At 32.0% G+C, this 55869-nt stretch overlaps 5 protein-coding genes and 1 pseudogene across 12 annotated transcripts; 4 read left to right on the top strand and 2 right to left on the bottom strand.

Annotated features, from left to right (window-relative positions):
• The first annotated feature begins 1552 nt into the window (after positions 1 to 1552).
• LOC110663587 (protein DETOXIFICATION 14) lies at positions 1553 to 3900 on the top strand. The gene is made up of 7 exons (XM_021822951.2): positions 1553 to 1929; positions 2053 to 2597; positions 2736 to 2822; positions 2906 to 2962; positions 3051 to 3289; positions 3389 to 3594; positions 3697 to 3900. Exons 1-7 carry the CDS (start codon positions 1687 to 1689, stop codon positions 3757 to 3759), a joined length of 1440 nt encoding a protein of 479 aa, XP_021678643.2. The 5' UTR covers positions 1553 to 1686; the 3' UTR covers positions 3760 to 3900.
• Positions 3901 to 5793: 1893 nt separating this feature from the next.
• On the top strand, positions 5794 to 8401 carry LOC110663586 (uncharacterized). Of its 4 annotated transcripts, none has more exons than XM_021822948.2 (4): positions 5794 to 6065; positions 6185 to 6284; positions 6792 to 7010; positions 7583 to 8401. In XM_021822948.2, exons 1-4 carry the CDS (start codon positions 5829 to 5831, stop codon positions 8320 to 8322), a joined length of 1296 nt encoding a protein of 431 aa, XP_021678640.2. In that variant the 5' UTR covers positions 5794 to 5828; the 3' UTR covers positions 8323 to 8401. The 4 variants fall into 4 exon arrangements, with proteins under 4 accessions (XP_021678640.2, XP_021678642.2, XP_021678641.2 ...); XM_021822950.2 differs by having other exon boundaries at positions 6867 to 7010; XM_021822949.2 differs by having other exon boundaries at positions 6200 to 6284.
• A 1438-nt stretch (positions 8402 to 9839) lies between these two features.
• Positions 9840 to 16153, bottom strand: LOC110663585 (sec-independent protein translocase protein TATC, chloroplastic). Its single transcript, XM_021822947.2, has 4 exons — positions 15775 to 16153; positions 14910 to 15205; positions 10673 to 10963; positions 9840 to 10235 (listed from the first exon to the last, which is right to left on the bottom strand). The coding sequence occupies exons 1-4, from the start codon at positions 16049 to 16051 to the stop codon at positions 10026 to 10028; spliced, it is 1074 nt and encodes a 357-aa protein (XP_021678639.2). The 5' UTR covers positions 16052 to 16153; the 3' UTR covers positions 9840 to 10025.
• Positions 16154 to 18624: 2471 nt separating this feature from the next.
• LOC110663584 (pentatricopeptide repeat-containing protein At1g22960, mitochondrial-like) lies at positions 18625 to 22400 on the top strand (annotated as a pseudogene).
• A 5901-nt stretch (positions 22401 to 28301) lies between these two features.
• Positions 28302 to 31075, top strand: LOC110663579 (palmitoyl-acyl carrier protein thioesterase, chloroplastic-like). The gene is made up of 6 exons (XM_021822937.2): positions 28302 to 29241; positions 29334 to 29467; positions 29576 to 29689; positions 29776 to 29944; positions 30038 to 30106; positions 30210 to 31075. The coding sequence occupies exons 1-6, from the start codon at positions 28882 to 28884 to the stop codon at positions 30549 to 30551; spliced, it is 1188 nt and encodes a 395-aa protein (XP_021678629.2). The 5' UTR covers positions 28302 to 28881; the 3' UTR covers positions 30552 to 31075.
• Positions 31076 to 31217: 142 nt separating this feature from the next.
• LOC110663583 (CDP-diacylglycerol--serine O-phosphatidyltransferase 1) lies at positions 31218 to 40246 on the bottom strand. Of its 5 annotated transcripts, XM_021822942.2 has the most exons (14): positions 39867 to 40246; positions 39634 to 39727; positions 37370 to 37563; positions 35716 to 35781; positions 35559 to 35618; positions 34974 to 35064; positions 34444 to 34498; positions 34261 to 34340; positions 34013 to 34129; positions 33796 to 33880; positions 32485 to 32576; positions 31982 to 32235; positions 31776 to 31864; positions 31218 to 31648 (listed from the first exon to the last, which is right to left on the bottom strand). In XM_021822942.2, exons 3-14 carry the CDS (start codon positions 37528 to 37530, stop codon positions 31521 to 31523), a joined length of 1278 nt encoding a protein of 425 aa, XP_021678634.1. In that variant the 5' UTR covers positions 37531 to 37563; positions 39634 to 39727; positions 39867 to 40246; the 3' UTR covers positions 31218 to 31520. The 5 variants fall into 5 exon arrangements, with proteins under 5 accessions (XP_021678634.1, XP_021678635.1, XP_021678633.1 ...); XM_021822943.2 differs by lacking the exon at positions 39634 to 39727; XM_021822941.2 differs by having other exon boundaries at positions 39634 to 40246.
• Positions 40247 to 55869: the final 15623 nt, after the last annotated feature.

Raw genomic sequence — 55869 nt, forward strand, 5'->3', positions numbered from 1 at the left:
TAAGGTACATAATATAAATTTTTAAAATTAATTAATAAAATTTTAATTTTTAATTTTATTAAAATCTAATGAATTTAAAATTATACTCTTTGATATTTAAGGTATAGAAATATCTAAAAAGAATTTCTTTTTAATTGATGAATTTTTATGAATTTTGTTGTTGTCGTCACAATATTATTATTATTATTATTATTATTATTATTATTATTATTATTATTATTATTATTAAGCCTCTTGACAAAAAAGTTAAATTTTATTACATTTTAATAATTTTATCCAATTATTTTAATTATTAAAGGTTGAAACACGATATTATTTAATTAAAATAAATTCTTGAGTTTGGTAATTCATGAATGGTTATAATTACATGACACGTCATATTTTAAAATGCTTATAAGTTTATCATGTACAATAAGACTGTAATTATATGTTTTGTTATTGATAACTACGATTGATTGTAATATTGCGAAAAAAAAAAAGAAAAATAAATTATTATTTTCATGTTAACTAAGAAATTATATAGTTAAATTATATATTTTTATTACTTATTTTATTTTATTTTTACACTTTGTTGTAATAAATTTATATATTAATAAAAATAATATTTGACTTTTATTTATAATTTTATTAAATTTAAAAATTTCAAGAATGTTGATATAAAATTCATATTGAGAATCAAAATCAAAATCAAAATCACTTCAAAATTAAATTGGAATCGGCCAGAAATCATGATCTAATTGAAACCAATTCAAATAAATTCGGATTGATTTTGGTTGAAACCCCCAAAGGCCAAGGAACCTGCGAAATTTATTACCAATAAAATAATTCTTTAGAAATTTTTTTTTAACGAAGGATATTAACTATTGACTCTAATATAATTTAGTCTTTTTTTATTATTTTGAGAACTTTTATATTAACTTTTGAAATTTAAAAAAAAAAACTTTTGAAAAAGGCATGCGATCATATTTTATCATTAGAAGTTTGTCCCTTTAGATATTAAGTTATAAAATATATAATTTGCATAAATTATAAGAAAATAATAAAATAATTATAAAATTTAAAGTATAACATGAAAAATCCCTAATGAAGAGGCAAATTAGATGTTGCATAGCCTTCCCGCATGAATTTTTGAGCTAATTATTAAATATATTTAAAATATTAAAAAATAATATTTATTTTATTATAAAAAATAATTTTTTTTTATAATAAAAAAAATAAAACTCATATAATTATGAAAGATAATATATATATCAGATATATTTATAATTCTTTGAATTTTTATTGTGACCGAAGAGAATCAAAATAGTCACAGGCTAAAATAAGAAATAAAATGTAAAATTTTTTTAATTATTTATGGTCATATAATGAGACAAATAAATTAGATGATATTTTGTTTTATTTTACAGCCCACCGAAACGCGTTTGGATTGATCATTAACAGCAAAAAAAAAAAAAAAACATAATACAAACAACTAAGCCCATTTTAAATAATAAAGTATTTTTTATATTTTAAATAAATTAAACGTTTTTATGATTTCTTTAAAGTGGAGATTTTTTTTTTCATCCAGACTCAATCTATGATAGATTGTGTCTTGATTCCAGTGTGTAGACATATAATGGTGTAAGAAAATTTAATTTAAGATTTAAAACTCTCTCTTTTTTCTTTTTCTTCAGTACAAAGAACAAAATGGAGAAGCAAATTCTACTGGGAGAGGCTGGAGAAGAGAAAACTCAGAGGATATCATGGAGAGGGTTGATTGAGGAAGTGAAGAGGATGGCATATATAGCAGGACCTATGGTGGTTGTAAATTTATCACACTATTTCTTGCAAATTATTTCCATAATGATGGTGGGTCATCTTGGTCAACTCTTTCTTTCTAGCACCGCCATAGCTATGTCCTTCTCTGTTGTCACTGGCTTCAGTCTCACCGTAAGTTCCCTTATTTTTTTTTTTTTGGTATTTCGAAAATTTTTAGATAAAATGGGGTGCCAAGATTTGATATGAGCATAAATCATGATTTGTTAATTTAATTTACCATGCAATGGCTAACAGTTTGGGATGTCAAGTGCACTGGAAACTCTATGTGGGCAAGCTTATGGAGCCAAGCAGTATCGACAATTTGGAATTCAAATCTATACTGCTATATTTTCTCTCAATGTTGTTTGTATCCCTCTCTCTATCTTATGGATCTGCATGGGAAAAATCCTTGTTTTCATAGGCCAAGACCCTTTAATCTCACAAGAAGCTGCTAAATTTACTACCTGTCTGATTCCTGCACTCTTTGGCTACGCAACCCTTCAAGCAGTCGTTCGATATTTTCAGATGCAGAGTTTGATATTTCCCTTGATTATAAGCTCCTTATTTACTCTTTGTTTCCACATTCTTGTCTGCTGGATTCTTGTGTTCAGTTCAGGACTTGGTAACCTTGGTGCAGCATTTTCAATTGGCATTTCATATTGGTTAAATGTGATTTTACTTGCATTCTACATGAGATTCTCTTCCAGTTGTGCAAAAACTCGTGCCTCAGTGTCCATGGAGTTATTCCAAGGAATTGGAGAGTTTTTTCGCTTAGCTATCCCTTCTGCTGCAATGATTTGGTAATTAATTTCTCCTCTGTTTTCATATAGTTTACCCCAAAAACGGAAATTGTTACAGATAGATACATAAGTACTTTAATTTCCTATTCCCTGACATTATATATATATATATTTTTTTTACCATGTTGATGATTGTAGCCTGGGATGGTGGTCATTTGAGTTTCTTACAATGCTTTCTGGGATTTTACCAAATCCAAGGCTTGAAATGTCTGTTCTTTCTGTTTGGTATGTTATTCTTTTCTGCTAATAAGATTCACCCACCTATTCTGCTTTGAATCCACTCAACATATCATTTCTTTTTTCAACAGTCTATCAACCATCTCAACACTTTATACAATACCAGATGGAATAGGTGCTGCAGCAAGGTTTATTTATTTTAAAACTCTCCTACACATAAAACAGTTGAATATTGCTGCTCTGCAACCAATTGATGATTGTGCTTCTGGTACACAGCACTAGAGTTTCAAATGAATTGGGAGCTGGAAATGCACGAGCAGCTTATGTAGCTGTCTGGTGCGCGATGTTTGTCACAACCACACAATCAATAATAGTGAGCTCAATCCTGTTCGCCACCAGGCATGTCTTCGGTTATGTTTTCAGCAATGAGAAACAAGTTGTGGATTATGTCACAGCCATGGCTCCTCTTGTATGCATATCTGTAATCTTGGGCAGCTTAGATGAGACCCTTTCAGGTCAATTAAAATATATATCTCCTGCGAGAAATAATATAGTTAATTGAATTCATTAGTACCAGAACATTATCTGTTAATACTTCTGGAAAAAATATGCAGGCATTGCTATGGGATGTGGGTGGCAGAACTATGGGGCTTATGTCAATCTAGTAGCATTCTATATTTGTGGAATGCCAGTGGCAGCCATGTTGGGATTTTGGTTAAATATGGGAGGAAAAGGCCTTTGGATTGGTATACTAGTTGGTTCCTTTCTGCAAAATGTTTTGCTTGGTATCATAATAACCTGTACGAATTGGGAAGAACAGGTCAGGACTTGCCTCCACTAGTAAACAATATTTTTTATTTTTTTTTTCGGTGATGTTCTGGTCTTTTCAGGATTTTTTGTGCGAATTCTTGTTGCGTTGCAGGCAATCAAGGCAAGGGAGAGGGTATTTGAGCGAAGATCGATAGCTGAAGATGGATCTGAGTGAAGCAAGAATTTTAGCAAGCGAAGATTGAGTTCAGTTCCGCAGATAGAATACTCATCACATGAGGAATAGTAGTTGTAAGTGCATGCAACAGCTGCTTTATTTTCAACACCAAAATGATGCTTAAAAACAAAAGCTCTTGACAATTTTTCTTTTATCCATTTTGAGCTACATTAGTACCTTTTGTTATTCTCCATAAGAACTTTGTAATAAATATAAAATTTAGCAAACCTCCTCTCTTTGAATTAGCTTTTAAGATGAAGTTAAACCCGATTCATATTTTCTCTGCATTTTTTTCATCCTTTTAGCAGGATAGGATGTCATAATTTTAGCATTTGATTTACTATAGAAGAACAATTATTTTTTGTGAAGTGATTTTATGCAACTGTGACACTACACATTTTACGCAACCATTGAATTGCTTTTGATTCACATAGGACTGATCATGATTAATAATTATAATAAATTCATTTTACATGCAATGATTGTATTCTAAAATTTCTCCACGAAGCATGGGAGGATTGATTGAATGACACCAAGTGGGTGCCATGGCACTGCAGGTAACAGGTTACAGTCTAGGAAACTTTGCAGAAAAATCAATTGACTTGGCTATTAACAGAATAATAATGTTTCCTTATTCTTTTTTTGAAATGTTTATTATTTTTGCATATATAATTTCGATCTATCATAAATTTAAAATATAAAATATATGATAAGACTCACTTATTAAATATATGAATTTTATTTATTATTAAATATCATATTTAAGCAAGAAAAAAAGTAACTGTTGTGTTAGGATATATTTGATATGGCATCGTAGAATTGTTTTTTTTTTTTTTTTAATCTTATAAAGAAACAAGATAAATAGAGATTTAATTGCAAATTTGCAATGGTTTCTTGCAAACAAAGCAGCGCAATAAAATATATATAATATGGGTTTGCTCTACATCTTATTCTATTAACATAGAAGAATTTCTACAGAGTTTTAATCTTTATATGACATAATAGTAATAGATTAATTTGCTTAAGGATTTATTCTTTTAGAGTCGAAATTAATATATATATATATATTTTTTTTTTCCTTATCGAATGCTGATTATTTTTATTAATTAAATTTATATAAATTTTAGGGTTTAATTGTAAAAGTTAACAAATTTTATGGTTTTTTTTTGGTAATTAACTTCAATTTGAGGTTTCTGATATAGTTTCTCTGGTGATGATATGGCAATATATGAAATTTCTATTAAGTATACTAATGATTTATTGACGGTCGAGTCAATTTGAAATATCAATTAAACGTGAGGATTTAATTGGTAATTATATAAACTTTAGAATTTAATTATAAAATTAGTAAATTTCAATGTTTTTGGTAATTAAGTCTAAAAAAATATAATAAAGGGTATTTTATTTTATTTTTACTAAAATTAACGATGACTTAACAATGATTTTCACGGTAAAAGGTAATATGTAGACTTATTAAAATGTTAAAGATTAAATAGATAAATTTTAAAAATATAAGAAGTAATCTTATGGATAATTTAACTCTATTACAAATTAGTCTTATGCAAAGGCTTGTTTTGTGATTATATGTATTTTATGGTTACTTGGCTTAAAATAAAGTAAATATTACTTTGTCACCAAAAAAAAAAGTGATTTAATTAAATTTTATAATTTATCTCATTAAATTTGTGTAAATTAGTACTTTTATTTTAAAATAGTCAACTAACTACGGAAAATTTTATTAACTTAATGAAAAAATAAATTTTTTCAATATTTTGAATTGTCATATTTTACACAATACCTTAAATTTTAATTAAAATAATAAATGTTAAATATAAAATATTAAATAAGCATATCTTATTTAATTTTGTTTATAATATTTTTTACATTCTTTTATGTGAAGAAATTTTACTTTTTTTTTTAAGTTAATAAATTTTTTATAATTAATTATCTTTTAAAAAAATATTTTATAAAAATGTAATAGATAAGTTATAAAATATCGTTAAATCATTTTATTTTTCATAATAAAATAAAATTTATTTGGTTTTAAATCAGGTAACCATGCCGTGATTATGCGAAGGAAGTTAGGAATCACTGCCCTTGTAAACGACGTCGTTTCAAGTTGTTGGATTAATAAAGAGGACGATGTCTGCTTTGCCCGTTTATTTCAGAATCCGGCGATTCTTATCGCGAACGCCACGAAGCCAAAAGCGTTAATCGAGCGAGAGAGAAGGATGGAAGAACTGGAGAAAGAGCGACTCAATCAAACTTTTAATTCGTACTTCAAAACCTTTCATGAGACCTTTCAGGTTTTCTATTCAATTCTATGGAACTACACATCTTTACATACATCTGTGTACAGATTTCTTTATTGGGTAGAATTTTATCTAAATTTATTTGGGTTTTGTTTGTGCATTTGTGTCTTGAGTATTTGTTGGATCAGACACCATATTCATCACTGGATAAAGTGAGCTGGGAAGAAGTTGTGAAAATGGGTGATCAGGTCTACAAGCAAGCTACTATCATTTGTACGATACATCTCTTCTCTATCTATTAGTTCTTCTGTTTTCTTCTGCCTTTGCACTTTTTCTTTGCTTTTTTTTTTTTTATGCTTTCATGTGATTCTTTTGTAATGGGTATCTTCCGAATCCAAGTGTTTTTTTTTTTTTTTTACTTGGGTATCTTTCTTCAATTGCTATTATTCGTCTTTTGTTATATGCCTATGTATTATGGGTTTTTCATCTATCACATTTACATTGAATGTGCCACGATGAGATCATTGTGCATACGGATTTTAATTTGAAGTTGTTTATGTAATTTGGAACTTTTTTAATGTGGAAAATACAGTAAACTATCATTTTTTGTTATTGAATTGTTTGACAATGCTAGTAAGTTGAAGTGGCTCAACCAATACTTCTTTTGTGTGCCAAGAGAAGAGGATCAGTAGGTTTTTTTGGTTTCCTCTGGAGGAAGAACTAGCTGCCCATTTTTCTTCTTTCTATGTGGCATAATTTCTTAGATTCTTTTACTTGCAGTTGGAATGTTTTGGACTGAGGAAAAAACAGAATTGAAAGCAGTTGAGGAGAACATGGTAACATACTTCAATACAGTGCAGGATTTGCTTTTGCTTTCTCGTGGAAGTACAGTGGGCGCGGGACCTACCCTTTCTTCCTATATCAGTTTATCTTTGCAAAAAGTTTTTGATGCTGTTGGTTGCAGCATTAAGTTGTTGGCGATATGTGTATCTTCATACGGTACTTTCTCTCTCTCTCTCTCATATGTATTCCCATACAATACATGCAAAATCATGCACACCCTAGCACCCAGAGATATCACTGCACACACACTGATTGGCGCATACATGTTCAATCAGATTAGTGGCAATGTTTTCTGAGTTCAGTCCATATCCTTATTATTTTATCTCAGCACTGTTCCTTATAGGAATTTTTTATGCGTATACAATTTAAAGTAAGGTCAATTGGTGTGCCCTATATCCAAATGAATACGGACATTTTGATATTGGAAACAATAGAAACAAAGACAAATTTTGGATAAGAAAATCGAAGAACTACTCTTGGATGTTATTTAAATTGTAGCCTTCCTAGCCTTGAATTGGAACTAGCATAATTGTGAACAAACTTTTATTAGGTTGTCCAATAGTTCAGAAGACAAATTATTATCGTTTTGGGATATACACTGTTTATGCATATATCATTCAGGTTATCTTACACATCATCTAAATACTGTATGTTATCATGGAATTCAGCCCATCAAAACAAGTTGATACATATTTTCTTTACATTCCCCTTCAAATTTTTACATGCAGGATCTTGTGATAAAGACTTAAAACTTGATGTCCGTCGGTTAGTTGGTGCGGTACGTGCATCATTCGAGGTGGTATGTTCTGATCTCAAGAAGACACCTGCCACAAATATCACAGCAATTGGGAAAGAAATGAAACAATTTGCAGTTTCAGTGAAGAAAGTTCTTTGTGAGATGAAGGAGCTCAAGCCAGCTTCCTCCATTCTGATAGATGAGGCTTCTGATGGTGGTCCTCCCATAACAGAAGCTGGGTTGCAAGGAGAAGATGATGACCTGTCACCTGAAGAGATGAAAATTGCTCAATCAGCAATTGGGGTTGTGTCTGAGACAACAGTTGTCATAGAGGAACTTATCCGTACGATCGTAGGTATGCTTGACCAGGAAAAATCTGATAACAATGGCAGTTTCGTGTATTCCTTGGAGAAGTTGTTGAAGCTGTGTCAAGAAATAGATGGGGAGATTTTTGAGCTTAAAGCATGTCTTTATCCCCCACAAGATGTTACCGATATAAAGGAAGCTTTGGAGAATATATCCCGCATTATCAGTGAAATGCTGGCGGTGGTAGAAAGTTTCAATACCTTTTTGGCAACTTTCTTCCAGGCATGCTGTGGTTTGACGAGTTCAATAAAGCAAATGGAAACTGAGCTAGACAACTACTGTACATCTGATATAGAATCTAAAATGCAAAATGTTGCTGTCAGCAATGAGAGAGAGAGAGAGAGAGAGAGAGAGAGAGAGGGGTGATAGCTGCTGATCCACAGTTGCCACAGTTGTAATTAAGCATTTACAATCTGGTTTATACATGTTCCCATGTTCATTATCATCCATAGACTATTTATTCAGTTCTCATTCCCACTAAACTACTAAGGGGAACAACAACAACTATTAAGCCTTAATCTCAAAGTAGTTGGGATTGGTATTGATTCTTTTTGGCCATTCAATTTTGTTGGACATCAGTCTGCTTAAATAACTAAAACTTGCAAATTTTGTGATACTACTTTTCTTTTCTACGCATCATTTGATGTATTTTCTTTCTCTTTTCCCTACTAACACTTAAGGGGAAAAGAAATAACACTAAAAAGGAATTTGGCTCTCGAGTGTTGGACTATCTAATTATGGACTATCTTTTTAAGAGTGCATCTAATATAAATTCGAATCTACACGAGGAAGAGTTTAACAATTGTTAAATTAAATATTTATATTGAAATTTGTATAAAATTAATTAAAATGTGAATAATAAGTGCATAAATCTAAATATAAATAAATAAATAAATCTAAATCTAAATATTTAATTTAATGATCGTTAAATTTAACCATGCCCTTTTGAAATAATGAAGGGACAATTTTAAACCCAAAAGAATTATGATGTCCACTGATACTGAGCATTAAAATGAGCATTAAAAATGCAGAATGTTGTTTTATATCTTTCTGCTCTATCAATTTTCAGCTGCCAAAATTTCGCTTTAAGATCGAACTTTGAGAAGATACGTGCTTCTTGTAAGTGAGTGAACAAAAAACTGATCTCGAAAAGTGAAAATTTGTCATTCATTAAAAAATAAATTAAGGGCCCTATCCCAAATTATTAAATTTGCAAAAAACTATATGTTTTATTTTCAAAACTTATCCAATGTCCCAAAAAGATGAGTATGAATCAAACTTTCTGCCACTCAGACACCGAATTGACTCAATATAACAATTTATATTTAGACCATTTATTTAGATATTTATTGTTAGCCGAAGCAATAGATCAATAAATTAGTATTTTCTAATACACAGAATCTACTAAGAGTGACAAATGTAGAATATACTCACGCCTTAATAGAGGATTTATATAAATAAGATGAAATTTTTTACTTTTATCTTTTAAATCATATTATAATTGTAGAGGAGGTGGACGAAAGAGCTAAACAGTATGTCTAAGGCCTAATATATATATTTTGACAGAAAGACGTGATTTTATTAATTAGACAAATCGCCATACAAAGCCGTAGTTAGGAAGCTTCGTAGAGCGTTCCAAATACATTGACTAGCATAATATAAAGAGGCTCTCGCACGGCGACGAGCCACTTCATTATCTCGTCTTCGAATCCATTGAAGAGACATTTCAGATTTGTTACCACGAAAACGTGACGAACAAATTACATTGGTTAATATTGGGCTAAAAAGTTTTTACTTGGTACCTTTCGAAGGTATTTTAGATGCAGAAACTAGTCGATTGCGCTAAATGGTAAATGCGCTTCATAACATCACCAGAGAGGATGTGAGAGAGGGAAGGTAAATACAAATTAAACTAGAGATTTCAAGAATAATTATCCATCATTCGTCCTGATATCCAATTTACTAATATGTTACGACCTTTGGGCAACTATACAGGGGCCATTCTGCCCTCTAAATGCACTGACCACTAAGAGTAAATCTCCTGCGCTTGACGAATGTTAAAAACTTTATCATCGGCCTGTGAGCTTCACCATCCATGCACCACCCAAATAAAGACCGAGAAGCGGTGCAGCTAGAAGCACCTGAGTAAGAGGATCAGTTGATGGTGTGAGTACAGCAGCTGCAACAACCGCCCCAACAACCACGTATCTCCAAATTGATAGCATTTGGTCCCCTGTCACTAGACCAACTTGTCCGAGTAGAAATTGTATAACAGGAACCTGTAGAAATAATATTCCATTATCAACCAGATCAAGGAAAACTGCAAAGTTTCCAGCAGTTCAACTGCATAATGTGGTTATTTAAATTATAATGATCACAATGACGAAAATTGACAACCCACAGGCGATCTCTGAGAACACATTAATATTACTACTCTTAAATGTTCATACGACCAAGCCACATACAAAAATCCCCAAACCTGGGCAAAAAGTAGAGTAGCATGAATCAAAAGTACTCAGTAAAAGAAAGCTTCGTTTATTGTACCAATAGAATAATAACATCTTATTTGACAAAGCAAGATAACGAAACTAATTTTCAACTCCAGGAGGCTGACATTGCATATGCTAATCCCAGTTTGTTGGTTAAATATATCCTCCATATACATGATAATAAATGCAGAGACAAAGAGAAAGAGAAGAGGGGGCGGAAGATTTACCTGAAAAGACAGACCTGTGCTGAACATTAGCACAAGCACAAACTCAAAATATTGGTCAATAGACCATAAAGATTCCACAGCCCCTTCTGCATAACTAACAAAAAAATTTAAAGCTGCTGGAGTCAGAACCGAATAGGAGAAGACAATTCCAGCATAAAACAGTACTGAGGAGCCTAAAACAATTGGCCCCAAGAACCTTCTTTCCGCTCTTGTCAAACCTGGAAGAACAAAGGCTATAATCTCATAAAGAATAAATGGGCTTCCCAGAAGAAGGCCACAATATCCTGATCCCTGCAAGGAACCAAAGTTTTTATTACTATCAACATTAGCTTACTTGATGCCCAATTAAAACAAAATAACTTCTTACTGAAAGAGGACACTAAAATGAAACTCAATTACCAAGGAGTGCAAAATATGTTGAATGTTGTCCGATAATGGATGATGAATAAGAAAATGCACATATTAAGGAATTAGCTAGTTGAAGGTATAAAGTATCAAGGTGCAACATTAGCTTACTTGATGCCCAATTAAAACAAAGTGACTTCTTATTGAAAGAGGATTCTGAAATGAAACTCAATTACCAAGGAGTGCAAAATATGTTGAATGCTATCTGATAATGGATGATGAATAAGAAAATACACATATTAAGGAATTAGCTAGTTGAAGGTATAAAGTATCAAGACGCCAACTAGTCATAAAGACCAGGGTTAAATAAATGTGGATATTGCAACCGTTCAAGCAAATAAGTCATAACATTGGATTTCAGATCGCCGATGGAAATCTCCATTCCTTCAGGTGCTCTATAATTCCTTTCCTACTAAACAGACCACATCACACTTTGAGGCATGGCTGTCAAAACAGTATGAATATATTCAGAAGAGGAATTAGAAAGGCATACTGATGTGAACCTGCCTAACTCCACCTCAAAAGCTAGTTTACAAAGGGAGATTTGCAAACCCATATATATAACACCAAAGACTTCCCTGCAGAACCGATATGGGACGCATCATTCCTGACCCCCTTAGACTGAACATCCTCGTGAAGCAACAAGAGTCATAACTCGTTCAGCCTGATCTCTCCCAAAGAACATCAGGGAATCTTTGTACATGGCCCACCGACCCATACAGAGTGAGTCTCTGATACTAAATGATATGAACCTGTCTAACTCCACCTTAAAAATTAACTCACAAGGACATGTTTGCAAACCCATATATATAACACCCAAGACTTCCCTGCAGAACTGATGTGGGACGCATCATTCCCGACCCTTTTAGATTGAACATCCTCGTGAAGCAATCGGGGTCATTATTCGTTCACCCCGAACTCTCCCGAAGAACGTCAAGGAACCTTTGTACATGCCCAATTAAAACAAAGTGACTTCTTATTGAAAGAGGATTCTGAAATGAAACTCAATTACCAAGGAGTGCAAAGTATGTTGAATGCTATCCGATAATGGATGATGAATAAGAAAATACACATATTAAGGAATTAGCTAGTTGAAGGTATAAAGTATCAAGACGCCAACTAGTCATAAAGACCAGGGTTAAATAAATGTGGATATTGCAACCGTTCAAGCAAATAAGTCATAACATTGGATTTCGGATCGCCGATGGAAATCTCCATTCCTTCAGGTGCTCTATAATTCCTTTCCTACCAAACAGACCACATCACACTTTGAGGCACGACTGTCAAAATAGTATGAATATATTCAGAAGAGGAATTAGAAAGTCATACTGATGTGAACCTGCCTAACTCCACCTCAAAAGCTAGTTTACAAAGGGAGATTTGCAAACCCATATATATAACACCCAAGACTTCCCTACAGAACCGATATGGGACGCATCATTCCTGACCCCCTTAGACTGAACATCCTCGTGAAGCAACAAGAGTCATAACTCGTTCAGCCTGATCTCTCCCAAAGAACATCAAGGAATCTTTGTACATGGCCCACCGACCCATACAGAGTGAGTCTCTGATACTAAATGATATGAACCTGCCTAACTCCACCTTAAAAATCAACTCACAAGGACATGTTTGCAAACCCATATATATAACACCCAAGACTTCCCTGCAGAACTGATGTGGGACGCATCATTCCCGACCCTTTTAGATTGAACATCCTCGTGAAGCAATCGGGGTCATTATTCGTTCACCCCGAACTCTCCCGAAGAACGTCAGGGAACCTTTGTACATGGCCCACCAATCCATACAGAGTGAGGCTCTGAAACCAAATGATATGAACTTGCCTAATTCCACCTTAAAAGTTAGCTCATAAGAGGTGATTTGAAAACCGATATATATAATACCAAAGATCTCCCTGCAGAACTGATGTGGGACGCATCACATACTAACCAAAATTTCATGATTATATAAAAATATAGATTATGAAATTCCAGATCTATACAAATGCCTTATAATGACAACACCATGTATTGAAATAACATATGCAAGGGCAATAGTAACTCATTTTCATTTTTCCACATAAGCAATTAGATGCTTTGCGTATTTTCATGTGTTCTCTTTTCGTATTGTTGCTATTTTTTCCTACCTTTCCATTTTTCTTTTATATTCTCTAGATATTTATCTTGCATGCGTATGGACTAGGGTTGCACCCTCTATTGTATTAAAATACTAGTAATCTTGTGATTGATGAGACACATTTGAGCATCCAAAGCAAGTCTGACTTCAGTGTAGTCTTGAGCTTCTATTTGTCAATAAATCATCGTAAATAAGGCCAGTTGATACTCAACTCAACTCAACTAAACCTTTATTTCAAAAATTTGGGGTCGGCTATATGGATTCAGTGTAGTCTTGAGCTTCTATTTGTCAATAAATCATCGTAAATAAGGCAGTTGATACTCAACTCAACTAAACATAACTAAGCCTTTATCTCAAAAATTTGGGGTCGGCTATATGGATTCTCTTTTTCCACTCTAAACGATTTTAGGTTAAATCCTCGAAAATGTGTAATGTTTTTAGGTCATATTGTACTGCTCTCCTCTAAGTCAGTTTAGGTCTACTCCTTTTTTTTCTATCCTCTATCCTAATGTGCTCTACTTGGCTAACTGGAGCCTCCGTATGTCTATGCTTCACGTAACCAAAACACCTCAATCTCCTTTCTCTCAACTTGTCCTCAATTGGTACCACTACTACTTTTCTCTAATACTCTCATTACGGACTTTATCTAGTCTAGTATGGTCACTCATCCACCTTAACATTCTCATCTCCACAACTCTTATTTTAGATACATACGACTCTTTCAGTGCCCATCACTCACTACCATATAACATGGCCGGTCATATGGTTGTACAGTAAAATTTCTCTTTCAACTTATTGGGAATCTTGCGATCACATAAAACTCCCGTGGCACATCTCCACTTCAACCATCCGGCTTTAATTCTATAACTAACATCCTTCTCACATCCTCCATCTACTTGAAGTACTGAACTGAGATATTTAAAGTGATTACTTTGGGACAGTATTACTCCATCCAAACTAATTCATTCCCTATCACCAGTTCGGCCTTTACTGAACTTGCAATGCATGTATTCTATCTTCGTTCTACTTAACTTAAAGCCCTTTGATTCTAGAGTACTTCTCCAAAGCTCTAACTTTCTATTAACTCCTTCTTGCGTCTCATTTATCAGAACTATATCATCCGCAAATATCAAATAAGGCTAATTGATAAGGACACTAATTACTGTGTGCAGGCGTGATAGACAGCAGTCCGCACTGTTTTTGTTTTCCACAACTTTCTGAAAGTTGGTACCTTATCTAGAAATCAATAATCAACTCAAAGTCATGACTCATTTTTACACAATTGGGTGGCTATGTCATTGTAAGGCATTTATATTCCATCAGTAACAGAATCATTACAAACAGGAAGGCAAAATTCAATTGAAGAAGCAGGAAGATGAAGAAAATAAAAAATTGTAATCCTTATATTCATTATTATGGAAAATCATGAAGTTCCTGATTAATCCTTTGAATTTCAAACTAGGTAGCTAGTAGTCTAGTTACACTAATGTCCACCCAGAAACCGGAAACTTATCATAAAGAAAATAGAGGCTGCAGAAATGGCCAAGCCAACATAAATCCAATTTCCCCATCTAGTATGACACGAAAACCCATGCCCCTTTTCAATTTTCCCCCTCTTATATAATTTGGACCGCAAACATTAGATATTGCAACTCATAAAACAATTTTAAAGTTAAGAAATATGTTAGTTGCATCTAACCTTCAACGTTGTAAAGAAAAACTCTCCAGGAGCTAGTTGCAGAAATCGCACACCCTGAGCCTTAACAGGAGCTTCAAGAACCATAATGAGTTCTTTTGAAAATGCAAAGCATCCCAAGATAGCAGCTCCAACAGCCATAACTGACACAAACAATCTCTGACGCAGCTCTTCAAGATGATCAAATATACTCATTTCTTTATCATCAGGAAGGAGCTCTTTGCTGGGATTCAGGAAATCATAAATTGCACTCCCGTCAGTATTTTGAGCAAAGTTTTCTTGTGAACTGTCAAGCATATCTATAAAAAAAATAATAATAAAAGAAAATACAAAATTAGGTCATTCTTGATAAGATTAGATACATTTGCAGATTTAAGAGAGTAGCATCTATAGTTTATCATGCAGATTTAAGTTTCTAATAAACATATTAGATTATTGATCATTCATACATGTCTATGTTTAAATGAAACATATTATAATAATATTAATATTTCAGTATATCGCATTTCGCTTAGTCGAGTTACAATTCAACAAAAATATATAAAGAGCACAACTATCTTGCTCTCCCTGACTAAAAATCCTAGCTTTTTCTCCAGATGTAACTATCAACACACCCAATGTCAGTGCCCATAGTGTTAATCATAACAGAGATAAACAGTTGTCTTGAAAGCAATCAAATGTATCTAGCGTCCATAAGCACAGTTGGCCATCACCATTTAAAATTAACCTAACGTCAACAATCCACCAATTAATGCAACAAAAAAAAAATCCTTTATTAGGCAAAAGTGCTAAACAAAGATTAGCTAAAAATTCTGAATTTCACAACTGAAAAAAGGGGGAAAAGACAAATTAATATTTATCTTCTTACCAGGCCTATCTTCAAGAGCAGAGCCGATACCTCCACCAGTAGTAGAGCTAGTAATAGGTGACTCCGGCTGCTTCTTGCCGATATCATCATCGACGGCAGCAAAACAAACGACTCTACTGAAACTTGCGGCGCTCCGCAAACCACCGAATCTGAACCTCCCTATCCTCCAAGAAGAAGAAGTGAGTTGTTGCTGATGGTATCTACTATAGAGAAAGCGGTTACAGAAGCAGACATGGGAATGCAAATGGGGGATGAGAGCGGTGCTCGTGCCTCCCATGTCTCTCTCTTATCTCTGTTATTGTGTGTCGGAAAAACAAAAAGAAAAATAAAATAAAACAAAATGGATCGCCGTTAGCTTTACTGGCACGCTGGTAGCCCAATCCCAACGGTGGTAAATAATAGGCTTAGAACACGTTGGACCGCCGATATTTTAAGATTTTTTCGGTACAGGCGCATTTTAGCTACATGCAACAGAGATAGCTATTGGGTGCCGTATACAAACATAAAATACATTAAATATGCCTATGGTCAGATCACCCACTGTCTTCTCATTATTTCTCTCTTTTTAATTTTATTTTTAATTTTTTAATAAATTCACATTTTATTCTAGTATTGATATTATATGTGCATTAAAAATATATATATATATTTTTATAAATTTTAGCATTTGAAATATTAAAAAAATAATCAACAGAAACTAATTGTAAATTACATTGAATTTCATGGATAAAATAAACTTAAATATTTTATAAATACATATTAAAGAGTAAGAAAAAGACATAAAAATAAAAAGCATAATTAATGGTTTAAAAAAATTCTCCATTAATATATAATGAATGAAATTCAGGCTGCAAACCATTTCCTTTGAGAAGAAAAATACCATCATCTTGAATAGTCCAATTGCATTGGTTGCATCCCAATCTCGCTTGATATGCCCAAAACACTCCATGGTAAGTGTCATTTATATGAACATAACACCAACTCAGTGGAAACATTATATCATATAGATGCCATGATATTTCTTGCCCTGGTTTCAGTATGTGAAGAACTTCATCATAATTTTTAGCTTCACACATGAAGGGTATATCATAACTTTGATTATTTGTAATTCTCACTTGTATTATCGGCAACAAGAAATCTACAATTTGTTTGATTGCAGAAGACTCAACTGATGATGGAGCTGACAATAACAAGAGAAATGTAATACAAAACATGTATTTTCTGCCATTGCTTTTGAAGATCATCATATTGGAATGATGATAATAGTAGCAATTGGGGGAAAATGTAGATGTTTTTAGGTGATGGGTGATATTCTTCGTTGTTAGAATCCTTAAATAAGAGAAATGCTCAATCAAGTACAAGAATGGCAAAACGAAGTTTTGTTTTGATGGTTATTTAATTAGTTAGACTTGGTTATAATTCAGTTTGAATTTGAAATCGAACCGAATTAATTGTTGTCTTTGAATTATATTGAAAGTAAATTGATATAGGTTAGTTTCATATTAAATTAGAATTTTTCTTCTTTCAAAAAATAAGTTATATTACATCTGATTAAAATCAAAATCATGTCGAGAAACCTTCAAGTATAATCTTAATCCCTTAAATTATTAAATCAAAATTATTAATCTTAATCTAAAATCGAACCGTAAGCAACTCTATATTTATTAGAGAGAATATAGCTGGAATTTAACTTTCATTAATTTGTTAACTTAACAAATAACAAAATCCATTTCAATCGTTTTTAAAATAGTAATTTAATAATTTATCTTGTCAATTTAACTCATATTTTAGCTTTTTTTTTTAAATATATATATCTTTTAACAAATAAAAACAAGAGTTGTTTAAATTCTTTCGAATAATAATACTAATATAGAAGATATTGAATCTTTCTGTTTGAATGTAATCAACAAAAGATATAAATTTTTTGGGAAGCTAATGATTTTTTTGTTTATTTTGGATCATGTAAAAAAATTTCTTTAGACCTTCCATAGTTAGTGATATAATTCCCTGATATATATATATATATATATATATATATATATATATATATATATATATATATATATATATATATATATATATATAATTAATCTAATAATTTAGATTTTTGGATAGTTTATTAGTCTAATGATATTTAGTGATTCATTCATAAGACCTACTCAATAAAATGAATAATTTTAATTAAAGATAAGTAATTTTTATGGGATTACTAAATATAACAATACCTATAATTACGCACTATAAATAGAAATATAATCATATAATTGTCGTAATTAATAATATTCATATAATTATATAGTTGTATTAACATAACCAATAATTATCTGACATGCTTATTGTTAATTTCATTAAAACTTATTAATTATACAGAAAATATTACTCTGGTATTAACTAAGTTTTCCTTTATAATAAAAGTTTTTATTTTCTGATTATTCTAAAATTAAAAAAAAATTCTATAATCAAAATTGTACTATAATTTTCATAATTAAAATTAAATAAATTACTTAAGAAAAATTTGCAATAATAAAAGTTAATTTTATTATTAAAAATAATTAAATAATAAATACTAAAAATTTTGAAAATAAAATAAAATATTAAATATATTTTGTAGTGATTTATTTTTTTATTATTAAGATATGAATAGTTTTTTTAATTTTTTGAATTAAATTTTTTCTTAAAAAAAAAGCAGAAAATTTGTTCTATTATTGATAAGTAAATACGTTTTTCACATTTTTTTTTTATATTTATATGAGAAATAAAATTAATTAAAAAAAAACTTAGATTTTTTAACAAGTAAACAGAGGTTGTCTTTTTTATTTTCATTTTTTTTGTAATCCATTGAATTTAAACATCTTGAAGCAGGCCACAGTGGAACGGGCTTGGCTGACTCGAAGACAAACTCACGGCCTAATCTGCCATTTTATCGGGCTGGGTTGACCGGGGCCCAAGCCTAGGACTGGGGTGAAATTCTGCGGCGTAATCGATCCGGGCCTGAAATTGATAACGTGGATTGGCTCCTAACCCCAAGCAACTTCCGTGTTCGGGACAAGAGTCCATGACTGGCTACATGCTGCTGCTTCTAGCCTCCTATAATCATTTCTTAGCCTCCCTGTGATCTGCGGAAAACTCGACTGCGGCGAGCTCTTAATACGACCTCTGGTTTAGCTACGCCGCCACTACCCCATATCATCTTCTCTAAATTCAAAACCCACATGTCCCATTTGCTGATACCTCTGCAGTCACTGAGAGCTTCTCTCTTCCCTCCAGTTGCCACAGAAACCCCACACGCGGTAGTTTCTCTAATCAATGACCCTCTGTGTAAGAGCTTCAAAAGCTTTAGCTATATCTTACCCTTTCGCTTTCAAGGTACGTCTTCTCTTTCTCTTCTCTACCTTTCTCCATAACTGCCCCTCTGTTGCTTCCAAAGACACTGAATCATTCTCTGAAACTCATTTTTAAAGACCTTATCCTTAATACCATTCGAGATAAGCCTGGGGCGTTTTGCAATCAAAATTGAGTGTATGATCAGTTTAACCCGGTAATTATTGACCCAGAGCTGCTTATTCGTGTACTGAATGTGATTCGGGAAAAACCCAGAATTGCTTTGCGGTTTTTTAGATGGGTTCAGACCCAACCAGGATTCAAGAGCTCCGAGTTTGCTTTTTCCGTGATGCTTGAGATTTGGTGGACAACAGTTGGATGAAATCGGCTTATAGGCTGATGGAGAGAGTCATTAGTATAGAAATGCACGGCATTGTGGATGTTTTGATTGGTGGATACTTGAAACTTGAGGTCTCGATATAGTTGTTGATTTACACGAAGAAATTGATGATTGAGTAGTGTTTACTGCTTTGATAGGATGGTGAGAAGTAGATTGTTGCCAGATGAGAGAATTTGTAATCGGATGCTCAAGGTACTTAGGGATAAAAATCTTTTTGTTAAAGCTAGGGAAGTTCACAGAATGATGTGTGAGTTTGGCATGAAGCCGACTATTATTACATACAATACGATGTTAGATTCCTCCTTTAAGGAAGGAGAAGTGCAGCAAGCAGTAGACCTTTTATCTCAGATGCAAAAGGGAGGGTGTTATCCAAATGATGTAACATGTAATGTCTTGATAAATGGGTTGTCAAAGAAAGGTGAATTACAGCAGGCTAAGGGACTGCTTGGAGAGATGTGGAAAGCGGGATTGAGAGTTTCAGCATACACTTATAACCCTTTGATTTGTGGCTATTGCAAAAAAGGGTTCATCGTGGAGGCATTAGCTCTTGTGGCAGAAATGTCATCTAGAGGAGTATCTCCTACAGTGACAACTCATAACATCATTATATATGGCCTTTGCAAGGAGGGAAAAATGAGTGATGCTAGACAATGGTTGTCAGATATGTTAAAGGAGAATATGATGCCAGATATAGTTTCATACAATACTTTAATTTATGGGTATTGTAGGTTGGGGAACATAGATGAGGCTTATCTCCTGTTTGATGAGTTAAGATCCAAGAATCTTAGTCCTACTGTTGTCACGTATAATACTCTCATAGATGGAGTTTGCAGATTGGGGGACTTGGAGACTGCACGAAAGCTCAAAGTAGATATGATCAATCGTGAGATTCTTCCTGATGTTTTTACTTATACGATTCTGGTAAATGGTTCTTCCATGATGGGCAATATGTTGATGGCTAAGGAATTTTTTGATGAAATGTTGCATTTGGGTTTGGCACCAGACCGTGTTGTATATACAACTCGAATTGTGGGTGAATTGAAGCTTGGTCATACAGCCAGTGCATTTAAATTGCAAGAAGAAATGCTAGCAAAAGGTTTTCCTCCTGATGTTATCACCTATAATGTCTTTGTGCGCGGGTTTTGTAAATTGGGCAATTTGGAAGAAGCACTTATATTGTTTCAAAAGATGATCAGCAATGGTCATGTTCCTGATCATGTAACATACACTAGCATCATACATGCTTACTTGAAGAATGGGCATCTCAGGAAAGGCAGAGAGGTATTCTATGAGATGCTGAGCAAAGGCCAAACACCTACAGTAGTCACATACACTGTATTGATTCATGCACATGCGCTAAATGGGAGGATAGACCTGGCATTTATGTATTTTTCAGAAATGCAGGAGAAAGGTGTCATGCCAAATGTTATTACCTATAATGCCATGATAAATGGTTTTTGCAAAGTGAGGAGAATGGATCAAGCTTACAAGTTTTTCTCAGAGATGGAAGAAAAAGGAATTTTTCCTAATAAGTATACCTACACTATATTAATAAACGAGAATTGCAATATTGGAAATTGGCAGGAGGCCTTGAGATTATATAAGCAAATGCTAGATCAAAATATCTGGCCAGGTTTTTGTACACATGGTGCATTGTTGAAGCAACTAGATAAAGACTATAAAGTGCAAGCAGCTCAGTACATTGACAGCTTAATTCAAGGTAGTGATAGAACTGTTGATGCAAACACTTGAATCCACCTTTGTCAGAGGTCTATGACTGTGTTTCTTGGGTGGTTGGTGAGAAGGCAGCTTTTGCTAAATGTTTATACGCCACTCAATACATTCACTTATATGATTCGTTAAGTAAGAATTTCTTCCTTCCAGTTCATTTTACATATGATGCATTCATGCATAATTTGTATTTCTAATAACCTCGTTATTGACTTTCCTGTTACAGATGGAGTAGAGTTGTTGATACATCAGTATAGTGATTCAAGGGATAAATGTCAGTAGCCATCCCACTATAAGAGTTGTAACAAAGTCGTCCCTAAACTTAAAAATGTAATATAAAACTCTTTGAACTTTGAAATTTTACACAGTAAAATCCTTTTAACTCTCAATAATTGATTTATAAGTGACATGTTAATGTGGACAATCCAAAGTGGCGATAACGTGGATGATGCCTTCGGTTTTTTTAAAGCAGAATCTTTCTAATGAACTGTTATATATCTAGTGTTTTATTATCTCATACGGTTGAGATTCTTTTTATGGTTAATTTATAATGAAAATCATAGCCGGTTTTGTCACTATCATATAAAGGAGAGAGAATTATTCACGTCATTGTTATTCTGGATTGCATTAACTGGCCATTGAGAATCAAAAGGATTTTATTGTGCAAAATTTCAAAGTTCAGGTGGTTTTATGTGACATTTTTAAGTTTGAGTATGATTCTATTACAACTCTTAAAGTTCAGGGACAGCCCTTGAAATTTATCTAGTGATTCAAGAGAGTTTGGGATCTATAACTTCCTTTCTTAATTGATAATTGGTAGTAATGGTAAAACTTAGATCCTTATGCTCAGGTTATTACTTAATTGAGAGGTGAAATTATGATACAAGAGTTGGCAACAGCTATACAGATGAAATTCAAATATGGATCAAGTTGTTCTGAATAATTGTTTCACAAAATATGTTGTATTTGTTCATTCTTTTTGGAATCTTGAGGAAGCGTAAAGGGGAAGGGGGTGTTGCTTCCTTTTTGCAGTACTGTAGGTGATATTAACTACCTTCAGGGTTTTGTTGTGATTCATATTTTTCCCCAAAGAACAGTCTCCTATCAGTGACCCAGAATTCCACTTTAAATTTTATAGCGCTGCAAATAAAGCATGTCCAATTGTCCATATTCAGATGATAGCATCTTGATTTTGTATAGTCAAAGAAAAGGATTATTGGAGAGGGAAAAGGGAAAAAAATGCGAGCAAATAGTATCTTCTATTGATCCATCCTTGTTTGGGATCTTCCTGTTTGTTTTGAATGTGCCTTGCTTTCTCTTTCAATTTCTCCCTTTCAATATCATTGCTTTCAACTCTGTCTTGATGGCATGCCAGATAGCATTTGTTATTATATTATTGGTCTAGAATACCAGCATGCAAGCTCTTCATCTAACAGAGGACTGAATGGGCCTTGTCAACTAAACTGAATCATTTTGCAGATAGCATTTCAATTTTTTCCAGGTGAGGATATAATATACCATGGTAGTACTTTTTTTTGATAAATTATATACCATAGTGCTTCTTCAAGAACTTGCATCATTAAGTTCATTATGGGTGGATATTGAATAAGGTTTAATTGGTCACTTCATTAATATGTATTAGTGAATAGTAATGGGTATTTGACTCATCCCTCTTTCTGCTGAGAAGTGTCTACTGATGTCCTAAGTGCAATGATGTATTTTGAAAAATTAAAACTGGACTCTGTTCCCATCAATTTAATGAAGTTGATTTTGGAATTTGATTACAGAAGTTACAAACTGAAACACCAGCACAATGTTGCATATTGTTATTTTATTTTATTTTACAAAATTTAATTAATTAATGGTAGAAATAAAATAATTGACAGAAAAACTTTTACTTCTCTCATTTTATAAAGATAACCTTTGTCTCAAATTATAATATAATTTCATTTTAAAAAGTAATTAATTTATTTGTTTTCTGATATGTCAATATATTATTATTAATAAATATACCATTAAACAATTGTAGTTAGAGTAATTAATAAAAAAATATTATGAGTTACGCATCTAGTATTATAGGAATATATATTAGAAAAAGAAAACGCAAAATTTATTATATTCATGTATTAAAGTCCCATTTATCATTGAGGTTGAGAGGCTAGAAAATTACTTTTTGAAAAAGTATATTTTAAATATTTTTGAAAAAAAGTTGTTTAATTATTTTAGAGTTCAATTTTTTTTAAAAATTGAAAAAAAAAAAGTCTCACACTGTGCCAGAGGATTGAGGGAAAAAAAAAAGCTTATAGGAACAGTGTCATAGTTATTGTTAAACTAAAAAATTTTTGAAAAAATGAAAAAAAATGGCAACTAAAAGAAAAGGGTGTTTGGGAGGAGTAGGGTGAGTGGTTGAGTCGTGGAGTTGGCATCGGATGAGCACTCTTATGAAAGAGTAAAAAATTGTAAAAAAAAAATTAAAAAGCCAAAAAAGGAAAAAAAAAAAAAACCGTCTGGAATATGAACAGTGCCAGAAGATTGAGTTTTAGTGTTTATGTATAATATTTAAGAACTCAATTGCAATCTGCAAGTCTTAATACTTGAAGATAAGCAAGAAGTGACAATTTGGCTGTCTTGTAATTGGAAGGCACTGTGTAAAGACTTGATTTTTATGTAATGATGGTGTGTGACAATGTGTTTATGGACAGGATATTGTGTTGCAAATACAACGTAGCCATTGCAACTCTCTGTTGAAAATTCCATTGATGTTGGTATATGATTCTGAAAATATACTTTTGTGCAGAGCTCCAAGAGCATTCTGATTTTTTTTTCCTGTGACTGTTTTCTGCATCTTTATTATACAAAGAAGAGGATCCTCTTGTTAAAGATTTTTTCTATTTTCTTGCCAAAATGATGTATGTGATTTTGTCTGATAATCTGATTATTTTTTATTTCTTGTCCTCCCTTTGATGTCAATATCCTAGGATGAGATATTTTAGAGGGTGATCTCTTCCTCATTTTTTATCACCTTGTTCTCTTCCTTTTATCATGGTCTCTACACTGATAGAAACAAAGCAAAAAGAACCATAATTTATGTCTCACATTTGTTGTTATTCTCAATTTTTTTTTTCTCTCGTCCGATGGACACGCATCTCTCTGTGTGTGCATGTTTACGAGACTTGAAAATCTTGATGCAACAAAGTACTTGTGGTGGAGGCTGTTACTAGCCCCAGTAGGTCCTTAGCCACAATTTACATTGTATAAATACATTTTTTTTCACTATCACATTTTTGGTACACCTTCCTTTCTTCTTTTGTCATGGTTATACCATAGAGGCGAAGAGATTAGGTTTTGCTACAGTATTCCTGCAAACAGAACCTTAAAACAGGTTTTAGCCCGGCAAAAGTCTGTTCATTCTGGTTTTTCATTAACCTATTCCTGTCATGGAAAGATCCACTGGCTTCTCTTTACAGCATTCAATTAGTTTGCAACATCTAGAAAGGACACACTGTTCTAGGCATTTTCCCTTGATGTTTCATTCTCTTGGGTGAGAAGTGAGAACCCATGTTGTTGCTGCTGGAGAATGTTTCTTAACCCTTTTCTTGTTTAGCCTTAGGTTTTGTCTCTTTCATTCTTCCTAGTGCCTTTTCATGGGGCTATATCTGATGGTAAGAGTCTTAATAGTACAACTCCTTTTGTTTGTTTATTTATTTTGGTTTGGGCAATGGACTAATGGGAAATGATTATTGGATCCAATGTTTCACCGACAGACATAATTAATCATTTGTAAAGTTCCATTCTTATATATATATATTTATTTGTCTTGCTCCATTTGGTTTAATAACTAAAGTTGTAGGTTGTTTCATTAAACTGATTTGCATGTATTCTTGTGTGTTTATGTTCTTTCTCCAGCATCAGTGTTTTCATAAGCTTAGCAATTGTGTTTGTGCATTCCTCTTCATGTCTAATTCATTCCTTTTAAAACTTTTATTATGAGGAACTGCACTGTTGATGCATCATGTCTGCTTAGTGAGTTCAAATTTTTATAAGCTTATTTGGCTTTGTGCTTGGGTAAAGGGACTTTTCTTCTTTAGTTGAAAGTGATAGTTCATCAAATTTCATTGCAACAACTATTAAGATGGATGCCTAGCTTGGCTTAATTCAACAGTTAAAGGCATATTACTCACCTGATAGAGTCAAGTATGAGTCCCATTATAATTAGTTCTGAAATCTAAATTAACATCCAGAAATACCTTAAGTATGGTGAAATTTCTTTCAATGTGGATGTGTTATTTTTATTTTGCTTCGAATAGAATTTGGATTATAATCATTGGCAACCTCTCTATCTCTCAGGACATGAAACTTGCTTCCTAGAAATGTAATTACAAATAGGAATCTATCATCCAGAGAGGAGGAAAGAAAGAGCAAATTAGAGTTGTTTGAGATGATTGGTGAATTAGACATTGACAAATTGCTGTCAGATACAATGACAATTAGTCCAATTAGAAGCATTCTATGTTATTTCCTTTGGCTTATAATAGAGACATTATTTTTTAATAATGAGAAGAGGGATTATGACATGTGAGATAATTGGTAGTTCAAACAATTGTAGTCTATAATTCCTATACACATGTTGTGGGAAAGTTGAGCACAAAACAACAATTGTAATCTTAGATTTTATAAGAAGTAAGCTTTATATAAATTAATCAATCGATAGTGAAGCAATTAATTAAAATAATGATAATAATAATAATAATAATCAAATGATAGAATCTCAAACGTTTCTTTTTAAATATTTTAATGTATTGAAAAGGGTAAGCATTCACACTTGTAAAAGAGAGAGACTGAAATATGAAATTAAAAAAAAGGCTAAAGAAGAGTAATTACAGAAATTAAAGGAATGGGGAGGTAGAAGAATCCAATATTAAAACCGTAAATTACAAAGCTGTGGGTAGCCTAACCTTTCTTAAAACATTGAAATGATCGAATTGGAACGGGATGTTCAATTCAAGCTTGTTGCTCTCATGAAAGCAAAGCCAGTGATGTAAAAGTACCGTCTTGTCATAATTTTCATCTTGATTTGCCTTTTTGTCTCCTTCACATATTCCTTCCTTTAATTTAGTTGCCATTGCTAAAAGATGCTTTCAAACTTTGGAAACCTCATTTCTCCAAACATGTCTTGGAAATATTTTGTTTTACCCACTTCCTTCCTTTCTTTCTTTTTCTTTTTTTCTTTTTAATATTTAGGGTATTCTTTACCCATTTTATAGTTAGGTGAAAAATTAATCCCTTCAAATTAAGGTGTAATTATATTAAAACATTCTCTCTTGATGATAACTCCACTGTTTAAACTTACGTCTAAACATGGAATATAAGCGCGCATTATCACTTAGTCACTCCCTTATTATTATTATTATTATTATTATTATTATTATTTACTAATACTATTATGCTTTTTTTCCTTTTTATGGTTATTATGTTGTAAAATGATGAGTATTAAAGCATGTATTTTAAAATAGGCTAAATACATAATTTTACTCTTAAATTTTACTAAAAAAATATCATGACATCTTGAACTTTTAAAATATCTCATGATGCATTTCAATTCATATAAACGTCGCATGACACATATCAATTTCTTTAAAAGTGGAATTAAGATATTTTTTGAATGTTAATCAGCAGATTATCATATTAGTATGATTGAAGTTTACACTTTTAGTTTAGGGGTTTTAACGATATATTAATTCTACTTTATAAGAATTAAGATGTGTCAGAAGACATTTTGAAAGTTCAAAGTGCTATGACAATTTTTAAATAAAATTTAGATATGAAATGATGTACTCTACCATTGAGATATGGTATGATAAATAGTACTTAATCATGGTAAATAGAATTTTATCAATTTTATTTCTTTTACAATTAATATTTTTTAACATGACTCCTTACAAAAAGATTCTAAGGGTCAAACAAATTGAAATAAATATATGATATTATATACCTCCCTCAAGTTGACAATGAGGAACAATTAAAATAAAAATCATAATTATTGGACTGACTAAACCCACAATTTTGCAAAATAGGTTAATTTAATTCAAATTCTGTTACACTATCCATAAAGCAAGAAAGGAACTTAAATTATTAAAATAAATTATTTTATTACTCTTAATTAAATTACTATTTAGTTTTTAAGATTTTATAAAAATAATAAAGTTATAATTTTAAAGAATTGTTTTGAAAAAAAATCAAATAAATATTTTGATTTTGATTTTTCAATTTTAGGAGATCCTAAAATGACCATTACTCCATATAATATCTCTAGTTTTTGTGGCAGCAGAGTAGGGAATCCCAAATTTTTAACTTTCTATTTAAGTAGAAATTTAGGTATCAATTAAATCATGCCTCAAATCTCCATTGAAATTCAACATGTCACCTAGTAAAAGCTGCTGAGCAAACCCAAAAATAAAAGTTGAATGCCTAATCAATGACATTTGTTTTAGAGTTACTGGAATCATATTTAAGATTATAAGATTTTAAATTTAAATTTTAGTTAAAATTAAATAAAAATAATAATAATAACCTACACATTATGCTATATGTTTGGGAAATTTTTTATCATAATTTTAATTAAAATAATAATTGATGATTGACCGGGTCTAAACACCAAAATATAGATAAGAATTATTTCCAATTTTCTTCTCACAAAAAACTTCCTCTTAATTTATAAATTTGTTAAATTAAATTATAAACTTTAAAAATGGGTCGGCATGCTTGTTTATAATAATTTTTTAAATTTATAAGTTAATCTTATAAGTTAAAAAAATATATGCTGAGAAATTTAATTTTTTATTTTAATACTTATAAGCTAATTTGACTGATTATTTTATTATATTATACTCATTTAGTTTTTAAAATTTTATTATAAATCTTATCTAATATCTTTTTTAATCATTTTAATAATAAATATATTTATAAGCTATTTTTTATCTAACACACAGCCACTTATAAATATTTTAACCCTAAAACGTAACTGTTTAAAATTTTAGATAATTATAACCTTAAATTAGCTTATAAATTGATTTTCATGAACTAAACGAAACATGGCCATTTTGCCACCCAAAGACCTAACAAAAACTAGTCGCTACCCACAACCTGAAGCTTCCATTTTGTAATTAGAAACAGTAATTTGTGCAGTCTTAAGCAAAGAAAAGCAAATGGTAACTGTTGAAAGTAAGAATCTCATGGGGGAATAAAGAGGGAAAGATAGGAGAATCTTTCAACTCTGATGTGGAATATGCACGCTTCTACTTACCAAAGACAAGCAACAAAATTTTGGAGCATTTGAAAGATTGAACCAAAGTTCAAGGAAAACAGAAAATAGCTCAAAGATATGTCTTTTGCTGTTCTTGGACATCGATCATGTCTAAGAAATCATAAGCAAAAAATTTGTGCACCAAGAATACATTTTTCTTGCAGCAGACTTAAGGTTCCCTTTGATATATTCAGTAATGCCATGACAAGGCCCCGCAATTTCTCGCCAGATTTAAACTTAATCCTTGAATGGTCCGCCACCTTACAATATAAGGATTTCCACGCCCATTTCTCTGTTTCAAACTCTCCTCATCTTCATATAACATCAAGAGAGGGAGAGAGAGAGAGAGGGAATGGCTGCTTTCTGTTATAGAATCACCTTCCCAATCAGGTGCACTTCCAATAGTAGTTCAAAAAATGATCCGAATAAGCTCAATTTGCATAAAATTAACATCAATGGGACCTCCTCTGCTAGGCCTCATATGATTGATTCACTCAGCCAAACTGCTGGAGTAGCAACAACTTCCGTAGCTTCTGTTGCTGAGAATATCACTCGTCAAAACATTCCCACCAAGAAACAGTACATTGATGCTCATCGTCAAGGCCTCATCGTCGAAGGCGGCGTTGCCTATAGGCAGAAAATTGTTATCAGGTCCTATGAAGTAGGTCCTGATAAAACTGCTACGCTTGAGAGCATCCTTTCTCTTCTCCAGGTGAGAAACTCTTTGAAATCTAACTAACTTGTTGAATCATCCATGGCCTAGATATGTATTCTTAGAGGTAGTTATAAAGCTTATGAACGTAGGAAACAGCATTGAATCACGTATGGTTGTCGGGACTTCTAAGCAATGGATTTGGGGCTACACATGGAATGGTGAGGAATAATCTCATCTGGGTTGTCTCAAAATTGCAACTTCAAGTGGATCAGTATCCAATCTGGTAATTTGTGGATCATCATCATCATCGTTAACCACACTGTTGATGAACAATATCATAAAAAGCATAATTAGGATTGAGGAATATTTATCTGCTGTGAATTTCTTGCAGGGGAGAGGTAGTGGAAATAGACACGTGGGTGGGAGCATCAGGAAAGAATGGAATGCGACGAGACTGGCTCATCCGAAGCCAAGCAACAGGCCATGTCTTTGCACGGGCAACAAGGTCTGTGTTCTGCAAGAATTTTTCAGCAGTAACGTTTCTTCTTCATCATGCTTCTTGTTCTGATAATAATCAAACATGAAAAACAGCATTTGGGTGATGATGAATGAGAAGACGAGGCGCCTGTCGAAGATGCCAGAGGAGGTGAGGGCTGAGATTTCTCCTTGGTTTATAGAGAAACAAGCAATCAAAGAAGAGGTCCCTGAGAAAATTCAAAAGTTGGACGACAAAGCTAGATATGTCATCACTAACTTGAAGGTGAACAAATCAATTCAAAACCAAACTAAAAACAGAAGCCAAAAAAAGAAGAGATTACAGCTAATTAATGCAAGTTTTTATGATGGTTTTTAGCCAAAGAGGAGTGATTTGGATATGAACCAACATGTCAACAATGTGAAGTATGTAAGATGGATGCTAGAGGTAATCAATACATGAACGAAAGAAAACCCATCATCAATCTCATATTATCATTTATAATTGCTTGATGATTAATTAATTAATTAATTATTCCTTAATTGTACAGACAATTCCTGACCAGTTCCTGGAGTCCCATCAACTCTCAGGGATCATACTAGAATATAGAAGGGAATGTGGGAGTTCAGACATTGTTCAATCTCTATGTGAGCCTGATGAAGATGGGATCATCAACAGTGGTTTAAAACAAGCTAATGAAATCCCTCTGCTCAATGGGTTCTCATTGGCATCTGAAATAATGGAAGGAAATGGACTCCTGGGATCACTGGACAAGGCACCGCTAAGATATACACATCTCCTTCTAAACAAAGGAGATTCTCAAAATGAAGAGATTGTCAGAGGGAAGACAATGTGGAAGAAAAAGCAGAGAATTAAGCCATTTTCAACCTAGCAAAAATTAATTTTAAATAAAAATTAAGTATGTCTTCAAGTAGAAGGGATTTAGTGGTCTGAGTCGTCCTTGTTTGAACATCATTGAGAACTTCATCCTCAAATCCAACAAGACAGGTTAGTTCTGTAATAATTTTTCAAGTTAGAAAAGGAGTACATAAGATTGGATTTGGGCTACTGTACATCCTTGACCTCCCAAACTTTTTTTGAGATGCTGGTCTTGATTGATTGGAAGCTGAATAAGACCACAGAAATCTCTTACGATTGTAATTTGTTGTGTTACTTCCAAAATGATTAATTATAAGAAATCATAATCTCGGTGCTCGTCTGTATTCAAAGCTTGTATCCAAAATATATACCAGCCATAATGACTTCAAGATTAGAGGAAAGGAAATAATAATTGATTTCTTGTTTTTGATTAAAAAGCTAGTGAAATTCAATGAAATTAAGGTTGAAAAGCCAATGAACTGATGAAATTTGCAAATGTATATGATTGCACCGGTTTCATTTTGAGAAACACATTGCAAAAACCTCCATCTCAGTTTTTTTGCCCATTTGACCCAATATTATGCAAATACTACTCAAGAAAAAAAAAAAAACATTCATTTGCATTCATTTTAAGTAATTGCAGAAAAAAAAAAAAAAAAACATCAAAGTGGGACACTAATTTCTAAACATTTTGCCACAATTTTCCACTGCATTGTATAAAAGTTCACTACACATGCAAAACTCTGAGAAACAGAAAACTGGGGTGTGCTAAAAAATATTAGTAACTCGAGTCCATGTTTGAAGCATTTCTCAATACCTATCAAGTACAAAAAATGAATAGGCTCTAATGAAAAAACTGTGATCCACTAACCTAAGAGAACAAGTATTTACAATTCTGTGAATTGGGTATTTACAACATTGATGGATACCCATAAGTTCATAAAAGGAATCAAAGAATAGTGTGACATGATATATAGCATAATCACTGACTCTTTCTCCCCAAATTTCTATGCAGTTGCCATGACCAAACAATCAGGAATATCAGAAGAGCAACTCCAGTAGATGCCCAGAAGATAACCAACCACACAGGCATTGACTTAGGGTATAGACCTGGTGGGAAAATAACATAAAAGTGATGAGACACCAAACTCGGACAAAAATAATTTGCAAAATAATATAATTCACCCAGTTCGAGAAGAAAACAATAATGTAAAGATGACAAAAGTAGGTCAAGTACCATGTCCAAACTTGATACAAATGAAAAGTTCGATGATGCATATGGCAAGCGAAAGCCAACAAAAAGCTCCAACCTTTTTTACTGGTTTCCTGAAAATTAGACAAAATTAAACAAGCAGTAGCTTGCAAGTTAGTTTAGCCATTGATCATCTACAATAAAATCAATGCACATTCAATTCAGCTAAACAATATTTTGAGAGAGAATACCTGTCTTGGAGATAAGAATTGTACTCACGAATCGTTGGTATGGCAATTAACCACCACAAGATCAATCTATACACAATCACAGGGTTCCGAGGTGGAACCCAAAGACAAAACTTAAGAAAGAATGTGTTAAGTTCCACTGTCAGGAATACCACGCAAAGGCTGAGAACTTGGATAAATCGCCATGGACCAAGCAAGGGGTGCCACTCATCTTTATCCCACTGTGCTGGTGTAAATTGTCCTAGTGTTCGTTTGAACTGATCAATGAGCAAGCATCATACAGAAGTTTAAAATATGCATCATTGTTTCATTGAAGCCTGAACAGAAGTTCCATGACATTGCAAATACAGAATTTATGATGAACGTTTTATTTCCCAGAACTAAAAAGTAAGAATTAATCAAAGTAATGCAATTGGAAGCATGAGTCTATAAACGGTGTTCAAGTAAAAATAAAACCCAAAAAAAATGAAAGATAAGACACATGATATTAGAAGTTCAAAACATGCCTTGCCCATAATATTTGGTTGACGACTTATACCAACCCACTCGTATGTTTTTCCATCAAAGTACCTAACCGTAAGCATTCCTGCCCAAATACCTGTCAAATAAACCAGAGAAATTGTCACAACATGCTGCATGGAAATAATTCGATCGTTGACCAGTTTTAAAAATCTACTACACAAATCAGTCTCTTCACTTCAGTAGCACAGGTAGTATGTGGACACCATAAATAATAAGCCTTCTCATTCACCAGCATAGTAATAAAATTCGCACCCCCTTCCACATTCCAATATGATTATGATACAAAGTGTTTTAACAGATCTTCAATTTGAATACAATTTGGGTAACTCTTCAAATGCAACAAAACCCTTAAAATAATGGATGGAGTTTTGTGGAATCATTAACAAGCAAATCAGGTTTTAATTGAAAGATGAAAACTTCTTTTTAATAAAGCGGGCAAATACAGAAAAGATATAAACTAAAGAGAGAACTATGGAATGCTATCACTAGCAATAGCAACTTTTATTAATTCAATAAAATCACTCAATATTTTTCACATACTGTTAGTCGCTGAACTTAGAGGATAATTTTATCTGTCACTAAACTTTTATTTCTTCCAATTTCATAGATAAGCTTCAGTTTCATACAGCATCTTTGCTAAAATTACTAAGATTTCAATGCTCAACATCACTTGAGCAACCTCACCTGAAATGGCAGGGTCCACTCCTTAAGCATGGCTACCGCATCATTTTGAGGTGAGGTTGTGAAATCATCAGAAAGTTCAGTGAAGAATGGTGCATCTGAAGCTTTCCAAAACGGCAGTGAAAACTAAGAGCCTAAAATAGAGGCTTGCCATTGGCTAGCTGCCATGGTTTGGATTTACAGCCCATGATTTCTCTAATATTACTTCCTGAGGTCAGTTTAAGAAGAAAAAAAAAATTGTTTTCTCTAGCCATAACATAATGCCGCATCAATTTTCTGAATGTGCTCTACAGGTGCCTTAGGGAGTATGGTCTTAATTGGAAGCCAAAAATCATTGGTCCTAAATTACTGATTAACTTTGATCAATTATATATATCCCAAGCCAATAGCAGTGGTTAACTTTGCATTGACTAACCCCCCCAAAGAAAATTGTCATATAATTAAAAACATTTTAGTAAAGGCCCTAGGTTGTAAACTCATCAAAAATACTTGAAACTTACATCTACTTAACTTGCACTAATATAGAATTAGTTAATAAAAATTACGCAACCTAAATGTTACAACCTGAAAATGGTAAAAAGCAATTACAGTAGCAGAAGCTTAAGAAATCTAACCAAACCAATTGCATATCAAAATATCAAGAATGACACTGTCCCACCAGCACTCGTTGAAGTTTGGCAGCATATGGCGGAAGGTAAACTGAAAATGCCAAAACCAAAATTAGCTGTTGTATATAGAGAGCTTATGCTCTAAGAACCAAAACCCACCATACCAAATTAAAAAAAAATATATGTAACAAAAAACACTTCAGGTATTGGCTAGTTAACTGACCTCCATCAACTCAAACCCAATAGATAATACCCAAAGAAGTGGCTGATTACGTATTAATATAGCCTTGCCCCACCATCCAAATATATGGGCTAGAACAAATTCATCAAATAGTGTATCCTAGGAAAAAAATGAAAAGATCAGAGATTGTTACATCAAAAAATCATAATAATAACCAACAAGAAGAAGAGAATATTAAAAAAGAAAAAAAATATGAAATGAGGCACATGTTGTGATAGAAGAATTCATACATAAACATTCTTAAACCTGCTTGTAGGATTCTCAGGCGTGTAAATGCGGCAATCCGCACCATACGATCTTTCAGGAAGTTCTGAATGAAGAAATGCAAAAAATGACCAAGACTGATGAGTATGCACCATGCAGTCATCATCCCTCAGCTAAGGAAACTAATATATAATAGTTATAAGTATTACCAACTCCAAGGTCAGGGTGGAGAAACTTCATGAACTGCCGAGCATTGTCGCGCTTCTGGAAACGAGATATTTAAATCGACAATCACTAATAATTTTTCATATGCTAAAAGAAAGAGAAAGGGAGACGAGAACATTCAAAAGTTTAAAAAATTTTAGTCCATAAAGAGAACATGAATATCACATTGATCACCAACCATGCAAATTTTCCAAAATTGGAAATTTCAGCTTGAAGTACCTCTTGAAAAGGGTGGTAAATTTTCAACTTATAATGCTAAATATGGCATATGAATCCCAACAAACCTAAAGAGAAAAAAAGAACAGGTGGGGGGCTGAGTGGTGGCTTGAGAGAAGGGGGTGGTGGAGAATACAAGCTCATGTACAGATTAGATTTTTTTAAAAAATATATAATAGAGACATACAGATCCACATTTAAAAGGATTATTAGCTTTGAGAAACAAAACGAATCCATAAAAGAAAAAATGCAAGTACAATAACATGACACAAAAAAAGGGAGGGATGGAGAATTCAACCTGGAAAAGCAAAAATGTGAGGGCAACTAGATAGACTACAGCCATTCCATGAACTAAGCGCCAAATTGCTGGATGTGGCCTTATAAGAACCCTATCAGAAAGTATAAATTAGCAAACATTAAAAGCTCACACAGTTAGGCAAAGTTACATTTTACAAAACCATACATAGTATTTAAAAATAAAAAAAAAATTGAAAAAAAAAAAAAACTCATGTCACTACATAATTATATGGTTATAACAATTGTGATCTGAATCATCTTACAATTCAATCTCTAGACATTATAGTGATTCCAACTCTATTACCAGAAATCACCAGCTCACAATTCATGCATTGGAAGCTTTACTTCGCTATTTACTGCCCAAGTTGACAAATGACAACTAGCTAGAGGTTTGCACCCTAAATATATTTTAGTAATTCCTATATCATAAAGTAGCCCTGGGATGTAAATCAAACAACTCCATCCAGAGATTAATACCTTCAAATCATAATGCTATAAAGAAAATACACAAATCTTCGATATGCCCAATAGTTCAAGATTTCATTTGCAAAGAATAATACACAAACAAATCCTTCCAGCAACTTACGTCGAAGGGGCCTGTAGCAAGCAATAAGCAAGAAAAACTGCAATCATTGCCCATACACCCCTGCAAGAACAAGTTTACAAGAAGCATTTATCATAATTTACAAACCATAAAATCAAAAAGGTATTCCCAAACAAAAACTCTACACAAACAAACTAACCTTTTGACAGATGTAACCATGTCACCAGCAGCACTGCTTTCAGGACTGATGACTCCACTTGCCCAACTTGATACACAATTTATAAAAAAATTATTAAATAAATTTAATATCTATGAAAATGGAGAAGAAGTTAGTTTGGATGGAGTGGTACTGTCCCAAAGTAATCATTTTAAATATCTTGGCTCAATCCTTCAAGTAGATGGGGGATGTGAGGAGGATGTTAATCATAGGATTAAAGCTGGATGGTTGAAGTGGAGATGTGTCACGGGAGTTTTATGTGATCGCAAAGTTCCCAATAAGTTGAAAGGAAAATTTTACTGTACAGCCATACGACCGGTCATGTTATATGGAAGTGAGTGTTTAGCACTGAAGGAGTCGTATATGTCTAAGCTAAGAGTTGCGAAAATGAGAATGTTAAGCTGGATGAGTGACCATACTAGACTAGATAAAATCCGTAATTAGAGCATTAGAAAAAAGATAGGAGTGGTGCCAATTAAGGATAAGTTGAGAGAAGTGAGATTGAGGTGGTTTGGTCATGTGAAACGTAGACATACGAAAGCTCCAATTAGACAAGTAGAACACATTAGGTTAGAGCATAGAAAGAAAAGTAGGGGTAGGCCTAAACTGACTTGGAGGAGAGTAATATAACATGACCTGGAAGCATTACACATTTCCGAGGATTTAACCCAAAATCGTTTAGAGTGGAAAAAGATAATCCATATAGCCAACCCCTTGGGATAAAGGCTTAGTTGAGTTGAGTTGAGTTGAGCTGAGTGTATCAAAATGGAGCAGTCTAAATGTAGACCACAAGGCATATTTCTTTGTTAATGAATTCCCTAGTTATCCCCCATATAGACAACATCCAACCATCAACAAGCATTTTGTCACTTTACAATACGTTAGAGCCCAGTCGTAAGAAATATCAAACACAAGCAGAGAATAGGAAGGTAAAAGCATTTCCAGAAGCCAGGGTCCAATAATTGGAGCATCACACAGGCAGATATGAGACATGTTCAAGTGATGTGGAAAGAAAGGAGACAGAACATTAATATGAGAATTACAATCTTTGTATGATAGGATATGGCATCATTCACTGCTTTATTATTCTTTCCAGCAATAACAAAGCAGAAAGTACAAAATTATATGCATGCAGATTCTAGAACGACTCCATCAAATGAAAATAATAATTTGCTACATCTAGACAGAAATAGAACAGAAAATCAAAAGCATTTGGAAAAGTCTTAAAAGAAAAAATAAATAAACATACAATTTCAGATAAACATGAAAATCCTACAATTAAAATTAAATAGATTACTAAATGAATTCGCCTCCCTTTAATAAGAGGAAAAGTTTATTCCCTCGCACAAGTTAGACTTAGAATTGCTTCCCTAACAAATTAAAGAAACTGTAATTAGGTGCCCTAATAAGTAACTGGGGGACAATAAAAACATCATGAAAAACAAAGATTCCACCGGAAGAAAATTACTAAGATAAACAATATTACAAATGTGCTACAAATATTTAAAAAAAATCAAACATCTACGATTTACTATCTAGTGTAGCAAGTGGTAATTGATTATAGAGCAAAGATGGATCATCTGCCAACAATTAAGACATCAACATTGAGAAATTGCTTACTGAGAAGGGAACTCACATAAGCAAGCAGGCACCAATAAGTAACAGTGAAATAGTACGAGGCTTGTACGCCCATGCAGTCCATGGATCTACATCACCAAAAGTTGGTAATGTCATATCACCATTTTGGTGAAAAAGATGCTCCCTTCTTCTCACTCTTCTGTGACCATTTGGCTCCATAGTCTCCCTTCTCTAGAGAATGCAACTTGCTCACTGAAAACCATAAATATAGAGAGAGCCAGTTAGGTTCTATTGAGTGCAAGAATTTCCAAACTTTTTACTTAATACCTAAAAAGAAAGAGATTATATAACAGAATAAAAAAGAAATAAGAATATGATTCATATGCAAAAGAAAGTAGACTTTCCAAAGATATTATCCTGCAAGTATTGGGGATCAAATATAAAGAGTGCAACAGTTCTTGGTCAAAGTTATTGGATGAACAAGGAATACAAGAAACAGTCAATTATTAAGAAATCATAAAGAGGCAATTTTTTACAGTAGTGAATTGTTCTCAGTCTGTTTCTCCCACTCTAACACAAAAGAAACCTAAACAAAAAGGCCTAAGCTAAATAAGATCAATGTTGTAGAATGGAACTACTATGCGTGTTGGAACATCTAAACAAAGTAAATATATTTGAAAATTTTCACTTCATCTTCAAATCAACAACACTTATACATCCACCACCTATGAGATTTCAGTAAATGAAGGAACTTGCATAGCTGTTGTTTTTATACAAAAATGATACAGTACCATTGCTTGAACAGAGCTGTTTGTAAGTGTCAAAATGAAATCTCCAAAACACCCATAATTTCAGAAGCAAACATAAAGTGTAATCTTAGACAATACCTGATGTTCAAGTTCATCGCCATGAATAGAACCAACAAATTGAGATAACGAATCATCAATTAAATCAAAAATGGGATCCATAAAATCCCATTGTCAAAGTCATAAAACTAGCACTTGTGTGGTGATGATACCTCCAATTTTATTTCATGGCCCCATCCTGTGTTATCTATGATGTTTTTGTTCCTTCGAATGCTATGAATGCCACAATGGCAAAATTCAATACCAATGGGACTACCAAATGTGACCTACATGATTTGATTCAAGGAGAACAGAATACTCAACATATGGAACAAGAATCGGGAGCATTCCAATAAATGTAGTAAACCAAAATACCAACCACCTCATCCTACATAAAGTCACATGGTCCCTACAAATTATGTTGTTTTATATGATGTTACAGCCATTTAATATAAGTTCTCACCAGGAAATCTCTCTCATTTCACAACTACCTAACAATTTATGAAAATAAAGCAAACCCAAGCTTTAGGTTTGCTATAGAAAAACCATCCAGCTGATTGATCTGTTATTTTTCTTGTGTTTCAGAAGAATACGTTTTACATGATGTGCTTCAACAAATTTCGAGAACAACTAAATTTCACTATGTAATTCAACACTTCCCTATTTCTAAACAGCCAAATCCTGTACTAACATAAAGCAAAGAACTGAAACCCAATTTAGCTTACAGGGACCGCAGGCATTTAATACAGGCCTACAATTATAGACTTAGAATTCAACATCCAATGAAAAAAAGAGATGGTGTATCAAACTTAAAATTACACCCAAATCTCAAATCCAAGTCAACACATTACACTTCCACACAACACATAAAATAAAACACACTACTCACATGCAGATCACACGTATGGGGATAAAATATTTGAAAAAAAGAAAGTTATAATAAATATTCGCATTACTGCAAAAACAAAGACCCACGAGAAACAAGCCAGCTGCCTTTTCTGATCATGTAAATACGAAGCAGTAAACGTTGTAGAACTTAATAGAAAAAATTGTTCTCAGACACCCCTTTACAACCAAAAATTCAGAAAGAGGCTCTTAAAAATAAAAATAACAGTAATAATAAGCTAAACCAGAATAGAAGAATGAACAGCAACAATAATGAAAAACAGTACCACCCAACAAAAATCTGGGTCTTTAGAACGCATATCCACAATAAAAATTAGAAATTATAAGATCATTGGCAAATTTGCTAATCCAGAAATGATGTAAAATTGAAAAAGAAACCAAATTGAACCATTGCATGCAACAAAAAGAGCCATAAAAAAAGCTGCAAAAAGGAAACGACAACCGCCAAAACAGAATCAAAAACGAGGAGAAGCAAAGCGAAAAAATGGTTTCAAGTAATTGTAAGCAAATAAAATTGGCATAAACAAACTAAAATGGAAAAATCCAAAATAAATAAAAAACAAGCACTTACAGTACAGTGAATGGGTGTTACAGCAGATTCAGAAACGGGGACGTATCACATATACAACATCCGTGTATAAGTATCATATATACCCTACGGTCTTCTATTTTCACAGAAAAAAAAAATTAAAAAGAAATATAAAGAAAGGAAAATAGGATAGAAAGAACGGTGGCTTTGGCAAGGCGAAGTGTTAAATGTAGCAGTTACGTAACTTAGTGGTAAGCTGACAAAGGGGTACTAACCGGACGATTTGGCGGGTGAGAGAGAAGGAGAAGATCGAGGTCGTCCAATCAAGAGAGAAGCGAGAATCGAAATCAAAGGAAGGAAAAGCAATCGAAACCACTCAACCTGAGGATAAGAAGAAGAAGGAGAAGAAGAGTGAAGTAATGGAAAGAGAAAAACCGAAAAGTGGGTATTATATAGAGAAAACTTGAGACGGAAGTGTTTGTTTATTGAAAAAAAAGGGAAATCTGAATCTGATAAGAGTAAGAAATGTGTAATGAGGAGTAGAGAGAGACAGAGAGAGAAGGGTTTTATTAGTTATATTTAGTGTTTTGCACAGCGGCTTAAAGGTTATAAAGAAGATGATGATGAAGACGATGATGAGAAGAGGGAGAAAGAGAGAGAGAGCAGTACGACAGTCAAAGAGAGATTTGACGGTGTTTTTATATTTGCTTCTCTCTCTCTCTCTCCTGTGTGAATTCTGAAAGAAAACGGATGGTTTTTTTTTTTTTTTTTAATAATTTTCGTAGGTTACCCTTCGAGGATATTCTATTATTACAAAGGCTAATATGCTTTTCTTTAAAAAAAAAAAAACTTTTTCATTTTTTTGAAAAAATTTAATTTTTATAAAAGATTATGTTTTTCAATATATTTTTTAAATAAAGAATAATTATTTTTGAATACAAATTATATTTTTCAGTACTTTTATTAAGGAAAAGGTGAAAAATTAAAACTATTTTTTACATTAAAAATTAAAATTTGAAATCTGAAAAATTAATTTTCTAATTTACTATTTAAAAATTAACATATATAAATAAGAAATTTTATTGTTTTACAAAAAAATAAGAAATTTTATTTCTTAATTTTTTTATTTTTTTAATAAACTATTTTAATTTTTTACAATTAAATACAACCTACATTATCATAATTATTATTCATAATGGCCAATAATATAAAATTTATTCTTTTAACAAATGTCACTTGTCAAAGTAAATGTAATATATTGATATGACATGATTTTAAATTTCATTGATTTGATATGATTTTAGTGTTTTCATTAACTACCAAAGTAGGTGTTTGTTTGACTACTAAATCACAGTCGGCTTTAAATAGGACAATAAAAAGTTTAATCTGCCTGTATTTATTTAAAAAAAAAGTTAATTAATTAATTTTTTTAAATTAATTTAAAATTTTAACTCAATTTAATTTAAAAATTAAAATTTACATGTTAAATTTTTTAATTTAAATAAAAAATAAATAAATTTAATTTTTTAATTTTGAGATTAAAAAAAGTTAGAATGTCTAATAAATATGATATAATAGTTAGATATTAAATTTTTAATTGAAATTTAAATCTATAGTTCAAAATTATAACTCATATAAAGTTAAATATTTGCTCTACTTAGTAATTATATTTAAATATTTTAATTTTATATAAAAATGATCAAATCTTTAAAATTGAGAATAATTATTTTCGATTCTTAAAATCTATAATAGAAAAATACATATTAATTTTAGGATCTTAAAATTGTTTTTTAAAGTTTATTTTGTTATTTACACAAAAATTATTGATTATAAATTACTTTTTAGCTTATTTTTATAATAAAATCAAATTTTCTTAAATTAATTTTGAGGTTTATACACAAGTGCTATCAATATTAAAAATTTAACTCCTTCTATCCAAAATTATATATATATATATATAAATAAGTGTTTATTCAAATTCTTTTTTCTCTTTCTATTTTAAATGTATTTAAAATAATTAATCTCTTAATGCTATAATAAATAGCTATTATTATTGGGTAAGTTACAATATATTAACATATATTTATACCATATATCTATAATTTTATATATTACATGTATATAATTTTTTTCCTTATGCACTATCTTTATACTGTTTAGATTATTAATATTATTTTTAGAATATTATTAAAATTACTAAATGAAGATAATATTTGAATATACTATATTTCTTTAACATATTTAAAAGATATAAAAAAAAATTTTACATTTAAAAGTAATGAAAATGATTATATAATTTAATTAATCTAAAATTACTCTGTATTTTTAATCAATATTTCCATTATATTACTATAATTTTACTATTTTTATTACAAAGTTAAAAAAAATTAAAGCTAAAAAAGTTCAATATATATAAAAAGTAATAAAAATAAAATATAAAGTAATTAATAATAAATTTAAAATATTATTTTATTTGTATATTTAAATCTGAAAACATATAAATTAAAATTATTTTTAACATGCAAAAGCACAAATAATTACCTAATATTTTGATAAAATTTTTAATTAGCCAAACGTTTACTCTTTCCACTCCAATAGCTCTCTCATAAAATACAAATGTGAAACTATCAAGAGAAGAACAATAGGAAAAGGGATGACCTAATTGAAATTAAAAGGTGACCTAAGCCTTATCATTAAATGAAATCTTAAGATCATCCTATAATGATGAGACTAGATTCTATTTGACCAATGCTAAAAATCCCTTTGATATTGGAAAGGCACTTTGCATTTCACATGAAAAGCCATCATTCTATCACTAAGAACTTTAACTCAATGATATTGAAATTAATTATGAAATTAAAATTATAAAGTCTCAAATTTAATTTTCAATCAGAATTATTTATATAAAAAAGCCATTATTCTACCCATATAATAGAGGTAGAAACTGTAATTAAGAATTTTTTTAAAAAATTTATCTAATTAAAGAAAGTTAAAATTTGATTTAAGGGTAAATCTAATAGTATATTATAGTGATAAATAAATTAAAATTGAAGAGAAAAATAAAAAAATGTAGTGGGCTCATTATATTATATTGAATGAATGTTTAGGAGGCATTTATACAAAGTGTGAGAAAAAAGGTGAAAATGGAGAGTACACAGTCAAAGAGGAGTCTGCATTTGGACTCTTCATTACAAAGCCAAGGTGTTAATGGAACCATTCGAAAGGGATTGTGAGGGACAGAGGAGAATATGTGAGTTATTGGGCGATTTAAATTTCTTATTACCTCTCTTTTTTAATGCAATGTATAGCACAAATTAATGAGTAATAAAAAGTAGAAATGAATAAAGGGACCACAAACACACACCAAAGACCAACTATTCAAGCCACAAGTCTTTTAAAATTCCCAAATTCTTAAATTCAGTTTATGGTAAAATTTTAATAAATATAATTGAAAATGAGTAATTATGAGTTTAATTTAGTTAAATATAAAATTAAATTAAAATAAAATAATAAAAGTTAATCTAATAATTCAGATCAAAATAATTATGAATCAAATTAAAATATAAATAATTTGATTCGATTTATTAGATTTTTAATAGAAAAATTAAAGAGAAATCAAAATTAACATAGGGAGAAATAATGAATATAAATAGTTGTGAGAAGTAGACTAAATTAAATGGTGACAACAAACTGCCACCCCAAAAGTGGCCCAAAGTGAAGAAATGAAAAAAAGCCGAACGAAGAAGACACACAGAAGAAGACAATATTGGTCAACCCAACAACCTCATCCTCAAACTTCAATTAATGCAACATGCAAAGTATTAATAGTAGTACTATTACTGCAGTAGTTTTTTTTTTTTTATGTAAATAAGGTGGGGCCATAAAAATTTAATAACGAATAAATTAAATATTTATATATATTTTAATTAATTTTATATAATTTTTAATATAAATATTCAATTTAATTATTATTAAATTTATTATTATATGAGATTAAGTTTATATAAGATACACTAGTTTAATAACAGCTGTTAAAATTTATTTCATATATTTTTTATATTTATTAAGGTTTATTTGATATAATATTAAAAATAAATTTTAATGATAAATACATCACTAATATGAGAAAATGTGTATTTATCATTAAAATTATAATTTTTCATGTTAATAAAGTGTATTATATTAATTTTAATGGGTATATATTTACACCCATTAAAAAAATCATGATTATTATTATGGTCCTACAGTCATATTCCTATTAATTAATTTTTAGATGCTAAATTTTTCTGTGTATAGGTGTACAGTACTGCAAATTGAGTTGGGCACAGTGTTGTAATCTTACCTGAATAAATGATGAATATCAGGAAATGAAAATTTGTTGGAAGAACAATCCAGCTGGGGAATTGAAGTTTTGAGTTGTTTTGCATTTAAAACCTTACCAATAACAATTATGAAAATAAGGGCTCCACCTTTGGTCTTTTTTTGGTGGGTGTCTCTAATTAGGTAAAGGTTCTTTCCCTTTATTTTTTTTTTAATTTGTTTTTTAAATAAAAAGGCAAACACGCATCTTATCAGTACTGTTCGTGTGTGAATTATCCTTTTTCCATTTTTAACCTTGGAAAATGAAATTGCAACAACTGTTTGATTTTATTCCATAAAGATGATGATCATGTTCATGTATGTCTATTCTGGCTTTCTGCTTATAATAATTAAAATATTAAAAAATTTTAAAAATAAAATAAAATTTTAAATACATTTTATAACAATGTTTTTAACAATGAAAGATATTAATAATTTTTTTTTTTTATCTTTTTGAATGAAAAAATTATTTTTTATTATTTATAGGTGAATATGTTTTCTTTATTTTTTCTTGTTTTGATTGAAGAAAGAAAATTAAAATTTTTTCAAAAAATAAATAATTATTTTCTACAAGTAATTTTTTTTAAATATGTACAACTGACTCTTATTTAAATTTAAATTTAATATTTCTGAAAACAAAATAAATATCAAAGAGCATATAAAAAATTTAATTTATAGAATAAAAAACTAAATATATTGATATGGTATAACTTTTTTAGGGAAACCAAAGATTATTATTAAACAAAAACAAAAAGAAAGTATGAGGAAACTAACAAAACATAGTGGATAATTAATTGATTGATTATGCATAGATTATGAAAATTAACGTTTTTAAAATTAATTAAATTTGATCTTTAATTCACCGATTTAATTAATCTCGAGCTATCTTTAAGTCTCTATTCACTTGATAACCTCAGGTTCAAATATCTACTCTCTCAATGCTCTTAATAATAATTAAAAAAACTAAAAGAACTTGCATGAAAAAAATTGCCAAGACAATTACAAAATTGAAAGGTCCCTGCTAATAATATATCTCTTGAACTCTCAACCACACGAAGATCATATAAAAAAGGTGGTTCCTTCACCTCAAGCACAAGCACAAGCACAAGCACAACACATGACTGTTTCATTGTATTTGTGGCGTTCATGACACGAGTATGTGGCTCCCCTGCCCCTAAAAGCAACTCGTCATGCTTACTACTACCATTATTATTATTATTATGCCTTTTATTCAATTCACAACTTATCTTAAATAAGATTGTAAATATTAATTGATGATGGGTATTTTCTAGAAGAACCTAGAAAATTTGGGGGGGTATGATTGAGACAAAAACATGAGTTAAAATCACAAGAAGAAGCCCAGCCATAAAACCAAAAACATCAGACAAAAATTTCACCGTTGGCTATGCTTTGGCTTGATGGTTTGAAAGCAGAACATCATATCACATCTTGTAATCTATCCCTACAACAGAGCAAGCTAATACTATCAAATATTTTAATATAAATTACTTTGTTTTCCCCTTTGTAGAAGCACAGCAACAACCCCACTTGCCCCATATGTTAAAAATTTCCAAGAAACATGATCCCAACATTTTCTATGCCTATTTAATTGTCATGGGATTCACAAACCATTGATTTTAAAACCAAAACAAAGAGTGGCCCAAAGGAGGCCCTCTCCTTTGCCGCAAATTGAAAATCATCCACAAATCACAAACTCAACAACAACATCAAGGGCTGCCTCCCCTAACCCTAATGTCAATTCCAACTGCAGAAACTGCGGTAGAATTCACTGTCAATGGACCGACATGCCGGCAACTGTACCGAGTGGCGACGGAGACGAATCGGGCAATTGGCTGGGGTCACATTAAGACTTAAGATCAATTGGGTAAGCACTTAGCAAAGTACAATTTTGAGATAATGAAATTCCAGACAATAACACATAGTTGCCTGTATCTACTTTGTGACTTAAATTTTTCTTGTCTAATATCACCTAGTAAAATCTTTTAATTGAGTTAGGCAAAAAGGAAAAAGAAATATTGTTACAGTAGTATTATATTTTTTCTTTCTATTTATATGGAATCTTTGACATGAAAGAGCAGGACCTCACCCAGGCTGTCTGGTGAGAAAAAAAAAAAAAGAAGAGATGCCACTCCTTTCAAAATTATTTTACCTAATCTAAACTTGGCCTACTTCCCCGACAGCTAAATCAATGTCGAATTTCGAGGATGCCTATCATTTTTTTTTTCTTTTTACCTTCATCCTGATTATTAAAAAAAAAATGGGGTAAAAATATTAAATTCTAGAAACAGATACCATTTGGTGCGTTCGTGACTTGGTTCTTGTTTCATAAATTAAAAGTTTTGTCGTTTCATATATATATATATATATATATATATATATATATATATATATATATATATGTTAAATTTTTTAAGGGGTATTTAAGATTAAAAGAAAAGATTGAGCATAATACAGTTTTCTTTTTCTAACTTCTATTGTTGATGGCTTTAATTCGGAAGGTGCATTCACATTACAAACGAGTTTCAAACAAGTTGGAATTCGCGTTTAATATTGCTTACTTTTAACTTTTAATCTAAAATATAATTTTTAATTTATAAATTTATTTAAAAATAAATAATTAATTATTTAATGAAATTATTTAAAATTAACTTTTAAATAATTTAAATATTTATTTTGAATATACTTAAAAAAAATTTAATTTATTAAAATGATAAAAATAGATATATCACTGAGTGTTGCAATTGTTAAAATAAGAATAACGTTGACATTTTTTAAAATTATTAAGATAATTTATTTTTTTACTTAATTAAAACTTAGCTTTAAAATAACTAGATAAGTTATAAGTAAAAGTACTTTATCTATTGTTTCTGATTTATTTTAAGCAGTTTTTTAATTTATAAATCAAAATAAATACTAATTTACTTATAACCTTTTACTTATAAGTAAGTTTGATCAATTTATAAACTAAATCAAACAATCTCCAAAACTCAAATCCAACTTAAGTTGAGCTCAAATTTAATAAAAAAGGTGGAATTGAAACTATTTAAATTAAGTGAGGCTTATTCATTTACACTGTAATAACCCGATTTTTCATAGACTCTATTTCTTAAATTTAAAATATCATTTTTAATAAAATATTTTAATTGGATGTTATTTTAATAAAATTATTATTATTTAGAAATTTAAATTAATTTTATTTCTAAACATACCTTATAAATTATTTAATAACCTTATTTAAATTGGAATGGTTAGTTTTATAAATTAATATTAAATCAATTATCAAAATATAAGTATTATTTCATTATTTTTAATCTTAGTTTTAAGGTTTGATTCAAATTATTATTATTATTATTGTTGTTGTTGTTGTTGTTGTTGTTGTTGTTGTTGTTGTTTAACTAAACACATAATTGCATTTGGGACCTAATTTAAAAAGAATTTTGACTTATTTGAATGAACTTGAAAAGTTCAAGGACTGAAAATGTAATTAAAAGTAAAAAAAACAAAAAAACTTCAAAATGCAGTGCACAGCACCCCCCCCCCCCCTCCCCCTCTCATCTCTCCTGATCACCCTCTTCCGTCCTCCATTTTTGCTGGCGACTTGCAACTGACCATCACCGGCGCCACCCTCCCAAACCCATGCCGGGACGACGATAACCACCCACAAGATGGCTACAGAAAGCAACAGCTGGCGAGGGAAAACGTGAGGAAAGGGGAGGTGCGATGCAAACTTTCCATGGCCACCTGAGCCATTTCCGGTGACCAGCGATGGCGAGGTAGGTGTCGTTCAACCCCTCTCACTCCCTTCTCTCCTTTTCGACTAGCAGTGGCACTAGTGGTTGCCGGAATCACACAAAATGATGAGAGAGAAAAATAGATATTTTTCAAGCTTTTTAGCCACTTTTCAGGTGATCCAACCGTTGGATCGAAAATCCGAGACCACCGATGGACTCGGGGCGACAAAACCTTCGAGATGAGACTGACCCCACTCCGATCAGACACCGTTTGAAAAAGTCATTCATCGTACGATCTAGATCAATTGGTGAGATTTTTAGACTTTTTTAATTCTCAAAAATTAAAAATAATTTTATGATAATTATTAACAATTTTTTGGCATAATTTAGATCTTCGGAGTCAAGACCGAGTTTTTGGTCAGATCTAGTTGCCCGACAGCCTGTCCCTAAACTTGGTCAATATTATAGTCGATCCTAATATTTTCAGACGTTTCGAACGCATTTTAGGTGTCAGATTTGGCATAAGTAAACCCGAACTATAAGTTGCTCAATTTTTGCTTGATGCCAGGTTTAGAAAAAAATTCATGAAATATTCGTGGGTGACCAGAAAATTGTGATTCCTTTCACAATAGCTTTATAATATTGTTAAGGATCATGGGATGAAATTTTAGTATTTTTAGAGCTAGTTTGAATGACTTTTGCAAAATGTCTGTCTTAAGCCTTATGATTGAATTGTTGGATTGTGTGAGATTTGCCTGAGTTGGAGGGCCAAGGAGAGGCCATGTGTTGTGTTTAGATGATGTGTGGCTTTAGAAGTGCTATTTGAACCTCTTTGCAGGTTGGGTAGGTCCTATATATAGGGAAAACTCTGTCAGATTTTTTGCATAAATTAGAGCATCTTTTGCCTCTTTAAAGCTTTGTTTTGAATTTAATATTGATCAGTTTGTAATGTAATTTTTTAGGTGAGCCAAGTTAGTCTTCTTCCTTCGCTCAGTCTTCGCAGTGAATTGTGAAGTACCATGAGTAGATATTGATTTTACTTATAATTTCAATATTATTATGTATTCAAAGCATATCCATGCATCACTTATAGATATATGTACATAAATACTTGCTAGGCACACCTTGTTTTGCATTTGTATTTGATGAAATTGTTGTAATTGTTGCTTTATGGTAGTCTGGAGCTGCGTATGTGAGTTGATGTGTATATGGTGTGTATATGGATATGGATAGGACGGGTAGACACGGCTAGAGCTTGACTCGTTGGGATTCGATCCTTATTATGGATAAGTCGGGGTAGGCACAGCTTTGAGTTGATCTCACTGGCCTTCACATTTGGATACCAAGAGAAAGTCCGACTTGAGTTGATCTCGCTGGCAGAGGTTAGAATTAAGAAAGTTATATAGGGGATCAGCTCCCATATTTATATGTGTGATTATGTATTGACACACGGGTGTGTGAGTGCTCCAGATTGCCTTTGATGTGATTATGACTTGACCTGTTTAAACTGTGTAAAGGTGTTGCATTCATTCTTAGGGATGCACTAGACTTAGGTAGTTATAAAAATTATATGTAAAATCAATATCTTACTCTATGAGTCGAAGGCTCACTCCTGTTTATCCATTTTTCTAGGCCACAGGAGGACTCTTTCTTGTGTGTAACCTGCTTCCTACCTCGCGGGTTTATTAGATATTCTATCTATGTTTGTGTTGTAAATTTAAAAATTCTTGAACTCCGCATGTGTTAGAAGGTATTTTATTTGACTTGGGACTATAATAGATTGTTATTTTGAATCTATAACTTATTGATTCTGTATATGTGGATTTGTGAACTAAATGGGTTATATGGATGAGGGAGCTGAGCTTCCAGTGACCATATTGAGTTGTTGATGATTGTAAGGGTGAGCTGAGCTACCTAAATGATTTTATTTTGTGATCATAGGTTGAGTGAGCCAAAAACTCCTCGTTGGATAGTCCAGTTTATGGCCAGACTCTATCCGGTTGATTTCTTGAAATTGGGCACAAATATGGGCTTTATGATTGGGCTAGAGAATAGTTAGGCTTATTATGGGCTTAGGGGGTCTTATACAAACCTAAGTCCTAGTGCTGATCAGGCCCAGAATCTGGGTTGTGACAAAGTTAGTATCAGAGCTTAGGCTCTAGATTCATGGGAAGTGCATATCTAGGGATTTGAAAAGGATCTTATTAGGAGGTTACATGTGGAGTATATGATCCTATTTTGTCTTCTTCTGTAATTCCTTATTTCTAGCTTTTGCATTATTCCTTGCGTAGTGTAAAAGTGCTTCAATTTAGTGTCTCAATTTTCATGGAGTACATAGTGATGTGAACTGGAGTTAGCAGATATGTTGAGGTCTGCCATGAAAATACTTACTATAAGAAATGCTGTGTTTTATCTGTATATGGTTAACTAGCGTGCCTATCTAATGCAATGCATAAGTACTTAAAGGTGAGTTATGATAGCATAGTTGCCCTAGATGAGAGTGAGGATACCACTGCTGGCACTCATCAGTGAATAGCCCAGTTAGAGTAAGTTTATGATATCAGTGGATTCTAGAGAGATAAGAGATTGAGAAAACTAGTTTGTTGGGATGTACCATAGTAATTATGCAATATTCTCAATGTTTATGTTGTAAGCTATAGATTACAGTAGCGACATGGGATTATTGTGTAGAGCTGCGTGTATCCCCATGGTGCTCCCTAATGAGGGTGTTTGCAGACAGTCTCTATTTTGGCACAGTTACATTAAGACATATTTCTATTTTTGCAGGGGAGTTAGGAAAGCTCCTAGTTAGGATTTAAAACCCCTGAGATAGGATATCAAAGGTTGTAGTTGGGTGATAACTAGAGTCAGTGACTCAGTTATCCTAATTTGCGCACAAAGTTATAGCATAAGTGGCATGAGACTAGAGGTGTTTAGTATGGTTGCAGTGTAATGATGACACCTAATTAGTGGAATCAACTAGTCTCCGGTATGAGATCATTGGCAGTGTTGGTGTTACAGTGGATATATTGCCTAAAGTTTAATAAAAATAGCACCTTCCTTGTGTGACAGTGGAGCGTAAGTATGGCTTTACTCCCTAAAAGAGATTGGAGGTTATGAATAATACTCGTAGCCTACGAAATGGCATTCTAGGAAAGATTAAAAAATAAAAAGAGAGTAGCTAGCCTTATATAGTTGTGGTAATGCGATAGATGTGGTACTTCTCTTGGAGTCAGTGATGCTGTAGAGTATGGTGATGTCTTCTCAGGAGAGATAAAAGAGTACCACTAATTTCATTATATGTGGTATGATGTCCTAAATGGGACTGTGGAGTGTGGCGAAGAACAGTTGGCTTAGGTATCTTGGAGAGGGTATAAGTTTCATTGTAGGAACCATAAGTGATTAGATCTTGATGGATGAAAAGCCCATGAATTGAATGACGGGTTTTGGTACCCAGTACCATAAGTTTTGACTAATTAAGTGGATATAAGAAAATAGAATCCCTGTAGATTTCTTCCTTGAAGTATTAAAGGGTAGTTTATAGTTAAGCAGAGGAAAGGATAATGACTGCAAGTCAGCGAAAATAAGTCATAGAATATCAGTAGATAAAAGGAAATATGAGAATAAAAATTTGGATAGTTGGTTTTAGATGTAACGAGAGAGAAATTCGAATGATAGTGGAAGTGCTAATCAGTGTCACACCCTACTCCTCCGTAAGATGTAACATGATCCCGTAGTACACCTAATGAATTACCGTACTTCGCCTACCGATAACACATTAGATATACTACAAGAGATTTTAAACAATTTTCGAGAAATTTAAATCATCGCTTAAAATTTGGTATTATAAAAATTTTTCAAAATTTCAGTAAAGTGCTGGGTGTATTTTGAGAAAACAGTTCTTCAAACCTAAAAAGGAAAACACTCCCAATATGTTTTCTCAAATACAACTCCAGTAAACTTCATTTCATCTCATAATTCAATCTCAATAATCAAATCATTTCATTTTCAAACCAACCTCATGATAAAATAAATATTTCATCGATTATAAGACTCAAAAATTAATATTACAAAACTATACAGGTAAATGAAATCTCAAATTTACATTACAATAATTTACATTTAATTACATACCAAAATATTTTACAAGAGTTTTTATACAACTACTCAAATAATTTACATACATATTATTACATGCATACATCAAAACCTGTGTACATGGGTATACCTGGAGCTGATCTGAATGTCTCTTCAAAGAAGCTTACTAAATTGCTCTATGCTCTTTTCACCTGCGACAGCATACAAAGCTATTGCTGAGTGGTGAACTCAGTAGTGCACAACTATAATTTAAAACATAGTACTATATACCTTAACAAAAATTACAGCAAATAATTTGAAAATCTGGATACTCATCAAATTCCAAAAATCAAATTATTCATTGCCAATAACATAAATCATTTGTATGAAATGACTTTGATCAAGAAATTCAATTTATCAAATCACAACCAAACATTTAAGGTAATTCCAACAAAATCAATTATATATAAATCATAATTGAAATCACAATTCTTTACTATTCAAAAGCCATTTTTTATCTCAAAAGCCATTTTTTATCTCAAAAGCCATTCTTTATCTCAAAAACCATTCTTTATCTCACTAACTATGCAAGACTAATCCGAAAGGGCCATCTTCGGGGTGATTCTAACTCCCTATGGTCGGGGAGGTCGAATCATCGTGCACAGTATACATCATAATAATGAATCTTCTGAAAGGGCCATAACATAAAACTTAGATCTAACCTCTAATAAGAGGAGAATCTAAGCCTGTGCACGTACCATGATAATCAAAACACAACTAACTCCATTGTCTTCTCAACAAATGAGAGAGATGGGTAATAACCTAGTCAAGCATCTATAGTGAGATATAAAACAATATCATCAATCTCTTTGTCCTTTTTGTGAGCATAAATCACAACACAATTCGATTCAAAGTCAATTCCAATATTCAATAATTTTTATGCTCATCACAAATCAAAACATAAATTTGAATTTTTCCATGCAAATTGCCCATCACAATTCAAAACATATTCTATCACAATTTTCCAAAACATAATTTATTCAATCCACAACAATGCTTAATACTTGTGGAAATACCATTTCATAAAGCTAAATTCATACATACTATAACAATTTCAATAATCATTGAATTGAATCCAATGCTTGTTAAACATAATACATAAGAAAAATGTCATTTAATCATATGAAATATTCAGAACAAAATCAATTAAAAACTAGTTGTGCACAAACCTGATTTGAGTCGCTCCTAGGCCTTGACTCAATGTTCTTTATGCTTCTCAATATCCTTATCAACTGAAACACACAATTTAAAGTGTTTCAGTACTCAATGAATTTGTTTCCAACCATAAAATCCAATATCTAAAGTTTCTTGGTACTATTCCCTTCAATTCATTTCATTAGTCAACTATAATATTGACTCTTGATGCACTCTAAGTGAGTCAATTCCAATGTTACCAATATGTCACATTTTAGAGCCTTTTAGTGTTGGTATATGTTACCAATTTCATTTTCAAGTATATTGCATTTTATTGCAATTTATTGGATTTCGGTGTACTATTTTGACCTAGCCGGACGACCTAGTTCCCTCTGTTTTCGGGTTCCGGTCCAAACTACAAACTTGTAGGTCTATGTCTTATTGCACGCGGAGCAAAATTTCAGGTCATTCTGAGTTGTGTAGACCAAGATATGGTCAATTTACCAATGCTGGACATAATGCACTAAAATGGTAGGCTTAGGTCATTTTTAGGTCACTTTTGGTTCGGCCAGTTTTGGTACGTGAACTTGTGCAAGCTATTTGGCTTAGTTCTGGCCATTTCTGGGCTTTGGTGTCTTCATAAGAATTGTAGATCTATGTCTAAACTATTCATGGTAAAAATTTCAGGTCATTTGGACCTGTTTTGAGTAAGTTATGGTCAAAATACTAGCTGCTGCCCAAATGGTCAATTTTCAGGCTTTCAAGTCACTAATCCGGATTTGGTCATTTTTCAAGTTACTTTCTAGGTAGAATTTAGGTAAACTTCCTTCATAAAAATTGGCACTTTTTGTGCCTAGTTTCACCTCTAATTGGTCTCATACCAATTGGAGTCACACACTTAAGGTTCTAAGCTAAAACATATACTGCCGTACTACACATTCTTCATCACTTACCAATTATACATTATATACTTACCAAACTAACTCTTTCATGCCAATTCTGATTTGGTACCATACCATTAACATACTTAACAACACATTTTGGTCATTTTGGACAGCTTGTAACCATTCTCAATATATACATTATAACTCAGAATTTTTCAAAGTCCATTTACATAATTTAACCACATGAACATACCCCATGTACATGTCTAAATCCAAACAATTATACATATATACATGCTGCCACCATAACCAATATAATTCAATAAACCAAACCATGAAACAACACATTTCAACTACACTTTAAAAGTTGCCGAATTACACATCTCTTTCAAATAGCTTCCAAGTTTCCAAAATCATTTGCACTATCACACATACACTTAGTATACATTATCTAAATTATTTCTATACACATAAACACTTATACCAACATCTTAAACTACCATTAACAAGTAAAAAACAAGTTACAAATAGTGAGTTTTCATGGCTGCCGAAATGGTGGTTCTCCATTAATCCATCAACTTCAAAATTTCTTCCACAAAACAACTCCCTACAACATCCACTCAAAGTTTAATGAAGCAAGATTGAAAAATACACATTTACCTCTTTTGGGCTTCTTCAAAACTGCACCAAAACTTATCTTTCTTGCTCCAAGTATACTACCCAAGGTGTATAGACCAACTTTAGTGAAGGATAATGGAAGAAAATTGGCTTGGATCATGGTGAGAGAGAGCTTGGCCATGGATGGCCATGGATGAATTTGAGAGAAGAAAAGGATTCGGCCACTTGAAGATTTGAGAGGAAGAAGGAAATGAAATGGTGCTACACCTGTCCCTTAGTGTTTTTAATCTGTCCATAGTGCTCCACTAACTCCTACTTATCATTTAAAAAACGCAAATCTTCCCCTAATTGCGGTTATGCCCCAATTTTTCACTATTTGCATTATATGTAAATTTTCTTATTTTCATGACATTTTCCATGTGTAATATCATTTATTTTTAATGGACATTTAGGTCAAAAGGCAACTTGAGATGTCAAATGACCACAATGCCCCTATTTAGGTTGCATTCCCGATTTTTTGGTAACACCGAGTTTTGTCGTTTTTTCGATTTCTCGTTTTTCTTTGTACTAATTAATTAATTTTTCTTTGATATTTCTAAGGACATTTATACTTCAACAAGTCTTTAATTATGTCTCGAAACTAAATTCCGAGGGTTTCCTGCAGTCCTGGGGTAGGCTATTGCCTGCACCGTAACTTCCCCATGCGGTCACCCATCGCTGTGATACTGGCTCGTTTAACTTAGTTTCATTTCATTGCTATTATTTTTTCTTCATTTTTCTTGTATTTTCTTTTCTTGTTTTTCATTATTTTATGTCTCCTCACTAACATTTAAATGTAGTTCTAGGCATCCTAGCTGTTCGGACAACACTGGTCACCGGAACAGTAGAACGCACTACCGAACATAGGGGTGTTACAATCAGAGTGGTCGAAAGATAAATTCTGAGTAATACAATGGTGAAAATGACCTAGCAGAGACATTGAGAGGTACTGTTATCTAGCGTAGCTGTCAGGTCAAGAAGAATAATGAAGCTAGGGAATAAAGCAATCAAGCTTCTATTCTTGGTAAGATAAAAGAGATGAATTAAAGAGTAAATTGAATAGCCAAGAATAGGACAAGATTAGAAAGATCAAAGTGAGATATAAAGTACATAAAGTGCCATCATAAGCAAGGTAAATAGGATGAACTAAAAGGCAATATTAGAAAACCTAGAACGAGAGTACATGAGTGAGGATAGTTGTCAAGATATAAAATTCAAAAGTATAGGACTTAGAGCAGGTCATAGTTCGGACAATGTCAGGAACTAAAACATGGGGTTCAGATTTGCAGGATATAGATCAAACTTTGTCTATTCCTATTCCCAAGAGGGAGTAGGTAGCAATGGGATAAGTCCAT

The sequence above is a fragment of the Hevea brasiliensis genome, chromosome 13 (genome assembly GCF_030052815.1).
Source record: "Hevea brasiliensis isolate MT/VB/25A 57/8 chromosome 13, ASM3005281v1, whole genome shotgun sequence".
Classification (NCBI taxonomy): Eukaryota; Viridiplantae; Streptophyta; class Magnoliopsida; order Malpighiales; family Euphorbiaceae; genus Hevea; species Hevea brasiliensis.

Excerpts from the sequence above, each read along its gene's own strand:
- LOC110663587 (XM_021822951.2), top strand. The coding sequence starts at position 1,687 with ATGGAGAAGCAAATTCTACTGGGAGAGGCTGGAGAAGAGAAAACTCAG. Across the intron at positions 2,823-2,905 it reads ATGTCTGTTCTTTCTGTTTG|TCTATCAACCATCTCAACAC; the intron begins GTATGTTATTCT and ends TTTTTTCAACAG. Across the intron at positions 2,963-3,050 it reads GGAATAGGTGCTGCAGCAAG|CACTAGAGTTTCAAATGAAT; the intron begins GTTTATTTATTT and ends TCTGGTACACAG.
- LOC110663586 (XM_021822948.2), top strand. The coding sequence starts at position 5,829 with ATGCGAAGGAAGTTAGGAATCACTGCCCTTGTAAACGACGTCGTTTCA. Across the intron at positions 6,066-6,184 it reads CCTTTCATGAGACCTTTCAG|TATTTGTTGGATCAGACACC; the intron begins GTTTTCTATTCA and ends TTGTGTCTTGAG. Across the intron at positions 6,285-6,791 it reads CAAGCAAGCTACTATCATTT|TTGGAATGTTTTGGACTGAG; the intron begins GTACGATACATC and ends TTTTACTTGCAG.
- LOC110663585 (XM_021822947.2), bottom strand. The coding sequence starts at position 16,051 with ATGGGAGGCACGAGCACCGCTCTCATCCCCCATTTGCATTCCCATGTC. Across the intron at positions 10,964-14,909 it reads TTTTCTTTACAACGTTGAAG|GGATCAGGATATTGTGGCCT; the intron begins GTTAGATGCAAC and ends GGTTCCTTGCAG. Across the intron at positions 10,236-10,672 it reads GCACAGGTCTGTCTTTTCAG|GTTCCTGTTATACAATTTCT; the intron begins GTAAATCTTCCG and ends TTATTTCTACAG.
- LOC110663579 (XM_021822937.2), top strand. The coding sequence starts at position 28,882 with ATGGCTGCTTTCTGTTATAGAATCACCTTCCCAATCAGGTGCACTTCC. Across the intron at positions 29,690-29,775 it reads GTCTTTGCACGGGCAACAAG|CATTTGGGTGATGATGAATG; the intron begins GTCTGTGTTCTG and ends CATGAAAAACAG. Across the intron at positions 29,945-30,037 it reads ATGTCATCACTAACTTGAAG|CCAAAGAGGAGTGATTTGGA; the intron begins GTGAACAAATCA and ends GATGGTTTTTAG.
- LOC110663583 (XM_021822943.2), bottom strand. The coding sequence starts at position 37,530 with ATGGAGCCAAATGGTCACAGAAGAGTGAGAAGAAGGGAGCATCTTTTT. Across the intron at positions 34,341-34,443 it reads CCACCCTGACCTTGGAGTTG|AACTTCCTGAAAGATCGTAT; the intron begins GTAATACTTATA and ends TTCTTCATTCAG. Across the intron at positions 31,649-31,775 it reads TTGTATCAAGTTTGGACATG|GTCTATACCCTAAGTCAATG; the intron begins GTACTTGACCTA and ends TTTTCCCACCAG.